Source organism: Poromitra crassiceps (genome assembly GCF_964638095.1).
Source record: "Poromitra crassiceps genome assembly, chromosome: 17".
Classification (NCBI taxonomy): domain Eukaryota; kingdom Metazoa; phylum Chordata; class Actinopteri; order Beryciformes; family Melamphaidae; genus Poromitra; species Poromitra crassiceps.
The window spans coordinates 37,612,238-37,673,991 of record NC_139635.1 but is presented as its reverse complement, the minus strand read 5'-3'; the positions used below and the strand labels follow the sequence as shown (position 1 = coordinate 37,673,991).

Sequence of the window (61,754 nt, the reverse complement as noted above, 5' to 3'; positions counted from 1 at the left end):
CACGCCGCTGTCTATACATATCATCATCATCACCCATATGGTCAGTGATGAAGTGGCCCAGATATTTGGTTTTGTCACAGACACATAGAGCATGCTCAGACAAAAGAAAGACAGGAAAAGCAAGATCCCGGTCCTCTTTCGTTCTACAGATCATAACAACACTCTTCTTAGCATTGTATTTCACATCAAATTGGACCCCGTAATCAGAACAGATATTCAGCAGATGTTGAAACCCAGCGCTGCTGGGGGAGAAGATCGCCAGGTCATCCGCATACATAAGGTGGTTAATCAAGGCGTTACCGATCATACATCCTGTTCTGCAGCCTCTTAGCTGAACAGATAGATCATCCATATATAAATTAAAGAGAGCAGGGGAGAGTAGCCCCCCCTGCCGTACCCCATTACCAACATCAAAAGGGGTATAAATATATATATAGTTACAATATTATATATAGTATAGAACACCTCTAAATTTTCCTGAGTCTTGTGTAAAGATTAGGCCTACAGGTACATTTTATTGTATGCATATCAAATCTACTGTCTGTAACACTTATACTCTAACACTTGTGCATTACAAGCGACGGCAACTGTGCAATTCTTCATTCAAGGAGTTTGAAAATCGTTGACCACTTATTCCAGTGGTTCCCAAACTTAGTGTCGCAGCCCTAAGTGGGGTCGCCTGGAATTCAAATAGGGTCGCCTGAAATGTATATATATATATTTTTTTTAACACCAGACACAATTTAATATTACCGAAGATGATTAGTGTTACTTGCATTTTTTTGTTTTTGTTTAGATTTTAAAGTGATAATCTCTAAGATTTCAGTTTTGTTCTCTTGGGTGACACCTATGGTGGTGGGTGGTAATTGCAGGTGAGATCCAAACAGTGTAATGTCACATAATGTCACTATATACTGCAAAGGCTTCATCCAAATGGACATGGAAATCTTTTAGATTATAACTTTAAATGAGGATTCTGAGAAAAAAGTCCGAATTTTTTGATTAAAGTCAGAATTCTGCAGGGAAAAAGAAGCATATCTGACATCACATCACTGACAATGTCACTGTTGATATTATCGATGGTGTACCGGAATTTGAAATGTCTCGGGTCCCTAGATTTTTGTGACGTTAAAATAGGGTCACAAGCCAAAAAAGTTTGGGAAACCCTGAATTATTTAGTAATGAATACGCTAAGCTCAGAGATGGGCAGTATTTTAAATACATTTGTGTATTTTGTAATTTGTATTTGGCTGGACAGAGAAAAATAAGATGTAATTTGTATCAAAATACTTTCAGACCTTGTATTTTGCGTATTTTAAATACATAAAATACATTTTATTCTGAAATTGATACATTTTAAACATTGATGCACGCAGGTTTAAACCGTGGAATAAAAAAACAGCAATGTGAGATGTCACTTCTACTCCGCCTCGTATTTGAAATACATTTGTGTATTTTGTCATTTGTATTTGGCTGGACAGAGAAAAATAAGATCTCATTTGTATCAAAATACTTTCAGACCTTGTATTTTGCATATTTTAAATACATAAAATACATTTTATTCTCAAAAAGACACATTTTAAACATTGACGCACGCAGGTTTAAACCGTGGAATAAAAAAATGACACTTCTACTCCGCCTCTGATTGGCTGATTGGCTCAGAACAAACTCAACCACAAATCAGAGGCAGATTAGGGTGAGTCTTGAGTCGGACTTCACATCACTTCTTCGTCTAAACTAATACTAGCCACAGGATTAGCAAGTTCTGCTCACCATGAAAGCCATACTGCGGCAACTTCAAGTACCATGGTTACATGCTACTGAAAAGTAACCTTTTGTGGTGGAATAAATAATGTTGCTGTATTTCTATATTGTTAAATAAAGACTATATACTGTATGTGACAATTTACTGACACTAGGCAGCGCACTTGATTGGCTCACTCGCTACGCGGGCTTGGTAGCTCGGCCGCTGTGTGCCCTCACCCGCCCTGCATCTCGCATATGCAGCTCGGTTGCTGCGTGGCCTCACCTGCTGTATTGGCATACGCAGTAGGGCTGTGAATCTTCACTGGCCTCACGATTCGATTACGATTAATCTGTCAACGATTCGATTCCACGATGCATCTCGATACAGCTCAAAGTATTGCATCTCCAAGTATCAAATCCTCAATTTTCTGTATACTGCACATGGCTACTTTTTCATCAATTAATACAAGCAGTCAGATAAAATATCAAGTCCCTTTTTACTTAGAAAGTGCTTTAAAATCTGAATGTCAACAGAAATGTAAACATAAACGATTCAACGATTCATCTGTCAATGATTTGATTCGATTCACACATCCGCATTGCGATGCATCGATTATACGATTAATTTTGACACCCCTAATACGCAGTGCCCAATTGCTCAACTTCGCATGCCTATGACATCATCAGTGATGTCATAAGATGATTTTAGTCAATAATGATGTCACTGATGACATCAATGATGATGTCATAGCCATTGTGACATCATCAGTGGGCCAGAAATTAAACAAACAAACAAGTCCACTGGCTCCCTTTCAGATGATGATGGTGGCTATGAAGTTGTTTAAAGGGGACCTACTATGTTTTTTCTAGATTTCAGTTATATATGTATATACTATTATGATGTCAGATATCTATGGCTAAACATGATCACCTCAGGTTAACATGTAGAAATGCTGCCTATACTGTAAGTCAAAAGCCCTCACAGAAGGCCAGGGGCATCATGCAAGCCAAAATTCTGAGGGGCCGACAATCGGCAGCGACCAAAGGTCCCCGGCTAAAACATGACGGTGGCGACCTAAGTTCTGAATAGATCTGCAATGATTCAATCAGTCTGTCCAGATAAAGTGTGCTGAATCCACTCGATTGATTGATTTATCTATCAATCGTTCCATTTAACTATTTCTAAAATGTTGGAAGCCAGATTTAGAGGAATACAGTGTATCTCATTTTAAATGAACAGGGTTAGATTATCCTTTATTGTCTCCCTTAGGAGAAATTTGTCTTAGACTGTTGTGATGTCATTATTCAGTTTTAACCATCAATAGTTTTGCTCCTTTTCTCATTATTAGGGTAAATACTGTATATTTATTTAGAGATAAACATTCGGCTAATTTCTTTCAGTGGCGAACTAAGGTCTGAATAGATCTGCAATGATTCAATCAGTCTGCCCAGATAAAGTGTGCTGAATCCACTCATGTCAATCCACTCTATCAATGGGTCCATTTAGCTATTTCTAAAATGTTGGAAGCCAGATTTAGTGGAACATCTCATTTTAAATTAACATTAGGATTAGACTGTTGTGATATCATTATTCAGTTTCGACCATCAATATTTTGCTCCTTTTCTCATTAGGGTAAATACTGTATATTTATTTCTAGATTTTGGTCAATTATTTGTGCTTTTATGGTTATTAGCTTAGTCACTCACTTCTATAGCTTCTAGACTGCTGCCATTTTTCTTGAAATAGCTCAATCTTACTTCACCTAAAATGTTATTCACATAAAAAGACGACATCCACAAGAACTGCATTGACCTGGATACATCAAATGGAATTCAGTGTTTTGCTACAGTAACTACAGTATAACCTGTGATAGTGGTGATAAAAACTAACAGGTCACTGCCATAACAGCTCTTGCTAACATTACAATGCTAACTTTATATGGTAGGTACAAGTATAAGCCAACTAACTTGCTATGCAAACTATGCCTATAATAACTAACAGCATTTCATTTTCACATGCTTGAAAAGGGGATTGATGCTCTAATGACCGCCATGGTTTTTTCCCCTCTCTTTCCCCCCCAAAAAAAATCTGAGGGGGCAACTGCATTTTCAATAATAACAGTTGAAGTGAGGGAGAAATTAGTTGTGCTGAAAAACAACTAAAACCGAAATGGAAGAGTGTGTTAGAGGGTACACAAAGGAGAATACTGTCACAGGGGACTAAAGAGATGATTTACCATCTAATAAAACAAGAACATTTCACATTTGAGATGCTGGAATAAGAGCATTAGGACATTTTTCCTTAAAGAAAAGGCTCAAAATGATTAATAGATTATCAAAATAGGCAATTAATGTAATATTTGGCAATGAATCGATGAATTGACTAATCATTGCAGCTCTTTATCAGTTTTTATAAAATGTATTTTTATGTATTTTCAAAATACAAAATATGTATTTGTATTTCAAATACATTTTTCAGACCAGTATTTTGTATTTGTATTGTGATACATTTTTTGAGCAAGTATTTGTAATTTGTATCAAAATACTTTTTGATGTATTTTCACCCATCTCTGGCTAAGCTAATAAGCTAAACATGATACCTATAGCCTTATAAGTGCATCAATAGTAGGTGTCAAATCCCGAACTTGAAAAATTGGAATAATGGACTTCACAGTACAATTTTCACACTTTGCAAAATCATCCTGTGGGCCAGATTGGACCCTTTGGTGGGCCGGTTCTGGCCCGCGGGCCTTATGTTTGACACCCCTAATATAGAGTAATGGGATGGGACTGAGACGGGAAGGGAAACAGCTGTGGTTCGTCTCATTTACATAATTTAAATCAATAGGGCTATTTTTTCAATATTTGTCTCCATAACCTTTTCTGCTTTTCTTTTTCTTTTCTAGGATTTTGAATGTATTTCAATAGAATGATACGGCAAATTGCTATCCACTTGAATGTACAGTATGTGAACTTGTAAATTTAAGTTTTGAAAAGAGCATGTAGCCTGTAAGCAGAATGGGCTGTCGATGCACACAGCTTTGGTGGTGTTTGGTGGTGGTTGAGTGAGAAAATAATTCAAGAATTTTGAAAGCTGCGGTCGCCTTTTGTGATAAAGCAAGCATTTTGTATTCAAGCAAGGCAAGATATAACCAATTATATATACTATATAGCACGAGTGTGAAAAAGGGTCTGAATTTGGAGATTGTTTGGAAAATGAGCAACAGTCATTTCAATATAAAGAGATGCTGATCATTCTCATCACTGTTGAAAGAGCAACGTACACGACCTCCTCTCAAATGAGTGTAAGCTTGATTACGTAATTTCACCCATCAATAACTTTCAGAGACATGTCAGCTCTTTCATATGGAGTAAACAGAGTGAGCATGGGGCCCTTCGTTGAAACCTAAAAGTCACTGGGTCAAATGTTGCTCCTGTAGTACTTCCAGCCAGCAAATGGAGTGTGGGGGACAGTGGGTGGAGTGAGTGAAAGATGGGGGGGGGGGGGATCCAGTGTTATTTTGAGAAGCAAACAACAGGGCGAGTGTTACACCATGTGGAGCATGTGGGGTTGCTGTACTGGTTGGCAGATGTGAGAAGACTAGAGAGAGAGAGGGAGAGAGAGAGAGAGGGAGGGAGGGAGGGAGGGAGAGAGAGAGAGAGGGAGGGAGGGAGAGAGTGGGGGGGGTGTACAAGTTGATGCCCGGGGTTTCATAACTGAGAGAGTGATGAAACTCATCCACGAGGAACAGCAACAGGTGTATATGTGCGAGCATGTGTGACTGTGTGTGTGTGTGTGTGTGTGTGCGATTATGGTTTTTGCGGGGGTCAAGTAGGACTGAGCAACTGTCATGTCTGACTATCACAACATCACAACAAAAACAGGGACATAGAGAGAGTGAGAGAGAGAGAGAGAGTGTGTGTGTGTGTGAGAGAGAGAGAGAGAGAGAGAGAGAGAGAGAGAGAGAGAGAGGCTGTTTTTCATATTGATTCACTAACAACCTTTAAAATCTTTTGGCTTTGGTATTGGTCTCTCTCCTGTTCCAAGTGTCTTGGTGATGAGTCTCTGTGATGTTTACGTATGGAAACATGAACACACTCCTGGAAATCCCCCTTTGCCATTAGTCACCGTCCAATCCAGACATGACCAGTTTAATCTTCACATCAAGATGAATATTTTTTGTATTACACTTTGTCTTAAAAAAATATGCAATTTAGGCAATATATCGTATGTAATGATAGTAGGCATGTCGCGCGCTATGTGGAGGAGGGGGGCCACACCACTGTGCCGTGGGCTGAAAGTTTTGCACTTGTTGCTAAAGACAGAGATAATACATTATGGTACATACATGATGCACACACGCACGCACGCACGGACGCACGCACGCACACGCACGCACACACACACACACACACACACACACACACACACACACACACACACACACACACACACACACACACACACACACACACACACACACCATCATAGTGCTTATCTTTTTATTATGTATAGCACCAGAGGGACTTTCAGGACCCAGCCATCACCATCTCTGAGAAATGTACCATCTGAAACGAATAAAGCGACCCGCTTTAGCTTCCCTGCTGCCCACACCAACACAACAGATGTAGCATGTGATTTGTGATTCAGTGAATTAATAAACTGTTTTCTGTTATGACTTGCCTGGTTAAATAAAGGTAAAAAAAAAAAATGAGCCTGAGATATGAGGTCATATCGCCTCCTACTTAGTGAGTCAGTCAACTGACCAAGCAAGCACTTGTTGGGACTTTCCAAGTCATGTTTTAGTGGCCTACTCTAGAAATAGATTTAAAAAGACTCCAGGGAGCCACAATGCTATACAAACGGCAATCTAATCCTGCAGTTCACACAACAATGCATTTTTAGTCCAAAAGATGTAGGCTAGTGCTCATATCCTACAATTAAAACAGGACACTATTAACAAATTATAATTATAGGACAGACAAAATATATACATATATACCCACATACATACAACAAACATTTAACGAACAAAACAAAACAAAAATAGTGATGATCATCGTTATCACTCTAAGGTTGGCCTTAATCTGTTCCATTTCTTATCATGATCTTTCATTGTTCCCTGTCTATTTGCAATAATGCCTTCTAACAAAAAGTAATGCTTTAGAAAAGAAAGAAAATGAGGGAGAGTCAAGTGTTCTTTTCCCTTCAATTCAAAAATAAATATCTTACCCAATAATATCACAGGATTTAGGATAACAGGCCTTCCATTTCTTAATTCACCAAGTATAATTGGACATTATGTTATACTCGCGCTGTTCGCGTCAGCTGCGAGTCGAGTCACATTTTCGAGGAGCTGCACAGCGGCTGCGCCGACAGGATCGCCCTGTACTTTCTCACTGTACGTCAGCTGTACATTTATGTGTACAGCTGTGTGTTATGTGTTTATGTGACTTTAAATGGAGCGTGCACGGGGGAGGGGGAGGGGGGGGGGGTCAATGGGGCAATGCTGGATCCTGTGTGAGCCAGCCTAACATGTCTCTCACTCCAGTCATCTCAAATTACCCGCTTTCCCCATCCTCCTTCACACTCAGGATCCAGCAGCCTTCAAAGAGTTTCTCACTCTGTGGAGCAGCTGAGCTCTGAGGCTCGACAGAGGTTTAACAACACTCTCTCAGGTCTGAGCTCTCAGGTTTTTATGCTGTGGTCGCCCCCTCCAACCGAGGGACCGGCTTGGCTCTCTCAACCCCCGAAGACCCTTACAGTACTGCTCTGTCTCATGCGCTGAGGTCTCTCCAAGTCTCACATCCTGCAGGGGAGAGATTTGTCTAAAGAATGGGAGACTATGATGAAGACACTGCGTTCCTTGGCCAGAATGGCCCGTTCTTCTGGAGCATATTCTTCCTTCTCAACGCTATTTATATCTCCACTGGATTCGGACTTTACATCGTCTTTGTCGGGGCAACACCGAAACACCACTGTCTCATTCCAGATGTCAACCTGACTGAGGAGTGGAGAAAGGCCATCATTCCCTCTCAGGTGGTGGACGGTGAAGATGAGCCGAGCAAGTGCAGCAGGTACCAGCTGGATGAGGTCAGAAACCTGTCTGCTCGGGGAGTCATTCCTGGCCTGGTCAACCTCACTGAGCTGGGCCAGGAGGGCTGTTTGGATGGATGGAGCTACAGCAGAGACATCTACCAATCCACCATCGTCACTGAGGTCTGTCTGTGTGTTTAACTTAAGTCCAAATTGGGGAAACTGACTGACTGCCAGGTGATTGGGGACAGCCTGTGCAATTGGGGGCAAAAGCTGTGTCTCCATTTGGTAAAAAGCTGATTTGGGGGTCAGTGGTTAAGGTTTGGGTTAGATTAAGGTTAGGCTTAGGTTTAGGCAAGTAGTCCTTATTAGCGTTAGGACAGTGGTTCTCAACCATTTTACACCAAGTACCACCTCAGAAATGACCACCATATGAAAGTATGAGAGGGAGGGACCACCTCAGAAATGACCACCAGTGTGAGAGGGAGCCCCCCCCCCCCCCCCCGCATACCACCATGGTGGTACCACAGGGTGAGAACCACTGCATTAGGGTAAGTCTCCACGGAATGCATGTACTGTAAGTGTAAATACCCCAAAGAGGACTTAAGTAAGAGTGCTCTAAGTTGTCAGTTAGAAGAAAATATCAGTTTTGATTGTTTTCATTTGAATAACTTAGCTATTTTTCTGCTGCAGTCATTTCAAATTCATGTTTTCCAACAGTGGGACCTTGTTTGTGATGAACAGTGGAAAGTTGCCGTTGCATCCTCAACCTCCTTTGTGGGATACCTGTTGGGGACCCTGATCTCAGGCCAGCTGTCTGACAGGTATTTCATCCTCGTTAATACATGTAACTCACCAAAATGCACTTTAACAAGTATGAACCTTAGATGCAGTGCAGTAGAAGACGTGCCTGTCTGCACAGGATCAATGCATTACATGCTGTAGTCGAAACCGCTTTGCTCGAGTCCAAGTCCAGATCGAGTCATTCGTAATGTTACTCTAGACCAGGGATGGGCAACTTTGATGATAGAGAGGGCCACAAAAGGAATCCTCGCTACCAGAGGGCCAGATTGTGACCGTGCACTTCCACCATTAGCCTACTGTCAAAGTTTATTATACCAACATTTATATTTTTCATATTCAAATTTAGTAATTGTTCCATTCAGATGACACCAGAAACTTTGCTCTAGCTTTAAAACAGCCTGCTACAGCAATTTGATGGGGTACATCACCCAAATATGTCATATTAATCAGATTGTATCTGTATTGATCGGGTTGTAACATATACACCAAAGTAAAAGTTAAAACAGAATGATTTACTATAAGGAAAGATTAATAGACAAGTCAACACAAACTACATTAAACAAATGAACAGAACAAAAGGTAATCGGTGAGGAGGTCTGAAGGTCTTCTTAAGCCCAATGAGTACACCGGGCCTAATGACCCCAGCACCAGGCAAGACAGGGGGCCAGGAGAGTGGGAGGGTCGTCACACTTTTAGATGTTTTATTACAGTACGTGTGGTTGTGGATGCTCAAACATCAACATGCTGATGATGCTAGTCTGCAGGGTTGTTATAGTTTTGTACTTTTTGTTAAATCTTTATTCTTACATACAAGCAGTCAATTTTATTTCAACTAGGCTCTCTATACTATAATTGCGGGAGCGTCTGTCTGTCTCTCTGTCTCTCTCTCTGTCTCTCTGTCCTTCGCGTATCTCAAGAACCGTTGGTCGGATCGACTTGAAACTCGGGGAGTGCGCTGATGGCGACCCGACGGAGTGCGTTGCCCTGTTTTTGTGCGATTCAGATGCGAAACACGTTCGATATTAATACATTATTGTGTTCAAGCGTGTGCCCCTTCAAGCCCTGGCTGATCTGGGCTATGGGGGGGGGGGGGGGGGGGGTGTTATCTTATAAGCGGTCCTTGGCTGAAAAACATTTGAGAACCTCTGCTCTAGGGCAACACCCCTCCTGGGAACGCGCATCCTGTGTAAGTAGGGTTGCCAGAGCAAAACCTGGTCATTTCCACTACTGCTTATGGATGAGCATCATCTGCTGCATGCAGATCGACTTCAAACTTTGGGAGTGTGCCCTATTGTGCAGTGCAGTGCCCTGTTTTTGTGCAATTCGGCATAGCGCCACCTACTGGCAACATAGAAAATGTGGTTTATCTCAAGAACCATTCGTCAGATCGACTTCAACTTTGGGGAGTGTGCTGAGGGGAACTCAACACAGTGCAGTGCCGAATTTCGTGTAATTCGGCACAGCGCCACCTATTAGCCACACAAAAAGTGGTTTATCTTGAGAACCATTCGTCCGATCGACTTCAAACTCGAGGGGTGCGCTTAGGGGGACTCAAGGACATGCAGGGAGCTGAATTATGTGCAATTTGGCATAGTGCCACCTACTGGCAAGACAAAAAGCGCTTTATCTCCATAGCCATTCATCTGATCGACTTCAAACTTCAAACTCGGCCCGGGGAGTGCGCTTAGGGGGACTCAACGGAGTGCAGGGAGCTGAATTCCATGTAATTTGGCATAGCGCCACCTACTGGCAACACAAAAAGTGGTTTATCTCGATAGCCATTCATCTGATCGACTTCAAACTTGGTAAGTGTGCTGCTGGGAACCTGACAGAGAGCAGTGCCGAATTTTGTGCAATTCGGCAAAGCGCCACCTACTGGCAACACAAAAAGTGGTTTATCTTGCGAACCGTTCATCCGATTGAATTCAAACTTGGGGAGTGTGCTCCTGGGAACTCAAAGTAGTGCGGCGCTGAATTTCTTGCAATTTGACATAGTACCACCTGCTGGCAACACAAAAAGCAGTTTATCTCGAGAAACATTTGTCCGATTGTGACTTCAAACTTGGGGAGTGCGCTGCTCGGACCCCGATTGAGTGCGGTGCCGCATTTCATGCAATTTGGACTTATTCCAGGACTGTCTGTATGTCTGTCCTTCACGTATCTCGAGAACCGTTTGTCGGATCGACTTCAAACTTGCGCTTAGGGGGACCTGACAGAGTGCAGTGTGTGTGCAGGGGGAAGCGCCCACGGGGTGGTGCATGGGAGAACGGGCACTGCACTAGTCTATCTAATTCCAGGACCGTCTGTGTCTCTGTGTGTCCTTCGCGTATCTCGAGCCAAGTGTTCAATTGACTTCACACTTGGCAAGTATGTTTCTGGGACCCTGATGAAGTGCAGTGTCAAATCTGGTGCAAATTGGACAGGCGAATAGTCATAGCGCCACCTACTGGCAACACAGGAAGTGGTTTGTAAATTGGCTGTACATGGTCAAATTTGCTCCAAACTTCACATTTGATGAGAGTCCCGGCCTGAAGCCATCTACATGCCAATATTCAGTTATAGTCATAGCGCCACCTACTGGCAACAGGAAATAACTTGTTTCATACTTTGATGTACTCCTCCTAGCGGGTTGACCAGACATTTTCATTTCATTTTCTACTCTTGATATACTGGAACATGAGGCATACTTAATGGGTGTTCTAGTGCCACATAAAGCAAGTCTGTGGGCCCTATTCTCCCACAGGCCTTAGGCGCAGAAACTGGCCTTAAACGGAAAAAAAATGCGCCTTGCGCCTGCCCCGGGAAGATAGCAACATGGTTTTAGGCGACGAAATGCGCTGTAGGCCAAACAGGCGTGGCGCAGTGCCAGAATAGGCCAGAATGGGCGTTTCGGCCTTAAATACTGGACAAACGATATCCTAACGATATCTTCCCCCCTGGCGTTAATTTAGCACTTTGCGCTTTTGAAAACCAGGCCTTATTATTCAGTGCGCCGCGGATATTCCACGCACAGCTTCATGCTCTGCTGATCTCAGTTTGTCCCCCTCTCTCTCTCTCACTCCCTCGCTCAGACAGTCACAAGTCCGATAGAAAAAGAAGTTGTTGTACCGTAGCCTACTGTACATAGTATAACAACATGACAGTTTTTTATAACATGACAGTTTTGAGCCCGTGACATTCAGAGGCTGTTGCATCATCCTACCTGTGCAGTGGGGGAGAAGAAAATGCGAGAGAAAACGAGACCATTCTGCCCAAACAAATGTTCACTGCCTGGCTTTCACAAATGTGAAATCTCCCAGCATGCATTGGGCTAATACATTTTGATAATAAATAGCAACCAAATGAGCCGAAACAGATAGAAAGGTAGATCTAAATAATGTGTAATGTTAACACAACCTGATATAAATAATGTGTAATGTTAACACAACCTGCAATTGTAGAACATTTCAATATTGGACCAAATAAAACATGGAAATCCAAACACAACCCTATGTGAAACATATATCTCATCTTGGGGCTATATATATCCCTTGCAGATTTAACGTGATTTAGATGAGTGACAGTGTAACGCGGTTCTACTGTCATGTCCTACTGTGATGTCCGCTCCAATAAATTGGCCCTACTTCACATTTAGTTTTACAATAAAAACACATTCATGCAATGACTTTACATAATGTAAGCTATATTTATGTGCATCATCCTACCTGTGCAGCAGGGGAGAAGAAAAGGTAGCAAAACAATATCATTCTGGACAAACTTTCACCAATCTAATCTCATCATAGGGATAGGCTATATTTTTCTAGCCAATGCGTTTAGAACATTCTTTTCACTTTGATTGCTATAGTGTAGCGTATTTACATGCTTGCAGTATTTAAACTCCAGTTAGATTGGTTTGAGAAGCATAAGAATATGGAATAATAGCCTATACAGTATATGGAGACAGACAGACGGGATGAAGGGAGGGGGGGGAGCAGAGCGCTTGGCTTGTCTGGTTTTACTGGATTTCTCAGTGGAATTGGAGCTTAAAAGGCAAGCGTGTGACTCTTTACTGCACTTCCCCAATGAGCAGACTGTGCATAATTTTACGCTTAAAAGGCGTGGTTGTAATGCTTAAGGCTGCGTGTAGCGCCGACACCAAGATATCGAGTGGGCTGGTCCACACCCACTGATCTGCGCTGCGCAGTTTGATGGCTGATGCAACGATAGGGACCTGTATGTGTGTGTGCATGTGTGTGTGCAGTGTGTGTGTGTGTGTGTGTGTGTGTGTGTGTGTAGTGTGTGTGTGTGTGTGTGTGTGTGTGTGTGTGTGTGTGTGTGTGTGCGCGTGCGTGCGTGCGCGTGTCCTTTGCATATCTCAAGAACCGTTCGTCCAATCTACTTCACACTTGGTGGGTGTGTTGCTAGGGACCCAGGGATGTGCCGTGTCACATTTGGTGCAATTTGGGCAATATTAATAAACTTTGAATAAACAGCGCTCTGTGCACCAGCGGGGGAAACAGGCACTGCACTAGTATTTGCTAACACCTAGTTTTCAGCAATAATCATGGAGTAAAGTCAATATGATTTATGTTCTCTGTGAGTCAATGGTAAAATGATGTGTATTTCTTTTCCATTTAGGTTTGGGAGGAAGAGGGTTCTGTTCATCTCTATTGCAACCCAGTCTGTTGCTGTCCTCGTTCAGTCCTTCTCTCATTCATGGACGATGTTCTGCATCATCTTCCTCTTTGTTGGAGCCTCCCGGATATCCATGTACACATCTGCATTTGTACTGGGTAGGAATTGTAAAATACTACTTGTTCTGTCTTGATGTTTTTCAGCCAAGGACCCCTTACAAGATAGAAAATATACCGGGGACCCCCTCATTCTTTTGTGATTTTGGGCTAAGCTTAATTGTTTCCACGGTAATGTGCTTGACTTTTAAATTGATAGGTTTCTTAGATTACAATGTAATCCATGAACCATTTTAGATTAAAAGCATAAAATATTTTCGTTGAACTATGAGCTTTTGCAAAACAAAACAAAAAAACATATATACAGTATATATGTATATATGCATTTTTTTCCCTGGAAACTTTTCATGGAGCCCCTGGGGGTCCCCAGACCCCCATTTGAGAACCACATGCTTGAGGTATAATTAGCTGTCACCTGGATGAGTATTAGCCCGTCAAGATAACTCTAACCTCCACCTTTCATGTTCTGCTAATCTATTTCTTTGAACTAAACATTGATTATGTTATCGCAAACAGGAACAGAGGTGTTCAGTAAATCTATGCGTGTGCTCGCCACGACTCTCGGGGCCTTGCTCTTCTACTGCTTTGGGTACATGACGCTGCCCTGGATTGCATATGCCGTGAGACAATGGAGGACTCTTCTAGTCATCATTTCCTCCATTTATGTGGTCTACATCCCTCTGTGGTGGTAGGTTCCTCATAACTCTCGCACTTACAGTAATGTCTGGGAGGCACTCATACAGACACGGGGGTTGTTACCGGAGATGTGGACTTGCGACTTCGTCACTTGGACTTGAATCGATTTGAGTCACTGTTTTGATGACTTGTGATTTGACTTGAGACTCGAATCGGAAGTTAAAGAATTGTGACTTGACTTGAGAGATGATGACATGGACGACGTGTTTGTTTGTCAGCAGAGTTGGGGTCCGTTACTCAAAAAAGTAATATATTACACATTACACATTACTTTCAAAAAAAGTAATGCCTTACTTTACTTGATTACTCCCTGGAGAAAGTAATTCGTTACACTACTCGTTACATTACTTTTGCGTTACTCCGTAAGCCTGAGATGCATTGTCACGTAATTTGCCAGTTAACAATACAACATTAATCCTTACATATATGCCCATATATTAGCACAAATCTCTATCGTAATAAGGTAGGTTGCAAAACTTTTCCTGTCTGATGGTGGCTGTCCGTTCCCTGCCATCTGTATTTTGCTCAATATGTTTCTGAAAAATGGCGATTTCATTCTACTGTTGAAACTGGCAACATTTCCTCTACCATGTAGGAGGAGGCAACACGCCTGTCCATCTCTGATTTTGATGTTACCTGGTGAAAAGCAAGCTGTTCCTGCTTGCTTGGGGTCGAGGCAGGCGACTCAGCTTGGGTCTGCAAGACTGCAACCAGCTTTGTGTTAGCATGTTTCCACTGCAGATGCTTTGAGAGGTTTATGTCGTAGGCTACCGTAGCTAGCTGCTTCTGTCCAGGGCGTTTGCAGTTTCACATTCTTGTCCTTCCGCGCTTTTTGGCAGATTGCTGGCAGACTATTACGGAACATACGCACTGCGCCCACTTCACTAGAAGACGTTGTATTTACAAGGGGTATTTACAGACCCCATCGCTGTATGTGGGTTTCTCTTATGGTTTATGTTTACATTTAATTTAATTTAATTTTGTCCAATATTCAGATATTCCAGAATTGCATGTTATGTTAAAATACATATTATTTATATCTAACACTCTTTAGCCTGATTTAATTGTAAAACAGAGTGTAAAAAGTTATGCAAAGCCTTCTGGGAAATTTGACCCGTGGAAGAGGAAAGTGGGCGGAGTTCCCAGCATGCCCTGGGGGTACTGTGTTTTTGTGTCAATTGTTTGTTTGTCAATGTGTTTTGGAGGTTAAAATGATTTATTGTTCTATATGCATGATGTTAGTTATATGATAAGCTATGTGTCGACTAATAGTGCTGTTCTGCATGCTAATACAAAGTTGAAATGTTGGCACCATGGGTGATTCTGCTGTGCAGTTAAGTGACCTGTCTGATGGGACACAGGATCTGCTATTAAAACGGAGGTCTTTTCTCTCTATACTTATCTTGCTAGTATGTAACGAGGTAAGCCTTTGATTAGTAACTGTAATGTGATTACTGCACTTAAGTACAGTAGTGCCTTACACTACTTGTAGGGGGGAGTGACTTGACTTGACTTGGCTTGCCTTAAAGCAGTGGTCCCCAAACTTAGGGTCGTGACCCTAAGTGGGCTCACCTGGCATTCAAATAGGGTCACCTGGGAAAAAACAAAACAAAACACCACACACAATTTAATATTACCGAAGATGATTAGGGTCACTTGCGATTTTTTATTTTTTTTTAGTTTTGAGTTTAAAGTGATAATCTCTAAGATTTCAGTTTTGTTCTCTTGGGTGACACCTATGGCGGTAGGTGGTAATTGCAGGTAAGATCCAAACAGTGTAATGTCACATAATGTCACTATACTGCAAAGGCTTCATCCAAATGGACATAGCCTCAATTGACATTGTGAGTGACTCTTTTTTTAGATTAACATCTTTTAGATTATAACTTTAAATCAGGATTCTGAGAATAAAGTCAGAATTCTGATATTAAAGTCATAAAGGTAAAAAAAAGTATAAGATGGCGCTATATGATTTTATATGGATCTGAGGTAAATGAGAGAATATTCTTACTAAAATATAGAAATCATCTTTACAGTATGTCTTACATTCTATATATCTTTCTGTATGCAGGCTATGAAGTTAGTGTCCATGCATAGTCAGAGATAGGAGATTTGATCATATTTGTAGGAAACCTACTCTATGTTGATTGTGCAGGTTCATCCCAGAGTCTCCTCGCTGGCTGGTCTCTCAGGGACGAGTGGACGAGGCAGAGGCCATAGTGAGAGACGCTGCAAGGAAAAATAAAGTTGAGGCTCCAGCGGTCATCTTTAAAAAGTCTAAGGTGAGCTTCACATGCACTCATACACTCAACTTAATAATGCCACACTTTACAGGAGTACACAATTGCAACCTTCTCAAAAGTGATAAATAAAAAACTAACAATGGCTGACTGGAAATGTGCTTGTGGTGTTATTGTGACTTGAGAAAGTTTTACAATATTAAGTTTCTTGTTTGCATTGGTTTCAGTTGGAGGCATTGCCACAGACCAAGAAATATACCATGCTTGACATTCTGAAATCCAGCAACATAAGATGCATCACACTGATGAGTCTGCTTTTATGGTGAGTGATTAGTCTTTAAGGGATGGCTTTTCCGTGGTGAATATGAAGATCTATTAAATGTAACGCACCTATGGAGTTGGAATCCGTTTAAAAAAATGTAATCGATGGTTCCTAACCAGAGAAATCATTGAAAACCCACTTTGTGGGGAAGGGGGGGAGGGGCAGGTACAACTGCCTGTTCAACTGCCTCTCCTTCCATACGGCGCAATTCCTCTGCACTGTAGTCTGGCTCATATGGCGTTAAGTAGCCCTGAATGTCAGAGTTTATTAGCACACTTTGGAAATCGTCTTCATCCATATCAAACACATCAATTTCACCAGGAATATTTCCTTCAGCCATGGTTGAGCCATGGTGAGCTAGTTAGCTCCAGACCGATGCGGCCAGAAAAGATGGCTGACGGAGTGTTTTGATTTTGGAGCTGTGGAGGCGCGTGGAGGCCCCCAGAGGCGGCACACACACAAAAGTGTTTCCGACACCATTTCCGCATGTGTAATGCACGGCCGTGACGCGGTCGTGATGTAAAACGCGTCAGAGCGGTGCAGAGTGAATGGGTATGAAAAGGCAGTACAGCCAAGAGGGTTTACTGAGGGGAGGTAAAGGCTGCCCATCTACTCATACTGGCATTGTATAAGAATACAAATCTGGTTGAAAACCGGTAAAGCCATCCTTTAATGGCTATCATTCTGAAATATTTGTACCATCAAACATTGGTGATCATTAAAGAACCCGTACATATGTTTGTTTTTTATTCTTTTCCAGCATGGCAATAAACATCGGCTATACTGGATTATCCCTGAACACCTCCAACCTAAGTGGCAGTCCCTTCATGAACTGCTTCTTGTCAGCGACCTGCGAGATCCCGGCCTATATTGTGTCTGCTTGGCTCCTACACAAATGTCCAAGAACCGTGCTCCTGTCATCGTTCCTCGTCATCGGAGGAGGATTTCTTCTGCTCATCCCATTCATCCCCGACAGTAAAGCTCAATTTATGCTTTGTCTGTCGACACTTTTGAAACCGTCGCCGACAGAAATGAGGACTTGAGTCGACACTTTCAAGTGTCGGCGAGAGGTGTCTGCTACCTAGTGACATTTCTAGTGTCGCTGACTACGTCAGATAGTGTCACGCAAGTGTGATTGGCTATATAGACGGCACGCGCTTGACTTCCTTGTTTTGGTTTTCGCTGAAATGAAATGAATGAACGTGTCCCCGCTATTTTTATCAGCATGTGCTTGATGTATGATTTCATGAAAATCACAAAGAACACTGTGACAAACTTCCCAGAGAGAGAGAGGAGGTGAGTTGTGTGGTTGTGTGGTCGTTATATGCGGCTGCAGCCAAGTACGTTGCAGCTTGCCTCCGGCGTGCTTTCACTGACAGCATTCCCTCTCTTGGCTGTCTGCACTAGTTCTCTGTCTATAGCGGTCGAGTGTCACGTGACCGTTGAGCCGAGGAGAGAAGCATAAATGCAGCATGAGCGACATTTTATTTATCGTCGGCGTCTCGGTGACCATGTGTTGAGCGACACTTTCCAATAAGTATAAATTAGGCTTAAGACCTCTTCTACTGTATGTTTTATAAAACCAACACATTCTCACTCCAAACTCGGCACTGCCGTTCGTTTGGTCACGACCCCTTGGCGTCAATTGATGACGCCCCCTCTTCATCATATTTCGAAGGCACTGGTTACGGTGTGGGACTTCCTCTGCTGTCTATTGGGCTAAAATACATGAAATCGTCAGCACCCACAAATCAGTGTATCACATCTGTAAACCTGGCTGTCACACACAGTCCCATAGACCAGTGGTCTCCAACCACCGGGCCGCGGACCGGTACCGGGCCGCAACGCATTTGGTACCGGGCCTTTTTTTTATATAAACATAGGCTCCTCTGGCTCTCCTCTGTCACCCTTCTCTGTGTCACTCTCTCTCTCTTGATCAGTCTGACAGGCACAATACGACTCTCTCTCTCTGACTCCCTCGCTCAGACAGACACAACACACGTCCCATAGAAAAAAGAAGTTGTAAGTTCACTGCCTGGCTTGTGAAATCTCCCACCATGCAATGGGCTAATCCATTTCGCTACTAAATAGCAACCAAATGAGCCGAAATAGATATAAAGGTAGATCTAAATAATGTGTAATGGTAACACAACCTGCAATTGTAGAACATTTCAATATTGGACCAAATAAAACATCAAAATGAAAACACCACCCTATGTGAAACATATCTGTCATCCTGGGCCTATATACTGTATATCCCTCGTCCATTTAAAGTGATTTAGATAAGTGACAGCGTAACGCGCTTCTACTGTCATGTGCTATACTGTGATGTCTGCTCCAATAACTTGGCCCTACTTCACATTTAGTTTTACAATAAAAACACATTTCTGCAATGACTTTACATAATGTAGGCTATATTTATGTGCATCATCCTACCTGCAGCAGGGGATAGAAAACGATATCTTTCTGGACAAACTTTCACCAATCTAATTAATCTCATCATATAGGGATAGGCTATATTTTTCTAGCTGATGCATTTAGAACATTCTTTTCACTTTGATCTTGCTATAGTGTAGCGTATTTACATGCTTGCAGTATTTAAACTGCAGTTAGATTGGTTTGAGAAGCATAATAATATGGAATAATAGCCTATATGGAGACAGACAGACGGGATGAAGGGAGGGGGGGGGGGGGAGCAGAGCGCTTGGCTTTGTCTGGTTTTACTGGATTTCTCCTGGAATTGGAGCTTAAAAGGCAAGCGTGTGACTCTTTACTGCACTTATCCAATGAGCAGAGGGTGCATAATTTTACGCTTAAAAGGCGTGGTTGTAATGCTTTAGGCTGCGTGTAGCGCCAACACCAAGATATCGAGTGGGCTGGTCCACGCCTACTGACCAGCGCTGCGCCGGGCGCTCAGCGCAGTTTAAAGGCTGATGCAACGATAGGGGCCATAGAGCTTATGATGTCATAAGCTCCTGCATTTTAGCACCTCGCGCACTGCTCTCTTCAATGAGGAAGTACCTTGTAGAATCTTGTGGAAAAGTGTCGATTTTAAGGCTTTGGGTTGAAAGTGATGTATAATCATTTCTGAGGCACACAATTACTAACATAAGACCCTAAATAACATAGTTAGAACGTTTTTGTGGATTTTGGTTTCCAGGGACTTTAAACAATATTTAATAGTGTTCCTTTCATAGCCATCCTTTCATCAGAGCAGATAGATGCTACGTTTTTCAAATAGCGTGGATCTAATTTTGGAATGTAGCACCTGAAACATCCATGCTCCCTCCCTCCCCCGCAGCCCTTCACTACGTCTCTGTGGCGATGGAAATGATGGGGAAGTTTGGCTTCACTATCGCCTTCAGCATCATCTACATCTACCTGGCTGAGCTCTACCCGACTGTACTCAGGAACGTCGGCATCGGATTGTGTTCCTCTGGTGCGGGCATCGGCAGCATCGCAGCTCCATACGTCATCTATTTAGGTACATATTCACCTTATTATTTGCCCATATAAGGATGCTTCTGCATGACGTCATTTTGTAATTGTCTTTCCGTTTCAGACCCGGAAGCAGATTACGCCTACCGTAGTCATTTTTAGACTTGCCAAAAAGCTGTTTTCAAGCAAAGAAACAAACTGTTTTAAAGTTTTAATATTTTTCCGGGTGAGAAGGTAACATTCCAAATATGTGACCAGTTTATCAGAATAACGCCTATTTGGGCATTTTTGACGAGCAGCGGGAGCACTGGCTGTGTGACCGCCCGGTCGAACTACCTAGTATCTGTCAACCTGTACTGGCGGTGAGAAAACACTGTCGATGTGCTTTTGTAACTAACGTTAAATGCCGACCGGGTACAGCCACCGGCTCCTCGCAGCAGTAACGCTATGAACATGTAACTGAAGTTGGCCGCAGTGTAGCTGCTGAATGTTGCCAAACTTCATTCATAGTGAAGTTTTGTTTTGAAATTGTCCGCCAACTAGCGCTGAACCGGAAGAACAAATACAATAGCGTCTAATGCGGAAGAGAGAAAAAGTGGGCGCGGTGAATAAGGTGAATAGAGAAAGGATGAGCACAAACCCATGTCTTCTGTCCGATATGGACATCAGTCAGCCCCGTCTCACTCCATGATGTACAAATAGCACACGTTTCCACTTTCAAAACAAGTGGAGCTTCAAAGTGGAGCCCTGTTGACTTGGCTGGGTTTAGGCCACTAAAACAACTTGGTTGAAGGAATACTCTACTGATTTTCAGCTTTGTATCATTACCAAATCAGTATTATATCCTAAACCTGTCAACCGTTTTACAGGCATTCATTTAGTTTGACAGTTATTTCTAGTTCTAGTTATTTTCTAGTTATTTCTATATTTCTAGTATGGTTGAAATACAAGCATGGTCCTAAATACTTTTGTCCTCGTATATATAATTTGTTTTCTGCAACAAAAAAAAGTTTTTTACGCCTACTTGCATTTTCTATTTGCAGGTAATTACAATAAGTTTCTGCCTTATATCCTCATTGGAAGTCTCACTACTGGCTTGTCTGTGGTGAACGTCTTCCTCCCCGAGACGTTCAACAAAGATCTTCCAGAAACAGTGGAGCAAATGCAGGAATATCGAGGGTACGTACATTTACAACTCACCTTTTTCTAACAGTGAACACACTGGGAATGGAACTGACGTGGAAGTGAGGCGAAGCGTCTGGAAGCACAGGCATTGTCATTTCAGCATCCTTGTTAACAGACTAGACTCTAGTCTAGTCTAGTCTAGAGGCTAGTCAGTGTGATCGGGCTAGTCACTAGACCGATCACACCGGCATAGGCGATTATAGACCTTCCAAACAGCGGTTGCACCACCCAGAAGTCAATATTACTCCGGTAGGGGGGCACGGCCCCCCCTGGATAAAGAGATTTTGTAAATTTTTAAATAAAATTGATTAATCTGGGGCACTCTGAGAGCAAAATGAAGAGGCTAGTAGATATGAAGAACCACACATATCACATGAATATCCTCTTCACTATGCTGTGGCTTTACAGTCATGAAAAAATAATTGTCTCCTTATATAGCCTATTCTATCTGCATGATAGTGTTTCTCAACCACTGAACCGTGGCCCACTGGCGAGCCCCAGAGCACCATCTAGTGGGCTCCTAAAGCAGGTGTTTGCAGTCAACTACTTGAAATTAATATGTGGCAGTCAAAATCTATTTGTGGTGCTCAAAATCTATTGTGGTGTACCTCCACAAATAGATAACTGTATAGGAGAAACTGAATGATATAGTAGGATATGACAACACATTCTCCAACAACATATCACAATATGCTGAATGACACCTACAGTAGATGCAACTTTACCCAAGCTGCAGTCAGGTGATGTTGTACTGGTCAGCTTCCAGGTATGAATGTGTGTGTGAATGTGAACAGGGCACTCCTGAAAAAGAGAGCATTGCTCTCAGCGAGACTCCCCCTGTATAAATAAAAGGTAAAAAAAAAAAAAAAAAAACGTAATACACCAACGTATAATCGCCCATGCACACCGGCCACGGCGCAGGCGGCTTGCGCCCTGCAGTGAGAGTTTCCATGTCTGGTCTATTTACAAGTTGTGACAAAACAAACAAAAAGTTGTGAAAAAACAGAGCGCTTCTGGTGTGAATGGCCATGCATGCTCCTGCTCGAGCTGAATTTACACACAGCACCACTCCCGTTTCCAGTGTGTTTGCGCCTTAAGAGTTATTCCCCAACATATATCTTGACTCTTTTGCACCTTATCATTAATAACAACCTTGGATTACATTTGATTAAATTAGATTAATGCACTTAGACAGCTGCATAAAGCTTGTGTTTTACACTTACCAGTGGTACAAAAAGGCCTAAAATCATTTACATACGTATAAAGTAACAATATTACAGTGGAGAAAAAACAGCATTTGAAGTTCTCCATTCAAAAGTATAGGATTTAGTCAAATGTACATAAGTATGAAGAACGGTCTTTTCAGAGTGTAAAATTATTGGACCATTAAGAGTAAGAGGTTTTCAATGTGTAACTGCTCCTACTGTCTGAAGTCGTTCGGAAGAACGGTTCTCAAGACAAACCACTTTTTGTGTTGCCAGTAGGTGGCGCTATGACTATGCATATGTCCGAATTGCACAGAATTCGGCACTGCACTCCGTCAAGTCCCCCTAAGTGCACTTCACAAGTTTGAGGTCGATCGGACGAACGGTTCTCAAGATATGTGAAGGAGAGACATATAGAGACATAATATACCAATTCTGCCTTTTTAGATATAGATTATTGACATATAGTTGTGTTTACAGTGATATATTGGAAGGACAAATCATAGGAACATTTTATACCTAGTTTCAATACGGATGCACCCATAGGAGCAGCGTGGCATAAACTATAAGCGGAAAATGTGTCAAGAAATTGGGTTTTGGGGTAGTAGTACCCCAAACACAGATTAGGATATCCCCCGAAAAGGTATTTTATTGGAAAGATTGACCCCAAAAATATAGGAAAAGACACCAAATGTGTTGGATATGTGTACATAGACCCTCCAATATTAACAGCATTTTACCCAGGCCATGGCCGTTTCTCAATAAGGGTTCTTGTGTGTTCTTGTGTCCCTTTGAAACATCATCAGTCACAGCCCAAGTAGTGTTCCAATACAAAGTTCACATTTCGCCAAGAACGCTTAAAATTGCTGTTCTTGACATGCCCACTTTACCGAGGATGCTCTGGTTGGGGACTTGTGTCAACTAAGGCACGTATCCCAGCATTCATTTCGGCATAAGCGGAGGCAGAACCCAGCAGAGAAGCTCCGGGAAAGTTTTTTTTACAATTTAAAGTTTGATTTCATCACTAAATTAATTTCTGATGACTTTTGATGCCTACAAGCACTTTACAAATGTTTATGGCAAAAAATGGAGCAACAAAATGAGCTGAGCTTTGTGTACTGTAGTACTACAGGTGGCCTCTGCGCTGGTATTGCGCAATACCCTCAAGAATGCATCGTCTCAAACTGCCAACAGCATTATATGTGCTTGTGACCTAGCAAGTTCATTCTTCCAAGAACGACTAGCAAGAACGTTCTCCCCAAGAACACAAGAACAAGAATGCATTCTTGGTATTGAGAAAGGGCCCATGCATGTCTCTCTAAAACAGGGGTTCCCAAACCTTTTCATCTTGGGACCCAAAAGATAAATTTTGTGTCTCCCTGGGACCCAAACTCACAAAGAACATGAGTTGCCATGACGACCAGTCGACGACCCACCCCCCACGGGTCCGCGACCCAAATTGGGTCCCGACCCATAGTTTGGGAAACACTGCTCTCAGAGCATGGAAACTTTGCCTTTGACCTTGGAAATAAATGAATAAATCCATGAAGTTATACTTTTAATATATGGTGTAGGTGAGTATAAGGACCAATAAAAACTATGAAACATGACTATTGCAATTACTTCTGGGTTGGGCCCTTTTTGAGTTAGAGTGAACTACAATGTTCTTCTCAAGCACCATTTCTCTGTCCTTGTATATCTGCTGCTCATTTGCCACCATGATCTGTTCCTTCTACACCAGGTTGTGCAGGGGACCAAAAAAGAGGGAGTACGAGCAGGTCTGAGAGCAGGTCACGTGGGGGCTGGCTTTACCCAGGCTAGGAACAGTGTGGAAGACAGTGACACAGCCCATCTGTACTGCGTGAGGTCAAACTCTGAATGCAAACTCTTGCCATGTTGTACCAAACAGCTGTTTCCTACAAGATGCCACACAGTGTGCAGAGTTGGCGTGTCTTCATTGGCATGTTCATGGATCATTTTGATCCAGTTTTGTTGGATTTGCTTATTTTGTCCTCTCTTTGTCCTACTCTTTTTCTTCTATGGCTGTATCAATCGTTTTTCAAAATTGTAAACAAGTTGTAGTTGTATCACCTTATGCCCTTGTTTCAGTTTTTATATTTTTTGTAAGTTGCCTTTTTGGAAATTGAATTTTATGAAATGAAGAAATTTGGGTCAATAATCATATGAATTAATATTTTAGCAGGTTTAGTTATAGTTCAGTCACTAATGATTTGATTCACTATGCACTTTCAATGTTGACACGTTGGCTGATGTCACATATGGTGCTGCATGGCGATGCTTTGATGGTTGAACAGACTTTCCTGTAGACAAAGAGGCCATTTACACCTGGCGCTAACATACGTTTTCTGTGATCAGATTGCAATCAGATTGTGTTTTATCACTTGAAATGCTAGGTGTAAACACGCCCAAAACGCATTGAAGAAGGATTGCAATCTGATCGGCCAAACCACCTCCGGAGGTGGTCAGGGATGCATTGTGTACACAAGTGTAAATGCAATGTGTCCTCTCAATCTGGTTACACCAACTTTATGCGGATTGAGAGGACAACCATTTCTGCAATCTGATTGCAATCAGATTACAGAAAATGCATGTTAACGCCAGGTGTAAAGAGTCTCTCCTACTTTGGTCCCTGGTCGTGGAACGACCTGCAGTCCTGTTTAAAACTGGTCTCTTCCATTCCTCTGTCCAGTTTTAAACATGCTCTATCTGAAGTTCTTACTGCAAGCTGCTCCTGCAGTCTAGTTTTACTTTGCCCTTTTTGACCTGTTAATTTTGTTTTTAGGCCATATGTTTTTACGTTCTTGATCCTGTGTTATTTATTACCCTTGGATGTGGTATTTTATGATGTATTTGTTTGTCCTTGCTTTTTGGAATGTTTCAGCTCTATAGCCCTGTTTTTATGTTTCCTTTATATGTACTGTAATTTATGTTGATTGTAACCTGGCTTGTAATTGCTGCCTTCTTGGCCAGATCACATTCGCAAAAGAGATCTTGTATCTCAAATGTCTTATCTGGTTAAATAAAGGTTAAATAAAAAAATCAAAAAAATCAGGCTGAAGTGATCAAATACAATCTGATTGCAATCTGATGGCAGAAACCACATGTTAACTCATTCATGGCCAGTTTAGGACTGCCAATATTTAGCTCTGGCCAAAGATTTTCATAATTGTTGGTCATCTTTCAAGACCCACAGTAAATTATCTATTAGCACCAAAGTGATTTGCAATACCTCAAAATGAAGATGTACGTCTCTGGGTTCACCAGGGAAAAAAAAGTGAGCTTTTAGCATGTTCTGTACTCTACTTATAGCCATTTATATACAGTACACCCTGTTTACACCAAAAAGGTCTCTCTGAGAAGAGAAATTGGAGAAAAAGGCATTTTTGTAAAGGACACAATCTCAGGCAGAACTCGCTCTCAATTCTTTTATTTTGAACTGTATTGACATCAGACATGTAAATATTATTCGTTATGACACAAATGACAAAAAAAAAAAATATATATATATATATACATGAAGTGCTTTTTTTACATTCAACAATACAGTTTACTCAGTGTGAGTGAGTGTGAATGTGTGTGTGTGCGCGGGGCCCATGTGTGTCTCTTTACATTACATTACATTTCGTCATTTAGCAGACACTTTTATCCAAAGCAGCCTTGCAGCAGTAGAGTAACATCAACACACACACACACAGAGAGAGAGAGAGAGTTCTGTCCACAGCTGCTGCTGGATCGCACCTCCTTCCCAGGGAACACTATTGATCTCCCCGCAAATTAGCATAGGAGGAGAACACCAAACTGGTCTGAGATCAGCGTCTAGCCTCCTCTGCCTCTGCATCGTTGGCAATGCATATATATCAACAACAAAATGTGTGGCGAGGCTGCCAAGCTTTACGGGGTTCCCGAACTACAATTTTGCGTGATCTGTGTTTGAAAGAGCCTATAGTCACTTTCAATGTAATCCCGGCGGGTCTTTGCACGGCGCAAATGCGCTCTGAAAAATGGCTCCTGTCTGTTGCTGTGTTGTCCTCGTTCTCTTCCTCCTCCTCTCGTTCGGGCTGGGACACAGGAACGGGGTCCGGCTTGGGTTTGGGACCAGGCGCTGGAACCGGATCGATCATGTTGGTCACGGGTTTGACTACCGCCAACAACTCATCCAGGTTCGCTGCCCTGCAGCAAGGCGACCAGCGCAGCGCGCCGAGGGGTGTTTCAATGCCGTTTCTCCTACTCTGCAACAGGCAGCGTTTCTCCGTTTTCTGTTATTTCCTCCTCCCCCATTTCAAAACAACAGCTGCGTAGTTGTTTGTTCACGTGTTGTCGGCTTGGCTTTGAGGCCAGGGACCTGATACCATGTCACAGGCTGGGGAAGTCTTTGAACTACGCTAAGCTCTAATAAAAACAAAAACACGTCAAACACGTATTTGGCTGGGAGGCACACTCCTGATAAGACGTTAAAGACGTATATGGCCAGGAATGAGTTCGCCAGGTGTAAATGGCCTCAAAGATGGAAGATGGTCTTCTCCTTTCTTTTTTTTGGAAGGGGGGGGGGGGGGGGGGGGTGAGGGTGTCCCCTGTTTTTTAGGACACTGTTTGAAAAGTGTTACTTTATAGATTAGAAATGTGTGAAAGACAAAGTGTTCCTTCAGTGACCTGCCGTCATTCTCATTTCCTGTTTTGTTTTCGGTCTAACTTCTATATTAAATACTGTATTAAAGTTGCTCCTCCTTGTATTTTAATTCATGTGTGTCTTGAAACAAATTTTTATTTCCTCCCAATTCAACCCTGGTAGAAACGTCACCGATCTGCTGAGGATCGCAATACTATGACAGTCGACCCAGCACTCTGAAGCAACAGCCTCCACAGCTCTCTCTAGTACACGGGGCCAAGAACTAAAATGTAATTTAGCCACCTAAAACAACGCCCACCTAAACAAATCAATATCAGTGTACATGTACGCTCTATTTTGACAATTTTCAGCGCTTTACTTTACTTTAGCCCTCTCATTCGGCACTATTTCCTCCTAACCTTACAACTACCGTATTCCTCTGCTAAACGCCTGCACAGAGCACAGAGCCACGGTTTACAAAACAGGAACCAAACTCAACTGATTTTGTATCCTCAATATGTCCTCAATGAAGGAAAAAAAGTGTTAAGGAAATGTATGAAGGGAAAATTTTGAAAATTACCTATATGATGGTACCAAAAACGTTTATTTATTTATTTTTTAACTTTTTTTCTTTTTTTTTTTTCTCCTTGAAGCAAAAAACACATACAGGATATAAGTGATGAGATTTATGGCACATTAAAAAAAAAAAAAAAGGCTTCCATAGGCTTCCATAGGCTACCATCATATTTAGGTCATTTTCAAAACTTTCCCTTCATACATTTCCTTAACACTTTTTTTCCTTCATTGAGGACATATTGAGGATACAAAATCAGTTGAGTTTGGTTTTGTTGCAATTAGTGTGAGGGTTTGGGTTAGATGCCTGGACTATGGCCTCTCTGGTCTGGGATGTTTTCCCCAATTCATCCTGGGAATGGTGAAAAAGGTCTGCAGGACAGCCCGGCATTTAGGCAGCATATTATGGCAGTTCCTCGTATCTCTCTTTCTGCCTGTTCACTCTCTCTCTGCAAAAGTTCCTCTTCTGTATATGACTCTCTCTGGTTCATAATTGTATCCTCTTGTCACCAAGGTGAAGGGCATATCGTCCTCGCTATCAAAATCACTCATATTTTCATTCGTGTATTCTATTTGTTGTCTTCACTAACAAGCCAGGAGAAATAACCCAAAATAACAGCTGATCTGCGGAGTAATCCAGCGCCGCGGCTCTGTGCAGGCGTTTAGCGGAGGAATACGGCAGTTGTACGCTTGGGAGAAAAAGTAGTGCCGAATGAGAAGGCTGTTTGGCGGAAAAGTAAAGCGTTGAAAATTGTCAAAATAGAGCGTACGGCCCCTATTCTCCCACAGGCCTTCGGCGCTAAAACGGGCCTTAAACGCAAAAAAACGTGCCTTGCGCCTGCCTCGGGAAGATATCAACATGGCTTTACGCTGGCAAATGCGCTTTAGGCGGAATGGGCGTGGCGCTCTCCCTGAATGGGCGAGAATGGGCGTGTCGGCCTTAAATGCCGGCCTAATGATATCTTCCCAACTGGCGTAAATTTAGCGATTTGCGCTTTTGAAAACCAGGCCTATTCAGTGCGCCAGTTGCGAGGAGCGCTCTTCTGCCTCTCCCCTGTCACCCTTCTCTGTCTCTCTCTGAAACCAGGCCTATTCAGTGCGCCAGTTGCGAGGAGCGCTCTTCTGCCTCTTCTCTGTCACCCTTCTCTCTCTCTCTCTGACTCCCTCGCTCAGACAGACACAACACACTTCCCATAGGAAAAAGAAGTTGTAAGTTCACTGCCTGGCATGTCCCAGCATGCATTGTGGTACTCCATTTCGCTACTAAATAGCAACCAAATGAGCCAAAATATATATAAAGGTAGATCAAAAATAATGTGTAATGGTAACACAACCTGCAATTGTAGAACATTTCAATATTGGACCAAATAAAACATCGAAATGAAAACACCACCCTATGTGAAACATATATGTCCTCCTGGGCCTATATATATCCCTTGTCGTTTTAATGTGATTTAGATTAGTGACAGCGGAACGCGCTTCTACTGTCATGTGCTATACTGTGATGTCCGCTCCAATAACTTGGCCCTACTTCACATTTAGTTTAACAATAAAAACACATTTATGCAATGACTTTACATAATGTAGGGTATATTTGTGTGCATCATCCTTCCTGCAGCAGGCGAGAGAAAATGATATCTTTCTGGACAAACTTTCACCAATCTAATAGGCTATATTTTTCTAGCTGATGCATTTAGAACATTCTTTTCACTTCTTGTTATAGTGTAGGGTATTTACATGCTTGCAGTAAGCAGTAACTGCAGTTAGATTGGTTTGAGAAGCATAATAATATGGAATAATAGCCTATATATGGAGACAGACAGACTGGATGAAGGGGGGGGGCAGAGCGCTTGGCTTTGTCTGGTTTTACCAGATTTGTCCAGGAATTGGAGCTTAAAAGGCAAGCGTGTGACTCTTTACTGCAATTCTCCAATGAGCGGACTATGCATAATTTTACGCTTAAAAGGCATGGTTATAATGGTTGAGGCTGCGTGTAGCGCCGATACCAAGATAGCGAGTGCGCTGGTCCACACCCACTAACTGCGCTAGGCGGCCTAGCGCTAGGCCTTAAACGCAGTTTCTACGCCGATTGCAACGATCGGGCCCTACATGTACACAGATATCGATTTGTTTAGGTGGGCGTTGTTTTAGGTGGCTAAATTACGTTTTAGTTCTTGGCCCCGTGTACTAGAGAGACAGAGGTCTGGAGGCTGTTGCTTCAGAGTGCTGGGTCTCGATAAACGGTGCGCTCAGCGTCCAGAACACTGTACCTATTTCAGTTAGTGTATGGAACTAGCTGATAGGACCCCACTTCAAACAAACCGAACTATCTATTTAAGTGAATGATTTTTGAGTGGTCTTGTGTCTGCCCAGGTATGTCACCTTTTCATTATCCATGTTGGCATCCCTGGTCAAGCTAATTCCACGGTTTTGTTGTTTCAACCATTTGGAAGGTTTTACGGAATGCACCTTAAGTAGATGTTTCCAGATGTCACATGTGATGTGAACGTTGGTGATTCATTGTTGGGAAAAAATAAACTGTTAAATGGTATTTTAGTTGTGATTTGTGAATATTTGGTAACATTTATGGAAAACAATTAAAAACATTTACATAATAGACCCTTCTCACGGGGGCCATTTTCTAATTATAGTGAGTAATTATTAAGTAATTTAAAATGTCAAACAGAGAACAATACAGATGAATAAGATTTACTTGATAGTTTTAAATAACATTTACTTAATATCTTCATGACTTATGCTTGGTGGTAAGTAGATTTTACTTGAAACTGGCAAGTGAGTTGTACTTAGTATTTCAGCACTAACATTTACTTGAAAATCGCCCTGCAAATAGTCGCAGATATTTCATTAAGTAAATCTTACAAATTATTTATTTCAGTGTATTGTCATGTGTATTGTCATTCCCTTTTCTGTTTGCCTCTTAGTGGAGCAGATAACTGCAAATTACAGGAGAATCGTTCATTTCTGGAAAGAAGCACCAAAATTGGCACACATACCCCTTGGGGATTGCTCTTTTGATAAAACCCGTTAGCCACCTAAAAATTCAAGATGGCGGCCATTTTTCAAGATGGCCGACATTAAATATACAGTAATCGCAAAGACTTGTCCTATTTGAATGATATTGGTGTCAAATCATACATTTTTGACTATGTAGAATCCGAATTTGGAACTATGTACCTACTCACTAGCTTCCTTGTACCATAATATCAGTCCCGGAATCATAAGTAGGGTAAAAAGTGCCCATAGGCACCATCAGTCCGATATATTATTGAATGTACATGTAGGCAGTAGGCCTATACTTGTTTGTCACTTATTGTCTTGCTGCCTGGATGAGTATATACAACACTTCTAAAGTCTCAGTGGCCTTGTGGTCTGAGTGTCCGCCCTGAGACTGGGAGGTCGTGAGTTCGATCCCCGGCCGAGTCATACCAAAGACTATAAAAATGGGACCCATTTGCCTCCCTGCTTGGCACTCCGCATCAAAGGGTTGGAATTGGGGGGTTAAATCACCATGTGATCCCCGAGCGCTGCTGCCGCTCACCGCTCCCCCAGGGGATGGGTCAAATGCGGAGAACAAATTTCACACATTGTGTGACAATCAGTGGGACTTCACCTTTACCTTTAAGCTGCACAGTGCCATATGTGTAGCATCTTCCTGTACAAGGCTTCCAAACTGAACATGACACGATGCGGTGGGGGTGGCGTTGAGAGACTTGCAGCGGAAGGTGTAGAGTAGTAGCTCAACAGAGCGGATGTCAACGCACAGCCAGGGCACACTGGTGGCACCGCTGCTGTGAAACTCAGCATGGGGATCAGTATCAGCTGAATAGCTAGTGTAGATTACATGTAGTTTAACATAGATGTTTAGTTAGACAGCCGCGCCTGAATTGACAGGGTGTGCCAGCGCGGGAAAGCCGAGCCAAGGGTAAGGGGGCTATACATGACTTGTTCATGGACTTACCCGGATGGTGTACAGATCGCACCGGACTTAAATGATACTGGATGAACGATCGGGCTAGGTGTAGGTCATATTTTTTTTATTCCCGAACCTAAAAAGAAAAGAAAGAGTTATACTTTATTTATCCCCTTGGGGAAATTCACCCTCTGCATTTGACCCATCCTCTACTAGGAACCTTCCTAGAACTAGGAGCAGTGGGCAGCCACTGTGCAGCGCCCGGGGACCAACTCCAGTTCTTTTTGCCAGTACCTTGGCCAGGGGCACTGACAGGAGTATTAACCCTAACATACATGTTTTTCTTGATGGTGGGAGGAAACCGGAGCACCCGGAGAAAACCCACACGGACACGGGGAGAACATGCAAACTCCACACAGAAAGGACCTGGGACGGACCGGGGTTCGAACCCGGGACCTTCTTGCTGTGAGGCAACAGCGTTAACCACTGAGCCACCTAGTCATATCCCATACCTTATTGTGCATGATTGTGATCAAGGTGGTAAAAGAATAGCCCCTTGGGCCTTGATTCACTGAATACATATATTTATCATACTGCGATACCTTCATTACCATTCACCAAGATGGCAAATACAGGCAAGTGTTGTCTTTGCCAGAAGAAGATGAGTGAAGAGCTCAAGTCACCACGTGCACAACAAGCAGAAGAACATGATGGCTACACTATGATTGCGACTAATATTCCCCTCTTTCACACAATTAATGACATGCCTATTGTTCTGAATCCAGCCAGACTTGATGATGGTGGTGGCATTGAAGAAACTCTGAGGAGGAACAAGGCGCAGTATCACCAAAGTTGTCGCCTTATGTTCAACAACACGAAACTGGAGAGAGCCAGAAAAAGAAGAGCAGAGAGTGCTCAGCCAGTAGAATGCCAGACCAAGCAGACCAAGCAGCGTAGAACCAGCCTTGAAGGCCAAACTGTGGCAGATCGTTTGGACAGAGCTCCCACCCATTGCAGAGAGTTGCCAGCAGCTGACCAAGTGCGGATGCAAGTTGGAATGCCGCAGTCGATGCAAATGCTACTGCTTTGGTCTGACCTGCACGGCACTGTGCAGCTGCAGATGCGAGGTTTAGAAGTGTTGTATATACTCATCCAGGCAGCAAGACAATAAGTGACAAACAAGTATAGGCCTACTGCCTACATGTACATCCAATAATATATCGGACTGATGGTGCCTATGGGCACTTTTTACCCTAATTATGATTCCGGGACTGATATTATGGTACAAGGAAGCTAGTGAGTAGGTACATAGTTCCAAATTCGGATTCTACATAGTCAGAAATGTATGATTTGACACCAATATCATTCAAATAGGACAAGTCTTTGCGATTACTGTATATTTAATGTCGGCCATCTTGAAAAATGGCCGCCATCTTGAATTTTTAGGTGGCTAAAGGATTTTTATCAAAAGAGCAATCCCCAAGGAGTATGTGTGCCAATTTTGGTGCTTCTTTCCGGAAATGAACGATTGTTACAGTTATCTGCTCCACTATCTGCAGGCGAGACCTCAGTACCACAATGGAAATTGTGGAAGTTTCACGACTTTATTGTGATATCCTTGATGAATTATTTGATGCTGTGTGCTTGTTGGTGTCCTATTTTTTGATTTGTTGAATAAACTCAATCAATCAATCATCCTGATTGCTTTCAGTCGTGGATCGGAGCCGTGTTGTTGAAAACATTTCCTCTTTTGTCATAAAAAAAGGCAAGCTTTCATTGACAAACTGACCGGAGGATTATTATTGTGATGAACACGAGAGAGAGAGAGCGAGAGAGAGAGAGAGAGAGAGAGAGAGAGAGAGACACACACACACACACACACACACACACACACACACACACACACACAGAGAGAGAGAGAGACAGAGAGAGAGAGAGAGAGAGAGAGAGAGAGAGACAGAGAGAGAGATTGGGAGAGACAAGAGAATAAATAAGAGGAAGAAGAATTAGAGACGAGAGTGAAACAGACGGAGCAGAGCTGTGTGTGTGTGTGTGTGTATGTGTGTGTGTGTGTGTGTGTGTGTGTGTGTGTGTGACATCTAGATTGGCAGCTGCAGTGTGACGTCAGGTTGCATCCCCCCCAAGATCTCCCTGTACTCTCTCGCCATGCGACTGCTGCCTGTCTTTCACACAGCCGGCAGCCCCCTGCTGCAGCCGCTGTCGGAGCCTGACGCACCTCCCCCATTGACTTTGAATGGAGTGAAATTATTATGCTGTGGGCAATTGTGTGATTTCACTTCAATGCCTAGAAGTTATAGCCTGGTAAACTAGCCTGTCACGTGAACTCACATTTCATTTGGTTCTCCGTGACGGTCTGGCCCCGGCGCCATGGGGGGGGGGGGGGGGGGGGGGGGTTAGCAGGCGCGGGAGCATGGGCGGGCGTAGTTGCCTTGACAGACAACTCCTTCAGCCAATCAGCGTCGGATCCATGCCCAAATCCACTTGGGAGAATGGCAAAAACATATCTTCCGCCGAGAAACTCTGCGGTTGCGGCGATACTCCTGTACTTGTTTAATTGTTGTTATTGAGTCTATTTCTGCAATAACTGCACTTTATGGCTGTTTAAACTAGACAAACGCTGACATGACTCCTCGAGACGATCAGGCAAGGAGGCGGCCATTACTGTTTTGTTAGTGCAGTGCTAGTGGCGTTCCTGATTGGCCAACTTGCGCTGTCAATCACAGCGGCGTCGCTGATTGGCTCTTCCCCTCTGCAGCTTCTGCTAGACCCTCCCCATGGCGCCAGGGCCAGACCGTCACGGAGAACCAAATGAAATGTGAGTTCACGTGACGGGCTGGTTTACCAGGCTATAGAAGTTAGCCCAAGGAGAGAATGCAGTGCATATAATTGGTAGTAGCTTTCACTCTCTCCTGTTATCTCCCCATCTACACATTATGTTATAGTCGCGCTGTTCGCGTCAGCATGCAAGTCAAGTCACATTTCCGAGGAGCTGCACCGGCTGCGCCGACAGGATCGCCCTGTACTTTCTCACTGTACGTCAGCTGTATGTGTGTTTTTCATGCAGCCACTGCTGTAGCCTGACGCACCTCCCCCAATGACTATGAATGGAACGCGCGCAGGGGAAGAAGGGAGGGGGTCAATGGGGCAATGCTGGATCCTGTGTGAGCCAGCCTAACATGTCTCAACAATAACAACTCTCACCTTTACTCCAGTCATCTCAAATTACCCGCTTTCCCCATCCTCCTTCACACTCAGGATCCAGCAACCTTCAAAGAGTTTCTCACTCTGTGGAGCAGCTGAGCTCCGAGGCTGGACAGAGGTTTAACAACACTCTCTCAGGTCTGGGCTCTCAGGTTTTTATGCTGTGGTGGCCCCCTCCCACAGAGGGACCGGCTTGGCTCTCTCACCCCCCGAAGACCTTATACTGCTCTGTCTCATGCGCTGAGGTCTCTCCAAGTCTCACATCCTGCAGGGGAGAGATTTGTCTAAAGAATGGGAGACTATGATGAAGACACTGCGTTCCTTGGCCAGAATGGCCCGTTCTTCTGGAGCGTATTCTTCCTTCTCAACGCTATTCATATCTCCACTGGATTCGGACTTTACATCGTCTTTGTTGGGGCAACACCGAAACACCACTGTCTCATTCCAGATGTCAACCTGACTGAGGAGTGGAGAAAGGCCATCATTCCCTCTCAGGTGGTGGACGGTGAAGAGGAGCTGAGCAAGTGCAGCAGATACCAGCTGGATGAGGTCAGAAACCTGTCTGCTCGGGGAGTCATTCCTGGCCTGGTCAACCTCACTGAGCTGGGCCAGGAGGGCTGTTTGGATGGATGGAGCTACAGCAAAGACATCTACCAATCCACCATCGTCACTGAGGTCTGTCTGTGTGTTTAACTTAAGTCCAAATTGGGGAAACACACCTGACTGCCAGGTGATTGGGGACAGCCTGTGCAATTGGGGGCAAAAGCTGTGTCATTTGGTAAAAAGCTGATTTGGGGTCAGTGGTTAAGGTTTGGGTTAGATTAAGGTTTTGGTTAGATTAAGGTTAGGCTTAGGTTTAGGCAAGTAGTCCATTAGCGTTAGGACAGTGGTTCTCAACCATTTTACACCAAGTACCACCTCAGAAATGACCACCATATGAAAGTATGAGAGGGAGGGACCACCTCAGAAATGACCACCATATGAAAGTATGAGAGGGAGGGACCCCCCCGCATACCACCAGTGGTACGCGTACCACAGGGTGAGAACCACTGCATTAGGGTAAGTCTCCACGGAATGCATAATACCCCAAAGGGGACTTAAGTGAGAGTGCTCTAAGTTGTCAGTTAGAAGAAAATATCAGTTTTGATTGTTTTCTTTTGGATAACTTAGCTATTTCTCTGCTGCAATATACAGTAATTTCAAATTCATGTTTTCCAACAGTGGGACCTTGTTTGTGATGAACAGTGGAAAGTTCCTGTTGCATCCTCAACCTTCTTTGTGGGATACCTGTTGGGGACCCTGATTTCAGGCCAGCTGTCTGACAGGTATTTCATCCTCGTTATTACATGTCAATCACCAAAATGCACTTTAACAAGTATGAACCTTAGATGCAGTGCAGTAGAAGACGTGCCTGTCTGCACAGGATCAATGCATTACATGCTGTAGTCGAAACCGCTTTGCTCGAGTCCAAGTCCAGATCGAGTCATTCGTAATGTTACTCTAGACCAGGGATGGGCAACTTTGATGATAGAGAGGGCCACAAAAAGAATCCTCGCTACCAGAGGGCCAGATTGTGACCGTGCACTTCCACCAGTAGCCTACTGTAACACCATCACTCCCAATTATAGCTACTAATTTGATGAAAAGGACTGGTAATCAAAGTTTATTATACCAACATTTATATTTTTCATATTCAAATTTAGTAATTCTTCCATTCAGATGACACCAAAAACTTTGCTCTAGCTTTAAAACAGCCCGCTACAGCAATTTGATGGGGGTACATCACCAAAATATGTCATATTAATTAGATTAGTAATGTTGCATGTGCAATGTGCATCCTGGATATAGTTTGAAAATTGGAAATGGACCCAGGGGCCACACTGACTGAGGTCGGGGGCCGCATGCGGCCCGCGAGCTGCTAGTTGCCCACCCCTGCTCTAGCCTTACTTCTGGTGCTGTTGCTACGCAATGCTGGGGGTACGGGGCTCAAGAGAGCATGGCTTACACCAACTGACACCAAACTCAATACAAAAACCTGTCAGTTTTACAACAACTGATTATCTTTCTTTGGTCTATAGAATGTCGCTCACTTTTCCCGCAAAGGCCAAGATGACGTTCTCAAATGTCTTCTTTTGTCCTGACCAACATAGTCCACAACCCAAAGAGAATCAGTTAGCTGTTATGCATTGGTTCTCAAACTTTGAACCCCTGACACAAATTAGACCAAGAATGCCCATTTGATAAGATTGTGTCCCAGGGTCCCCCATCTGATAAGATGTGAGCTTTTGACCCTCCCACTCTCTTGGCTCTGTCTTGCAGGAGCCTGGTGTCGGGGTCATTGTGCTGATAAGACCTTCAGAACATTGACTCTGGGGCACTTTACACGAGGACGGTTTCCTATGGAAACGGGGAATTATTGTATCGTTAGTGCCTCCCGTTAAGACGGCGACGGCAAATTCGCGCTTAGGAAACGACACATTTTAAAACCACCCTCCAGAGTGAAATTCTTGGTGACGCTCCCCGCTGAGCGCTCCATGTAATCACTTTGGAACGGCACATTTCAGAAACTCTGACGTGCCTGCACAGGCGACACACGCGATGCCGTGCGCGAGTTGGCAACCAAATACAACGTCAGTATGAATGAAGTTTGGCAACACTCAGAATTAAGCACACTGCGGCCAACTTCAGTTACATGTTCATAGCGTTACTGTTGCGAGGAGCCGATGGCTGTACCCGGTCGGCATTTAACGTTAGTTACAAAAGCAGTCGACAGTGTTTTCTCACTGCCAGTAGCAGTAGGGTGACAGATCACAGTCAGCGCTCCCGGTCCTCGCTGCTCGTTAAAGATTTCCAATAGGCGTTATTCTGATAAACTGGTCACATTATGTTACATTCTCACCCGACAAATATTAAAACTTTAACAGTTTAAGGGGTTTTTTTAGCTTGAAAAAAGCTTTTTGGCAAGTCTAAATGACTGCGGAAAGTGTACTCTACTTCCGCGTTTAAAGCGAAATTACGTCATGCAGTAAGCGTCCTTGTATGGGCAAAGAATAAGGTGATCACACTGCCACCTAGCGACCTGGCATGTACATTACGGCGTTTTAAAAATTCAACAGCGCTCATGTAAACAGGGAGAAGGTGTGAAGGAAAAGGTGTGAAGGAAACGCTATTGTGTCGTTTCTTTCAGAAACTGTCCTCGTGTAAAGGGCCCCTCTTTCTCCCTGCTCACTGATGCACCTTTTGTTCTGTTCGTTTGTTTAATGTCGGCTAGTTTCTGTTGTCTAGTTATGTTCTCTTAGTTTTACTTAATAAATTATTGTTTTAACTTTTACTTGGGTGTACGACTCCCCTCATTTGTTAATTCCTTGTGGCGGGTTGTAACATCTACACCAAAGTAAAAGTTAAAACAGAATGATTTACTATAAGGAAAGATTAATAGACAAGTCAACACAAACTACATTAAACAAATGAACAGAACAAAAGGTAATCGGTGAGGAGGTCTGAAGGTCTTTTTAAGCCCAATGAGTACACCGGGCCTAATGACCCCAGCACCAGGCAAGACAGGGGGCCAGAAGAGTGGGAGGGTCGTCACACTTTTAGATGTTTTATTACAGTACGTGTGGTTGTGGATGCTCAAACATCAACATGCTGATGATGCTAGTCTGCAGGGTTGTTATAGGTTTGTACTTTTTGTTAAATCTTTATTCTTACATACAAGCCGCCTATCATAACACTTGATGAAGGTCTAACCGACCGAAACGTTTGTTCATCCAAAAATAAAATATTTCTCCAGAGAAGGGAGACAGTGTGCGGGATTTTTCTGTTTTGCTGCATATCTTCATCCAACGCACCTGTCACACACTTGGGTGTGCAGAGACTGTATCCACTACATACAAGCAGTCAATTTTATTTCAACTAGGCTTGGCCGCTGCGTGGCCTCACCTGCTCTATTGATATGCTCAGCACATTACCTGTTCTACTGGCATGTGCAGCACACAATTGCTTAAAGGAACACTCCATCAATTTTCAACCAACCAGTAGTATATCAGAAAACTGTAACGAATTTTGCAGGCATTCATTTGTTTTTACAGTTATTGAGAGTTGATTTGAGTTAGGTTATAGACCAGAGATGTCATTCATGCACAAATGACATCACTTGTCTACAACCTAACTCAAATGAAACGGTTTACAGTTTTCTGATATACTACTGGTTTTATAATGATACAATGCTGGTTGAAAATTGATGGAGTGTTCCTTTAACTTCGCAACACTGATGATCACAATGCCTATTTACGACATCACTGATGATGTCACAATGCCTATGACATCATCAGTGCCTATGACATCATCAGTGATGTCATAAGATTATTTGCTTGCCGCACACAATTTTGTTTGTTTTACATGTATAGTAAAGATTTTATTTTTATTCCACTTTATGAAAATCTATCTAATTCCAGGACCGCCTGTGTCTCTGTGTGTCCCTCGCATATCTCAAGCCAAGTGTTCAATTGACTTCACACTTGGCAAGTATGTTTCTTGGACCCTGATGAAGTGCAGTGTCAAATCTGGTGCAAACTGGACAGGCGAATAGTCATAGCGCCAACTACTGGCAACACAGGAAGTGGTTTTTAAATTGGCTGTACATGGTCAAATTTGCTCCAAACTTCACATTTAACACATTGAGTGCCAGCCGTTTTTTCAATCCTGTAGGTAAGTTGTGCCAGGTTTTTTTTTGAGGATTCTGGCTCATTTTACAAGAGCCGAGGATTCTTTTCTGTTAAGACTTCGTGAACACCAATCATCTAAAAAGAACTAATAGAATGTGTGCTTTCTCTGTCTAAAAGAGTTAGTTTGCAGAGTTAGTAGTTATGTAGATATTAGCCGTTGAGTACAGCATGGTTTCAGAGATTTTCAGAGAGTTTAGAGATAAATGGATTTTTAGAACCACCTCACGTGCCTGTGATTATGGGTGCCCTTGGGCAAGTCTGTATACTGTATTGTGTGTGTGTGTGTGTGTGTGTGTGTGTGTGTGTGTGTGTGTGTGTGTGTGTGTGTCTCCAAACTCCTCCCTCCGTCTGTGCTGCGGAGGGAGGAGGCTCCGCGGCCGCTGTCGGGCAGTCTGGACTGTAAAACTGGCTTGTTCGTTTCTTGAGGTGTCGGCTGAGAGCTTTGAAGAAGCTTTTGCGATTCTGGTCTTATTTATGCGCAAAGGTACTCGAGTGTGTGTGTGTGTGTGCGCGCGCGCGCGTGTGTGTGTGTGTGTGTGTGTGTGTGAAATCGAAAGAGTTTTCGCCCAGCTATTTCCTTGAAAATTAAATGGCTTTCTCCCGCGGACTGGCTTTCTCTCTGTCTGGAGAGAACTGTCGCCACTTAGTGGTCGGTAAAATAGATTATACACATTCTCTTCCTCCAATATTGATATAGAAGACGTAAAAGGGGTTGATTGATGTCCCACCGTCAAAAAAAAAAAATGTTTATGTAAGACGAGATATCTCATCTTTGGCACTCAACGGTCGGATTATGTAAGACGAGATATCTCGTCCATGGCACTCAAGGTGTTAATGAGAGTCCCGGCCTGAAGACATCTACATGCCAATATTCAGTTATAGTCATAGCGCCACCTACTGGCAACAGGAAATAACTTGTTTCATACTTTGATGTACTCCTCCTAGCGGGTTGACCAAACATTTTCATGGTGTGGTCTACTCTTGATATACTGGAACATGAGGCATAATTAATGGGTGTTCTATAGTGCCACATAAAGCAAGTCTGTGTGTGTGTGTGTGTGTGTGTGTGTGTGTGTGTGTGTGTGTGTGTGTGTGTGTGTGTGTGTGCGCGCGTGCGTACGCACCGTTCGTCCAATCTACTTCACACTTGGTGGGTGTGTTGCTAGTGACCCAGTGATGTGCCGTGTCACATTTGGTGCAATTTGGGCAATATTAATACACTTTGAATAAACAGCGCTCTGTGCACCAGTGGGGGAAACAGGCACTGCACTAGTATTTGCTAACACCTCGTTTTCAGCAATAATCATGGAGTAAAGTCAATATGATTTATGTTCTCTGTGAGTCAATGGTAAAATTATGTGTATTTCTTTTCCATTTAGGTTTGGGAGGAAGAAGGTTCTGTTCATCTCTCTTGCAACCCAGTCTGTTGCTGTCCTCGTTCAGTCCTTCTCTCATTCATGGACGATGTTCTGCATCATCTTCCTCATTGTTGGAGCCTTCCGGATATCCATGTACACATCTGCATTTGTACTGGGTAGGAATTGTAAAATACTACTTGTTCTGTCTTGATGTTTTTCAGCCAAGGACCCCTTACAAGATTGAAAATATACCAGGAAACCCCTCATTCTTTTGTGATTTTGAGCTAAGCTTAATTGTTTCCACGGTAATGTGCTTGACTTTTAAATTGATAGGTTTGTTAGATTACAATGTAATCCATGAACCATTTTAGATTTAAAGCATAACATATTTTCGTTGAACTATGAGCTTTTGCAACAATAAATAAATAAATATATATATATATATATATATATATATATATATATATATATATATATATATATATATATATATTTATTTATTTATTGTTGCTATGCTTTATTTATTGTTGCTAACCCCTATATATATATATATATATATATATATATATATATATATATATATATATATATATATATAGGGGTTAGCAACAATAAATAAAGCATAGCAACAATAAATAAATAAATATATATATATATATATATATATATATATATATATATATATACCCACTGAAAACTTTTCATGGAGCCCCTTTTCATGGAGGCATAATTAGCTGTCACCTGGATGAGTATTAGCCCGTCAAGATAACTCATGTTCTGCTAATCTATTTATTTGATCACACACACACACACACACACACACACACACACACACACACACACACACACACACACACACACACACACACACACACACACACAACTAAACATTGATTATGTTATTGCAAACAGGAACAGAGGTGTTGAGTAAATCTATGCGTGTGCTCTCCACGACTCTCGGGACCTGTCTCTTCTACTGCTTTGGGTACATGACGCTGGCCGGGATTGCATATGGCGTGAGACAATGGAGGACTCTTCTAGTCATCATTTTCTCCATTAATGTGGTCTACATCCCTGTGTGGTGGTAGGTTCCTCATAACTCTTGCACTTACAGTAATGTCTGTGAGGCACTCATACAGACAGGGTGGTTGTCAGTAGCGTGCCTGACCAAGTTGGTGCCCCCCCCCCCAAAGACAATATAATAAAAATGATATTGCAGCTAATTCCACCACTGCAGTGCAGGCTCAGAATTGCCCTTCCCCAGTGGCGCTGGAAGTACTTTTAGGTAGGGTGTAGAAAAGGGCCCATAATGGCCCACCGTCAGGCCTGTTCTTGGGGCAGTCGATGCCCACCAGCCGGCGCGCCAACGACGTAATGATGATGACATCATCAACGATGACACCGATGATGTAATAGCATAGAGTTCACCTGTGAGGTCATCGGCGATGTCAGACATAACACCGATGATGTCATAGCTCCCTCGAACATTGTGACATCACCAATGACGTGATGTCATACACCAAAACGCGGGGATATAAACAAAGTGTTCTGTGACGCTATACACATCCGGGAGATTCCTTCTACTTCCATACTTCTTCAGGTATTCTTACTCCCTACTATCCTTCATAATGTCAACCATTAGCACAACCAAATCCGGACCCGAGCTGAGTCCTGGCTATCTTACAACCAGCCAGGCCCTGATGACCGACTGCCTTACACCCAGCCAGGACACCAGTGGAATCTCAACCGCGTCCCAGGACCGACATCTCGGTCCCTATCTCCATCCCCGTGATTCTGATCGATCACAGCCCGTGAGCCCTCATCCACGATCCAGCACACTTCACGAGGCAAGCCCCAAAGCTTCGCCCCCAGCAAGCTCACAAGCTTCGCTACAAGTTGATTGTGATTCTGACCGATCACTCTTGGTCACTGGCTGCCTTACACCCAGCCAGGCCAGGCCCAGGCCACTTCACGCATCACCCGAGGCAAGCCCACAAGCTTCGCTACATAGGGGGTGCTGTAAGGAAGGGACTCTCGGTGCAAATTTGAAGTTTTTTGGACTTTCATCCATATTTAGAAGAATATTTAATTTTAAATTAACATTAGGATTATACTGTTGTGATGTCATTATTCAGTATCTTCTCCTTTTCTCACTCACTTTCATGTAAGCACCTGCTCTCCCTTTAGTCGTTTTACACTACAACAGACAGCAACACAGGCATAAGCACTGAACTTATTATTATTATGGGAAACCAGATTATGATGAAAATCAAACACTTTTGAAGAGAGAGCGTATGAAATAAGATTAGAGCTGGGAAGCACAAACTGTTTTTTAAAGCATTTTGTTGGTGGTATAAACACAAGACAGCCAAATCCAACAATTTCGAATATCCCATTTCTTGCCATGCACCAGGGGGTGCTGCAGCACTTTTTTTTTTTTTTTTTTTTTTTACCCTCTCTGGCGCCCCTAACGGCTCAAGCGCCCCTAGCATTTGCCTAGTTCGCCTAATGGACGGCACGCCACTGGGGGTTGTTACTGGAGATGTTGGACTTGCGACTTCGTCACTTGGACTTGAATCGATTTGAGTCACTGTTTTGATGACTTGTGATTTGACTTGACAAAAAAATAAATGTCTTGAGACTCGAATTGGAAGTTAAAGAATTGTGACTTGACTTGAGAGATGATGACATGCTGACTTGTTTGTTTGTCAGTTAATATAAAATATTACAATCCGGTATGCATGTGTACAGTGGGGTATGCAAGTGTACAGTGGGATAGCCATTGTGGCGTTGGGGGGTAGGGGGGGGTGGGTGACTTGACTTGGGACTTGGCTTGCCTTAAAGCAGTGGTTCCCAAACTTAGGGTCGTGACCCTAAGTGGGGTCACCCATAGATGGATTATGACTTCACGGGCCCCTGGGCCTGCCCCCCTCACGGGCCCCCCCTCACAGCGCAATTTTTTTTTTGCCCCGATTGTTTTTATCCAGAATGCAACTCGGGCAAGTTATCACAGATACTTGCACTGATTGCAAAGGGTGGACGAGCTTTTTCATGTGGTGACTTTGTGAAACAGTGTCTGAATGTGGCTGCGGATATACTGTGTTCACTCCTGAGATTGCATCCCTGCAAATTGTCATGGCAAATTGTTTACAAAAGATGGACAATAAAGCTGATTTTCAAAGTACCTTGAGGATTTTTCAAGTTGTGAATTAAGTCAAATTTCTCTCTTGATTACAAAGGTGGAAAATACAACTGTTTTTAACTGGGTGTTTACTGATTAAATGTTTAAGCTCCCCACAAATGCAGATGTTTTTTTTTTTATATATATAACCAATTGCAAACTATTACAATTACCAAACAGATAAAAAGTAGATTATTATATTGAAATGTTATTTTAGATTTAGAATGTTAATTTTCTATAAAACACAATACATTTTAATGTAATTCCACAGCGTTTATTTTTGACCCTCGGCCCTCCACCCAGATTGAGTTTTGGCCCTTCATGGGAAAGAATTTGGGCACTTCGCAGGGCACTTCGCAGGCGGCCTGCGAAGAGACTCTAGCTCAGGGGCCCATAAGCTAGAGTCTCAGCTGCAAAGTGAGCTCAGGGGGCCCATAAGCTAGAGTCTCAGCTGCGAAGTGAGCTCAGGGGCCCCCTGAGCTCTCGGGCCCCTGGGCCTGGGCCCGGTAGGCCCGTTCAGTAATACAGCCCTAGGGTCACCTGGAATTCAAATAGGGTCGCCTCAGGGTCCTGGGAAAAAACAAGAAAACACCATACACAATTTAATATTACCGAAGATGATTAGGGTGACTTGCAATTTTTTTGTTTTGAGTTTAAAGTGATAATCTCTAAGATTTCAGTTTTGTTCTCTTGGGTGACACCTATGGCGGTGGGTGGTAATTGCAGGTAAGATCCAAACAGTGTAATGTCACATAAGCTGTTTTCACACATACAGACAGGGAAATTACCTGTAAATCAAGACTGGCTATTTCCCGGAATTTCCCTTCACACCTGAGGGATCACATGTGAAAAAACAGCAGCGAAAGTACCTGTATTTGAGGGGGGTCGGGGTGGGGGGGGGAAAGCAGAACGGGTGGGGAGTGACGTGTGCACTTGGATGGGGAATCGTCCTTATTTTCATCGGCAAAACTCCGATGGTGAAATAAGTTCACTTGTCACACAATAAATCACACTCGTTTGACTTAAGAGGGCATGTATGTTGTATCCTTCACATTCGCTAACCAGTCTTTGAACTCAAATCTTTGAAGAAGTTGGGATCCCTGTCTGAGAGAAATAGCCTGGCTGGTTCGATGTTTATCCGTTCACCTGCGTCGCGTTGAAGCACTTTTTACAGACTGGCTTTGTTTGATGTAAGCAAAATACTTCCACATTTCGCTTCGTGCATCTGCTTTCTCTACAAGCGTTGGGGGGCTTCAGACTCTCAGAACAAGCCGCTGCCATTTTCGCTGTGTCGGCTGCTGCGGAGGACTGAAGGACTGGGGAGAGAGCGAGCAGAGAGGGGAGGGGGGGGGGGGGGGGGATCGGCACACCCACACATGAAGCAGACATACCGCTCTTATGACAAGCTCCAAACTGGTGAAATGTCCGCGATGACGGGGACGCGCTTATACCGGAAAACAACTTTCACACATGAAGGCATTACACCGCTTTCTGGTAATTTCCCGGGAATAAAGTGCATGTGTGAAAACGGCTATAATGTCACTATATACTGCATGCTTCATCCAAATGGACATAGCCTCAATTAACATTGTGAGTGACTCTTTTTTTAGATTAAAATCTTTTAGATTATAACTTTAAATCAGGATTATGAGAATAAAGTCAGAATTCTGATATATTAAAGTCATAAAGGTAAAAAGGTGTAATATGGCGCTATATGATTTTATATGGATCTGAGGTAAATGAGAGAATATTCTTATTAAAGAAATCATCTTACATTCTATATATCTTTATGTATGCAGGCTATGAAGTTGGTGTCCATGCTTAAATAGTCAGAGATAGGAGATTTGATCATATTTGTAGGAAACCTACTCTATGTTGATTGTGCAGGTTCATCCCAGAGTCTCCTCGCTGGCTGGTCTCTCAGGGACGAGTGGACGAGGCAGAGGCCATAGTGAGAGATGCTGCAAGGAAAAACAAAGTTAAGGCTCCAGCGGTCATCTTTAAAAAGTCTAAGGTGAGCTTCACATGCACTCATACACTCAACTTAATAATGCCACACTTTACACGAGTACACAATTGCAACCTTCTCTGTGAAAGGTGATATCTATATAAAAAAAAAAATGGCTGACTGGAAATGTGTTTGTGTTGTTATTGTGAAAAACTAACAGTTTTACAATATTAAGTTTCTTGTTTGCATTGGTTTCAGTTGGAGGCATTGCTGCCACAGACCAAGAAATATACCATGCTTGACATTCTGAAATCCAGCAACATAAGGTGCATCACACTGATGAGTCTGCTTTTATGGTGAGTGATTAGTCTTTAATGGTTATCATTCAGAAATATTTGTACCTTCAAACATTGGTGATCATTAAAGAACCCATACATTATGTTTTTTTTTATTCTTTTCCAGGATGGCAATAAACATCGGCTATATGGGATTATCCCTGAACACCTCCAACCTAAGCGGCAGTCCCTTCATGAATTGCTTCTTGTCAGCGACCTGCGAGGTCCCGGCCTATATTGTGTCTACTTGGCTCCTACACAAATGTCCAAGAACCGTGCTCCTGTCATCGTTCCTCATCATCGGAGGAGGATTTCTTCTGCTCATCCCATTCATCCCCGACAGTAAAGCCCAATTCATGCTTTGTCTGTCGACACTTTTGAAACCGTCGCCGACAGAAATGAGGACTTGAGTCGACACTTTCAAGTGTCGGCGAGAGGTGTCTGCTACCTAGTGACATTTCTAGTGTCGCTGACTACATCGCATAGTGTCGCGCAAGTGTGATTGGCTATATAGACTTGCTTGACTTTCTTGTTTTGGTTTTTGCTGAAATTAAATGAATGAACGTGTCCCCACTATTTTATCAGCATGTCCTTGATGTATGACTTTGTGAAAATCACAAAGAACACTGTGACAAACTTCCCAGAGAGAGAGAGGAGGTACGTTGTGTGGTTATGTCATTATATGCGTCTGCAGCCAAGTACGTTACATCTTGCCTCCGGCGTGCTTTCACTGACAGCATTCCATCTCTTGGCTGTCTGCACTAGTTCTCTGTCTATAGCGGTCAAGTGTCACGTGACCGTTGAGCCGAGGAGAGAAGCATAAATGCAGCAACATGAGCGACACTTTATTTATCGTCGGCAGTGTTGTGAATAACGGCGTTATTAGTAACGGCGTTACTAATGGCGTTACTTTTCTCCAGTAGGCTAACGGGTAATCTAACTAATTACTATTTCAAACGTTACAACGCCGTTACCGTTACCGACAGTGAAATGTGACACGTTACTATGCAGCACTGATGATATCTAGCTGTGTTATCTGAGCTGGCTCACTCAGCCAGGGAGCAGCAGGAGTTTTTTTCTTTGGTGAGGGGGAGGGGAGGGGTGACAGACGCGGCATAAATAATGATGATTGGCTAAAGGTAGAGTCAATTGCATGATAAGCCAATCACATCAGTGCCAGAGTTCCGGTAGGTGGGTATTGTTGTTACATGCCTCAACACACGCCACAAACAAAAGCTAAATGCTAAATGCAGCAATGTCGAGTCCGGAGCGGTCTGTGCCTGTGGATGTAAAACTAACGTTTTCAGCATGGAAGTATAGGCACTACTTTAACCTCATTGATGTAAAAGGCAAGAACGTACATGTGAAGTGCACATTATGTCCCAGCGCAAAGTGTTTGTCCACGTCCGTTACGAGTAACCCTAATCTCACGAAACATCTCTCAACGGCACACGCTACTACAAAGCTAGTGGCCAAAAACAAAGATGCTACCGGTGTAACGCTAGTTAACGTGAGCTCCAACAAGGAAGGATACAGAAACGGAGCTACGCCGTCCAAGCAACAAAAGCTGGATTTTTCTGCCCCGCAAAAACTTTTGACACAGACTGAACTGAATGGTCTGATAATGGTCTTTTTTAGAAGAAGTAACGGAATAGTTACTTTCCTTGGTAATTAATTACTTTTATGAAGGAGTAATTCCACTACTAATTCAATTACTTTTTGGAGAAAGTAACTAGTAACTATAACTAATTACTTTTTTAAAGTAACGTTAACAACACTGATCGTCGGCGACCATTATGTTGAGTGACACTTTCCAATAAGTATAAATTAGGCTTAAGACCTCTTCTACTGTATGTTTTATAAAACCAACACATTCTCACTCCAAACTCGGCACTGCCGTTCGTTTGGTCACGACCCCTTGGCGTCAATTGATGACGCCCCCTTGCCCTCTTCATCATATTTCGAAGGCACTGGTTACGGTGTGGGACTTCCTCTGCTGTCTATTGGGCTAAAATACATGAAATCATCAGCACCCACAAATCAGTGTATCACAGCTGTAAACCATCATTAGGAAACAAATAATTGCCAACCCCTGGCTGTCACACACAGTCCCATAGACCAGTGTTCTCCAACCACCGGGCCGCGGACCGGTACCGGGCCGCAACGCATTTGGTACCGGGCCTTTTTGTATTTTTTAAATAAACATAGGCTATAATATTATAGGCTGTCTGTGGTAGTTGAAACATAGTTTCAAGTTGATGTTTATTTATGTTTGTAGTTGAAACAAAAACTTAAATACTGTATAGGCTACAAACAGTACAACACAAAAGGCTGTTATTTACCCTTTGTCGCCACGTGGTGAGTACATATATATGTAACTAAAACCATTTAAATTGTCAACCGGTCCGCAACTTTTTTTTTCCATGGATCTACCGGTCCTTGATGCTGCTAATAAATACATTTAATATACCAATCCTATGCTGGTGAAAATGGCAAGATGGCAGCCGTCTCTTCTACTGTGTTAGCTTCCAACCAGAGGGGCGCTGTAGAGCGCTATGATGGCTGGGCACACCGGCACAAAACACAGAAGGTTTGGTATATTAAAGTTATTTGTGTATTTGTATACAGTTTACAGTATACATACATTATGGTTATTGCCCCGGGTATATAATGTTTATTTTTCCTTTTCAAATTCAAAACAATATGGGGGAAAAACATGGATGATTACAAACCGCCTTTCGAAAGTAAAGTATAGCCTAATTAACTTGTAAGTAAATGGTTCAAGAGGGCTAATCATTAAACAATATTTAATAGTGTTCCTTTCATTCTAGCCATCCTTTCATCAGAGCAGATAGATGCTACATTTTTCAAATAGCGTGGATCTAATTTTGGAATGTAGCACCTGAAACATCTGTGCTCCCTTTCTCCCCCGCAGCCCTTCACTACGTATCTGTGGCGATGGAAATGACGGGGAAGTTTGGCTTCACTATCGCCTTCAGCATCATCTCCATCTACCTGGCTGAACTCTACCCGACTGTGCTCAGGAACGTGGGCATCGGAGTGTGTTCCTCTGGTGCGGGCATCGGCAGCATCGCAGCTCCATACGTCATCTATTTAGGTACATATTCACCTTATTTGCCCATAAGGACGCTTCTGCATGACGTCATTTTGTAATTGTCTTTCCGTTTCAGACACGGAAGTAGATGACGCCCACCGTAGTCATTTTTAGACTTGCCAAAAAGCTGTTCTCTGTTCAAGCAAAGAAACAAACTGTTTTAAAGTTTTAATATTTTTTCGGGTGAGAATGTACATTCCAAATATGTGACCAGTTTATCAGAATAACGCCTATTTGGATATTTTATAACGAGCAGCGAGAGCGCTGGCTGTGTGACCGCCCGGACTAGCTAGCATAGTATCTGTCAACCTGTAGCCTACTGGCAGTGAGAAAACAATGTCGACGTGCTTTTGTAACTAACGTTAAATGCCGACCGGGTCAGAACATCGGCTCCTCACAGCAGTAACGCTATGAACATGTAACTTAAGTGTAGCTGCTGAATGTTGCCAAACTTCATTCATAGTGACGTTTTGTTTTGAAATTGGCCGCCAACTAGCGCTGAACCGGAAGAACAAATACAATTACGTCTAACGCGGAAGAGAGAAGAAGTGGGCGCGGTGAATAAGGTGAATAGAGAAAGGATGAGCGCAAACCCATGTCTTCTGTCCGATATGGACATCCCAGTCAGCCCCGTCTCAATGGCACACGTTTCCACTTTCAAAACAAGAGCGACTTGGCTGGGTTTAGGCTACTAAAAACAACTTGGTTGAAGGAATATTCTACTGATTCTCTCAGCTTTGTATCATTACCAAATCAGTATTATATCCAAAAACTGTCAACCGTTTTACAGGCATTCATTTAGTTTGACAGTTATTTGTAGTTCTAGTTATTTTCTAGTCATTTCTATATTTCTAGTATGGTTGGTAGTACAAGCTGGTCCTCAATACTTTTGTCCTTGTATATATAATTTGTTTTCTACAAAAAAAAAGTTTCTTACGTCTACTTGCATTTTCTATTTGCAGGTAATTATAATAAGTATCTGCCTTATATCCTCATTGGAAGTCTCACTATTGGCTTGTCTGTGGTGAACGTCTTCCTCCCCGAGACGTTCAACAGAGATCTTCCAGAAACAGTGGAGCAAATGCAGGAATATCGAGGGTACGTACATTTACAACACACCTTTTTCTAACAGTGAACACACTGGGAATGGAACTGACGTGGAAGTGAGGTGAAGCGTCTGGAAGCACAGGCAGTGTCATTTCAGCATCCTTGTTAACAGACTAGACTCTAGTCTAGTCTACTCTAGTCTAGTCTAGAGGCTAGTCGGTGTGATTGGGCTAGTCAACTAGACCGATCACACCAGCCTACAAGTTGTGATAAAACAAACAAAAAGTTGTAAAAAAACAGAGTGCTTCTGGTGTGAATGGCCATGCTCCTGCTCGAGCTGAATTTACATACAGCACTACTTCCGTTTCCAGTGTGTTTGTGCCTTAAAGTCGAACTGAACCCGTTTGTCGCGTGCGTCAGTGTCCGTTTCAGACTGAAAACATAATTTGTCTGAGATGACAGGTTGAGAGGCGGGTCATAGTATCATGTCGATGATTTTATTTTCCAATTCTGGAGACTGGATTGGGCTTTGGCCAATCCTGGCGTGTTCCGCCTCCAAATCGAGTGGGATTCAGCGTGTTGTGTTGTGGCGCTCTCCTCAGGAAGAGCCTGCTGATGCGAGGTTAGTGGCTGAGTGGAGCTCAGCGAGCCGCAGGCAGCCAGCTGCCTTCGTGTTGCCGAGCGGAGAGTGCAGCCCGTCGGCCTGGAATCTCCGAGGTGCAACCCCTGACAACCAGGCTCTCTGAGGCGCGCGCCATTATCGCTATTGCGGTAAATAATATTCCTGGAATGCGAGTTTTAACGAGCCAGTTACATTTCTTTGCATTCTTACACATTACCGTTTGATTTAGTTTGCATAATTGGTCAAGTTAGTAGTTACAGTAGTTTATGGGCTAGAAATTCTGCCAGATGAAAGGCACTAGGCGCCATTTTCCCCTTCATTTGGAAGAGAAAATTATCCTGAAATGAAGATTTGATTGACAGCTGCCATGTTGTGATATGATTGGTTGAAATGGGGTAGAAATTTGATAGTAGTGATGTCAGCAAACTGTAGATTACTGTTATGAATGCAATCTGGAAAAATTAACTTTTGATGTGAAAAAGTGTGAAAAACTAAAGAAATTAGATTCTTGTGATTTTTTTGGCATAGATTATTAAATAGGTGCACTGAATACCCAGGTATTTGAACTAAAATAAAATAAAAGTAATTTTTGGGTTCAGCTCGACTAGTTATTCCCCAACATATATCTTGACTCTTTTGCACCTTATAACAACCTTGGATTACATTTGACTCAATTAGATTAATGCACTTAGACAGCTGCATAAAGCTTGTGTTTTACACTTACCAGTAGTATAAAAAGTAATAAAATAATTTACATACGTATAAAGTAACAATATTACAGTGGAGAAAAAACAGCATTTGAAGTTCTCCATTCAAAAGTATAGGATTTAGTCAAATGTACATAAGTATGAAGAACGGTCCTTTCAGAGTGTAAAATTATTGGACCATTAAGAGTAAGAGGTTTTCAATGTGTAACTGCTCTGTCTGAAGTCATTCGGAAGAACGGTTCTATGACTATGCGTATGTCCGAATTGCACAGAATTCGGCACTGCACTCCGTCAAGTCCCCCTAAGCGCACTTCACAAGTTTGAGGTCGATCGGACGAACGGTTCTCAAGATATGTGAAGGAGAGACATATACAGACATATACCGATTCTGCCTTTTTAGATAGATTATTGACATATAGACATTATTGACATGCTGAGGAAGAAGTTTTATTTTTGCTCAGATGGTGTAAAGGTAAACCTGTTTAGAGCCTACTGTACTCCTCTTTATACTGCCCCCCTGTGGGTCAAGTTTAAGCAGGCTAGCATCCAAAAGCTCCAGGTTGCTTATAATGACTGCCTGAGGATCCTTCTTAGGAAGCCATGGTGTTGCAGCGCCAGTGAAATGTTTTGTGGAGCAGGAGTTAACACCTTTCATGCCCTGCTGAGAAACTTGATGTATAAGTTTATCTGTCGTCTGAATATGCCTCAGAATATGTTGATTATGTTGCTGTCTCAACCCAATCTCAGTGACACTAGATACAGGTACAGTGCCTTATTGTAGAATTGTTGAGTTGCTCTTATTGTGTTGTTTACCTATTTTATATGTATTGTGTGTTTTATTATTGGACCTTGTGTCTGACAAATAAAGTGATGATGATGATGATGATGATGATGATGATGATGATGATATAGTTGTGTTTACAGTGATGTATTGGAAGGACAAATCATAGGAACATTTTATACCTAGTTTCAATACGGATGCACCCATAGGAGCAGCGTGGCATAAACTATAAGTGGAAAATGTGTCAAGAAATTGGGTTTTGGGGTAGTAGTACCCCAAATACAGATATAAGACATTAGGATATCCCCCGAAAAGGTATTTTATTGGAAAGATTGACCCCAAAAACATAGGAAAAGACACCAAATGTGTTGGATATGTGTACATAGACCCTCCAATATTAACAGCATTTTACCCAGACCATGGCCGTTTCTCAATAAGGGTTCTTGTGTGTTCTTGTGTCCCTGTGAAACATCAGTCGCAGCCCAAGTAGTGTTCCAATACAAAGTTCGCATTTCACCAAAAACGCTTAAAATTCCCGGATGTGTTCTTGACATGCCCACCGAGGATGCTCTGGTTGGTGACCTGTGTCAACTTGGCAAGGCACGTATCCCAGCATTCATTTCGGCATAAGCGGAGGCAGAACGCAGCAGAGAAGATGCCATAAGCTCCGGGAAGTTTTTTATACAATTTAAAGTTTCATTTCATCACTAAATTAATTTCTGATGACTTTTGATGCCTACAAGCAGGGTAGTAGGTTTAGTGCCACTTTACGAACATTTATGGCAAAAAATGGAGCAACAAAATCAGCTGAGCTTTGTGTACTGTAGTACTGCAGGTGGCCTTGATTGATTGATTGAGTTCTTTATTGATAATGAACAAAACAGTATACATATATATATATACACAGGCCCACCATTATCAAAAGGATAAAAAACGCAATAAAGCTAACAGCTTATTTCCATTGCGGTCCTTAAGATGTCTGTGATAAAATGTGTACTGGTGAGTGTATGCCTGGATGTGTGTAAGTGCATGACGGTATGAGTGCATAGTACCCCATGCACTTGTCAGAGTCTGCGGGTAACGCGTGGGTGTGCCTGCCACGCAGGGGGGAGGATAACATGGGGAAGTAAGGCACAGTGAATAATCAATAAAAATAAGCATAAGATAAAATAAAAGACAATTAGCCTCTGCGCTGGTATTGCGCAATACCCTCAAGAACGCATCGTCTCAAACTGCCAACAGCGTTATATGTGCTTGTGACCTAGCAAGTTAATTCTTCCAAGAATGACTAGCAAGAACGTTCTCCCCAAGAACACAAGAACAAGAATGCATTCTTGGTATTGAGAAAGGGTCCATGCATGTCTCTCTAAAACAGGGGTTCCCAAACTTTTTCATCTTGGGACCCAAAAGAAACATTTTATGTCTCCCTGGGACCCAAACTCACAAAGAACATGAGTTGCCATGACGACCAGTCGGCGACCCACCCCCCATACTTTTAATATATGGTGTAGGTGATGGTGGTGTAGGTGAGTATAAGGACCAATAAAAACTATCAAACATGACTATTGCAATTACTTCTGGGTTGGGCCCTTTTTGAGTTAGAGTGAACTACAATGTTCTTCTCAAGCACCATTTCTCTGTCCTTGTATATCTGCTGCTCATTTGCCACCATGATCTGTTCCTTCTACACCAGGTTGTGCAGGGGACCAAAAAAGAGGGAATACGACCTGGAACAGTGTGGAAGACGCAGCCCATCTGTACTGCGTGAGGTCAAACTCTGAACTCTTGCCATGTTGTACCAAACAGCTGTTTCCTACAAGATGCCACACAGTCTGCAGAGTTGGCAAGTCTTCATTGGCATGTTCATGGATGATTTTGATCCAGTTTTGTCAGATTTGCTTATTTTGTCCTCTCTTTGTCCTACTCTTTTTCTTGTATGGCTGTATCAATCGTTTTTCAAAATTGTAAACAAGTTGTAGTTGTATCACCTTATGCCCTTGTTTCAGTTTTTATATTTTTTGTAAGTTGCCTTTTTGGAAATTGAATTTTATGAAATGAAGAAATTTGGGTCAATAATCATATGAATTAATATTTTAGCAGGTTTAGTTATAGTTCAGTCACTAATGATTTCATTCACTATGCACTTTCAATGTTGACACGTTGGCTGATGTCACATATGGTGCTGCATGGCGATGCTTTGATGGTTGAACAGACTTTCCTGTAGACAAAGTGGCCATTTACACCTGGCGCTAACATGCGTTTTCTGTGATCAGATTGCAATCAGATTGTGTTTTATCACTTGAAATGCTAGGTGTAAACACCCCCAAAACGCATTGAAGAAGGATTGCAATCTGATCGGCCAAACCACACAAGTGTAAATGCAATGTGTCCTCTCAATCTGGATACACCAACTTTATGCGGATTGAGAGGACAACCATTTCTGCAATCTGATTGCAATCAGATTACAGAAAATGCATGTTAACGCCAGGTGTAAAGAGTCTCTCCTACTTTGCTCCCTGGTCGTGGAACGACCTGCAGTCCTGTTTAAAACTGGTCTCTTCCATTCCTCTGTCCAGTTTTAAACATGCTCTATCTGAAGTTCTTACTGCAAGCTGCTCCTGCAGTCTAGTTTTACTTTGCCCTTTTTGACCTGTTAATTTTGTTTTTAGGCCATATGTTTTTACGTTCTTGATCCTGTGTTATTTATTACCCTTGGATGTGGTATTTTATGATGTATTTGGTTGTCCTTGCTTTTTGAAATGTTTCAGCTCTATAGCCCTGTTTTTATGTTTCCTTTATATGTACTGTAATTTATGTTGATTGTAACCTGGCTTGTAATTGCTGCCTTCTTGGCCAGATCACATTCGCAAAAGAGATCTTGTATCTCAAATGTCTTATCTGGTTAAATAGCCTAAAGGTTAAATAAAAAAAATAAAAAAATCAGGCTGAAGTGATCAAATACAATCTGATTGCAATCTGATGGCAGAAACCACATGTTAACTCAGTTTAGGACTGCCAATATTTAGCTCAGGCCAAAGATTTTCATAATTGTTGGTCATCTTTCAAGACCCACAGTAAATTATCTATTAGCACCAAAGTGATTTGCAATACCTCAAAATGAAGATGTACGTCTCTGGGTTCACCAGGAAAAAAAAAGTGAGCTTTTAGCATGTTCTGTACTCTACTTATAGCCATTTATATACACCCTGTTTTCACCAAAAAGGTCTCTCTGAGAAGAGAAATTGGAGAAAAAGGCATTTTTGTAAAGGACACAATCTCAGGCAGAACTCGCTCTCAATTCTTTTATTTTGAACTGTATTGACATCAGACATGTAAATATTATTCGTTAGGACACAAATGACAAAAATATATATATATATATATATATACATGAAGTGCTTTTTTTACATTCAACAATACAGTTTACTCAGTGTGAGTGAGTGTGAATGTGTGTGTGTGCGCGGGGCCCATGTGTGTCTCTTTACATTACATTACATTTCGTCATTTAGCAGACACTTTTATCCAAAGCAGCCTTGCAGCAGTAGAGTAACATCAACACACACACACACACACACACACACACACACACACACACACACACACACACACACACACACACACACACACACAGAGAGAGAGAGAGTTCTGTCCACAGCTGCTGCTGGATCGCACCTCCTTCCCAGGGAACACTATTGATCTCCCCGCAAATTAGCATAGGAGGAGAACACCAAACTGGTCTGAGATCAGCGTCTAGCATCTGCCTCTGCATCGTTGGCAATGCATATATATCAACAACAAAATGTGTGGCGAGGCTGCCAAGCTTTACGGGCTTCCCGAACTACAATTTTGCGTGATCTGTGTTCGGGCTGGGACACAGGAACGGGGTCCGGCTTGGGTTTGGGACCAGGCGCTGGAACCGGATCGATCATGTTGGTCACGGGTTTGACTACCGCGAACAACTCATCCAGGTTCGCTGCCCTGCAGCAAGGCGACCAGCGCAGCGCGCCGAGGGGCGTTTCAATGGCGTTTCTCCTACTCTGCAACAGGCAGCGTTTCTCCGTTTTCTGTTATTTCCTCCTCCCCCATTTCAAAACAACAGCTGCGTAGTTGTTTGTTCACGTGTTGTCGGCTTGGCTTTGAGGCCAGGGACCTGATACCATGTCACAGGCTGGGGAAGTCTTTGAACTACGCTAAGCTCTAATAAAAACAAAAACACGTCAAACACGTATTTGGCTGGGAGACACACTCCTGATAAGACGTTAAAGATGTATATGGCCAGGAATGAGTTCGCCAGGTGTAAATGGCCTCAAAGATGGAAGATGGTCTTCTCCTTTCTTTTTTTTGGAGGGGGGGGGGGGGGGGGGGGGGTGAGGGTGTCCCGTGTTTTTTAGGACACTGTTTGAAAAGTGTTACTTTATAGATTAGAAATGTGTGAAAGACAAAGTGTTCCTTCAGTGACCTGCCGTCATTCTCATTTCCTGTTTTGTTTTCGGTCTAACTTCTATATTAAATACTGTATTAAAGTTGCTCCTCCTTGTATTTTAATTCAGTTGTGTGTCTTGAAACATATGTTTATTTCCTCCCAATTCAACCCTGGTAGAAACGTCACCGATCTGCTGAGGATCGCAATACTATGACAGTCGACCCAGCACTCTGAAGCAACAGCCTCCACAGCTCTGGCTCTCTAGTACACGGGGCCAAGAACTAAAATGTAATTTAGCCACCTAAAACAACGCCCACCTAAACAAATCAATATCAGTGTACATGTACGCTCTATTTTGACAATTTTCAGCGCTTTATTTTACTTTAGCCCTCTCATTCTGCACTATTTCCTCCTAACCGTACAACTATCGTATTCCTCTGCTAAACGCCTGCACAGAGCACAGAGCCACGGTTTACAAAACAGGAACCAAACTCAACTGATTTTGTATCCTCAATATGTCCTCAATGAAGGAAAAAAAGTGTTAAGGAAATGTATGAAGGGAAAATTTTGAAAATGACCTATATGATGCTACCAAATACGTTTATTTATTTATTTTTTAACTTTTTTATTTTTATTTTTTATTTTTCTCCTTGAAGCAAAAAACACATACAGGATAAAAGTGATGAGATTTATGGAACATAAAATAAAATAAAAAGGCTTCCATAGGCTTCCATAGGCTACCATCATATTTAAGTCATTTTCAAAACTTTCCCTTCATACATTTCCTTAACACTTTTTTTTCCTTCATTGAGGACATATTGAGGATACAAAATCAGTTGAGTTTGGTTTTGTTGCAATTAGTGTGAGGTTGACCCACATATTTGCGTAAAATGCCTGGACTATGGCCTCTCTGGTCTGGGACGTTTTCCCCAATTCATCCTGGGAATGGTGAAAAAGGTCTGCAGGACACCCCGGCATTTAGGCAGCATATTATGGCAGTTCCTCGTATCTCTCTTTCTGCCTGTTCACTCTCTCTCTGCAAAAGTTCCTCTTCTGTATATGACTCTCTCTGGTTCATAATTGTATCCTCTTGTCACCAAGGTGAAGGGCATATCGTCCTCGCTATCAAAATCACTCATATTTTCATTCGTGTATTCTATTTGTTGTCTTCACTAACAAGCCAGGAGAAATAACCCAAAATAACAGCTGATGTGCGGAGTAATCCAGCGCCGCGGCTCTGTGCAGGCGTTTAGCGGAGGAATACGGCAGTTGTACGGTTGGGAGAAAAAGTAGTGCCGAATGAGAAGGCTGTTTGGCGGAAAAGTAAAGCGCTGAAAATTGTCAAAATAGAGCGTACGGCCCCTATTCTCCCACAGGCCTTCGGCGCTAAAACGGGCCTTAAACGCAAAAAAACGTGCCTTGCGCCTGCCTCGGGAAGATATCAACATGGCTTTACGCTGGCAAATGCGCTTTAGGCGGAATGGGCGTGGCGCTCTCCCTGAATGGGCAAGAATGGGCGTGTCGGCCTTAAATGCCGGCCTAATGATATCTTCCCAACTGGCGTAAATTTAGCGCTTTGCGCTTTTGAAAACCAGGCCTATTCAGTGCGCCAGTTGCGAGGAGCGCTCTTCTGCCTCTCCCCTGTCACCCTTCTCTGTCTCTCTCTGAAACCAGGCCTATTCAGTGCGCCAGTTGCGAGGAGCGCTCTTCTGCCTCTTCTCTGTCACCCTTCTCTCTCTCTCTCTGACTCCCTCGCTCAGACAGACACAACACACTTCCCATAGGAAAAAGAAGTTGTAAGTTCACTGCCTGGCATGTCCCAGCATGCATTGTGGTACTCCATTTCGCTACTAAATAGCAACCAAATGAGCCGAAATATATATAAAGGTAGATCAAAAATAATGTGTAATGGTAACACAACCTGCAATTGTAGAACATTTCAATATTGGACCAAATAAAACATCGAAATGAAAACACCACCCTATGTGAAACATATATGTCCTCCTGGGCCTATATATATCCCTTGTCGATTTAATGTGATTTAGATTAGTGACAGCGGAACGCGCTTCTACTGTCATGTGCTATACTGTGATGTCCGCTCCAATAACTTGGCCCTACTTCACATTTAGTTTTACAATAAAAAGACATTTATGCAATGACTTAATGTAGGGTATATTTATGTGCATCATCCTTCCTGCAGCAGGCGAGAGAAAATGATATCTTTCTGGACAAACTTTCACCAATCTAATAGGCTATATTTTTCTAGCTGATGCATTTAGAACATTCTTTTCACTTTGATCTTGCTATAGTGTAGGGTATTTACATGCTTGCAGTAAGCAGTAACTGCAGTTAGATTGGTTTGAGAAGCATAATAATATGGAATAATAGCCTATATATAGAGACAGACAGACTGGATGAAGGGGGGGGGGGGCAGAGCGCTTGGCTTTGTCTGGTTTTACCGGATTTGTCCAGGAATTGGAGCTTAAAAGGCAAGCGTGTGACTCTTTCAGTTAGTGTATGGAACTAGCTGATAGGACCCCACTTCAAACAAACCGAACTATCCCTTTAAGTGAATGATTTTTGAGTGGTCTTGTGTCTGCCCAGGTATGTCACCTTTTTCATTATCCATGTTTGCATCCCTGGTCAAGCTAATTCCACGGTTTTGTTGTTTCAACCATTTGGAAGGTTTTACGGAATGCACCTTAAGTAGATTTTTCCAGATGTCACATGTGATGTGAACGTTGGTGATTCATTGTTGGGAAAAAATAAACTGTTAAATGGTATTTTAGTTGTGATTTGTGAATATTTGGTAACATTTATGGAAAACAATTAAAAACATTTACATAATAGACCCTTCTCACGGGGGCCATTTTGTGTCGAAAAGGCAGAATAAACACAGGTGCAAGCAAAACACTAATGAGGATTTTCAAATTCCAATCAAGGAAGTTGGAAACCCTCATTAGTGTTTTGCTTGCACCTGTTTACCCTGCCTTTTCGACACAAAATGGCCCCCTTGAGAAGGGTCTAATTATAGTGAGTAATTATTAAGTAATTTAAAATGTCAAACAGAGAACAATACAGATGAATAAGATTTACTTGATAGTTTTAAATAACATTTACTTAATATCTTCATTACTTATGCTTGGTGGTAAGTAGATTTTACTTGAAACTGGCAAGTGAGTTGTACTTAGTATTTCAGCACTAAAATTTACTTGAAAATCGCGTGCAAATAGTCGCAGATATTTCATTAAGTAAATCTTACAAATTATTTCTTTCAGTGTATTGTCATGTGTATTGTCACTCCCTTTTCTGTTTGCCTCTGCAGGCGAGACCTCAGTATGGAAATAAGTTTCACGACTTTATTGTGATATCCTTGATGAATTATTTGATGCTGTGTGCTTGTTGGTGTCCTATTTTTTGATTTGTTGAATAAACTCAATCAATCAATCATCCTGATTGCTTTCAGTCGTGGATCGGAGCCGTGTTGTTGAAAACATTTCCTCTTTTGTCATAAAAAAGGCAAGCTTTCATTGACAAACTGACCGGAGGATTTTTATTGTGAAGAACACGAGAGAGAGAGAGAGAGACACACACACACACACACACACACACACACACACACACACACACACACACACACACACACACACACACACACAGAGAGAGAGAGAGACAGAGAGAGAGAGAGAGAGAGAGAGACAGAGAGACACAGAGAGAGAGAGAGAGAGAGAGAGAGAGAGAGGGAGAGATGAGAGACAAGAGAATAAATAAGAGGAAGAAGAATTAGAGACAAGATACAGACGGAGCAGAGCTGTGTGTGTGTGTGTGTGTGTGTGTGTGTGTGTGTGTGTGTGTGTGAGACATCTAGATTGGCAGCTGCAGTGTGACGTCAGGTTGCATCCCCCCCAAGATCTCCCTGTACTCTCTCGCCATGCGACCGCTGCCTGTCTTTCACACAGCCGGCAGCCCCCTGCTGCAGCCGCTGTCGGAACCTGACGCATCTCCCCTCATTGACTTTGAATGGAGTGAAATTCTTATGCTGTGGGCAATTGTGTGATTTCACTTCAATGCCTAGAAGTTATAGCCTGGTAAACCAGCCCGTCACGTGAACTTACATTTCATTTGGTTCTCCGTGACGGTCTGGCCCCGGCGCCATGGGGGGGGGGGGGTTTAGCAGGGGCGGGATCATGGGCGGGCGTAGTTGCCTTGACAGACAACTCCTTCAGCCAATAAACATATTTTCCGCCGAGAAACTCTGCGGTTGCGGCGATACTCCTGTACTTGTTTAATTGTTGTTATTGAGTCTATTTCTGCAATAACTGCACTTTATGGCTGTTTACACTAGACAAACGCTGACATGACTCCTCGAGACGATCAGGCAAGGAGGCGGCCATTACTGTTTTGTTAGTGCAGCGCTAGTGGCGTTCCTGATTGGCCAACTTGCGCTGTCAATCACAGCGGCGTCGCTGATTGGCTCTTCCGCTCTTCCGCTTCTGCTAGACCCTCCCCATGGCGCCGGGGCCAGACCGTCACGGAGAACCAAATTAAATGTGAGTTCACGTGACGGGCTGGTTTACCAGGCTATAGAAGTTAGCCCAAGGAGAGAATGCAGTGCATATAATTGGTAGTAGCTTTCACTCTCTCCTGTTATCTCCCCATCTACACATTATGTTATAGTCGCGCTGTTCGCGTCAGCATGCAAGTCAAGTCACATTTCCGAGGAGCTGCACACCGGCTGCGCCGACAGGATCGCC

General features: G+C 42.7%; 2 protein-coding genes across 2 annotated transcripts; both read left to right on the top strand.

Annotated features, from left to right (window-relative positions):
- Positions 1–7,582: 7,582 nt before the first annotated feature.
- Positions 7,583–24,187, top strand: LOC310792399 (organic cation/carnitine transporter 2-like; the record flags this gene model as incomplete). The annotated part of the gene is made up of 10 exons (XM_083654114.1): positions 7,583–7,966; positions 8,504–8,607; positions 13,205–13,359; positions 13,834–14,005; positions 16,169–16,295; positions 16,481–16,575; positions 17,336–17,550; positions 19,877–20,059; positions 21,057–21,192; positions 24,145–24,187. The coding sequence occupies 10 exons, from the start codon at positions 7,583–7,585 to the stop codon at positions 24,185–24,187; spliced, it is 1,614 nt and encodes a 537-aa protein (XP_083510240.1).
- A 10,860-nt stretch (positions 24,188–35,047) lies between these two features.
- LOC310792398 (organic cation/carnitine transporter 2-like) lies at positions 35,048–54,358 on the top strand (the record flags this gene model as incomplete). The annotated part of the gene is made up of 10 exons (XM_083654113.1): positions 35,048–35,431; positions 35,978–36,081; positions 40,863–41,017; positions 41,754–41,925; positions 45,910–46,036; positions 46,229–46,326; positions 46,433–46,647; positions 49,241–49,423; positions 50,383–50,518; positions 54,271–54,358. The coding sequence occupies 10 exons, from the start codon at positions 35,048–35,050 to the stop codon at positions 54,356–54,358; spliced, it is 1,662 nt and encodes a 553-aa protein (XP_083510239.1).
- Positions 54,359–61,754: the final 7,396 nt, after the last annotated feature.